Source organism: Cynocephalus volans, chromosome 1, assembly GCF_027409185.1.
Source record: "Cynocephalus volans isolate mCynVol1 chromosome 1, mCynVol1.pri, whole genome shotgun sequence".
Lineage (NCBI taxonomy): Eukaryota > Metazoa > Chordata > Mammalia > Dermoptera > Cynocephalidae > Cynocephalus > Cynocephalus volans.
Window position 1 is genome coordinate 125,846,118 of NC_084460.1, and position 72,089 is coordinate 125,918,206.

Below are 72,089 nucleotides of genomic sequence, written 5' to 3' on the forward strand. Positions count from 1 at the left end.
ACTGGGAAATTCATCAGGACAAATGACCTAGTTTCTTCAATAAAAAATATTGTAAGAAATAAGAAGAGAGAAAGAAATGGAGAAGGAATCTTTGTGTAATAGATCTGACAAACAAGTCAGAATATATAGATCTTATTTTGATCCCAGTTAAAATAACAAAAAAACAGACAATTGGTGAAATATGAATACTGGCTTGTTATTTAATATTAAGTGATCACTTAATATTATTATATAATAATATAATAATTATTATTATAATCTAATATTATTATATTAATATAATAATTATTATAAAATTATTATTATTATAATATTAATAAATATTTCAGGTGAGAATAGTATTGTGGCTAGATTTTTTAAAAAGTACTTATCATTTACAGAGATATAATGAAATATTTACAAATAAAATTATATGATGACTGGGATTTGCTACAAGATAATTTGGAGAGGAGAAAAGTGGGTAATGTATATATGTAATAAAATAGGTTATGGAGTGATAGTTCTTAAATAGGAGTAATGTGTGCATGAGGTTAAACATACTATTCTCCATTTTTGCATATGTTTAAAATGTTCTATAATAAAAAAATTTAAAAACAACAAAATCTCCAGCAAATATTTTGTTTCCTGAAGGAGGGGAGAGAAAAAAGGGACAGAAGCAATATTTGAAAAAATGCTGGCTGAAAATTTTTCAAAATGGGTGAAAAGCATTAATGGAGTTTGGATGTATTGTCCTCCCAGAACTCATGTGGAAATTTGATCTCCAGTGTGTCAGTGTTGGAAACTGATTGAGGTATGGAGTTGGATCCCTAATGAATGGATTAATGCTCTCCCTAGGTGGGGGCATTAATGAGTGAGTTCTCACTCTATTACTTCCCACAAGAGCTGGTTGTTTAAAAGACCCTGGCACCTCCCCTCTCCCTCTCTTGCTTCCTCTTGCCATGTGATCTGTTTGTACCTGCTGGCTGCCTGCCACTTTCCACCATGAGTAGAAGCAGCCTGCGGCCTGCACCAGATTCAGCTGTCTCAGAATCATAAGCCAAATAAACCCCTGCTCTTCATAAATTACCCAGTCTCAGGTATTCTGTTATAGCAACACAAAATGGGCTAATACAAGCATTAAAACACAAAGATGTTGTTTCTATTTCTTCCAATAGTGACCAGATTACTCTCCTGTCTGAAACAACTAAAAAATGGACAACATATATAAAACAACAATTTTCAAGACATTAGATATTAGGCAACAGAGAATAATGCTTTCTAGAGACAGAAAACAGATAAAGTGAACCCCATGATTGCCCGGGCTTACTTTCTTCAGAAAACTTCCTGGCTTTAGTGTAGGGAAGGGAAACCCAAGAGGAACCCTGTGGACCCCTGAGTTGAGGAGATAAAGCTGAGATCCTGGGAAAAACAAGGAAGCTAGAGTTCACAGGGCAAAATGCCAGAGAGAAGAGAATTGTACAGAAAGAACTCTGGAAATCTGCAGAGGGTTCCCTTCAAGTAACCTCCTGTGCATTTATCAGATGTGTGAGAAAACTGTCTGAGGCCAGGGAAAGAACCAGGCCAGACATACTGTTTATTCCCCACAGTCAAACTTGAAAATCTCCTGATTTATGGGTATTTGCATGGAGTGTTTAAAAGGGTCTTGCCTCAGTAGTAGGGGAATAATTATCCCTAGAATGACCACTGCTTCTATTCCACTCTTAAAAAAATCTTAAAAGCAAGACCTGAAAGGTTCAAACTCGCTATGGTCTGAATCTATCCCCTCAAATTTATGTGTTGGAAACTTAATCCCCAATGCAACAGTATTGGGAAGTGGGACCTAATGGGAGGTGTTTAGGTCATGAGGACTTTGCCCTCATGAATAAATTAATACTGCTATAAAAAAGTCTCATGGGAGTGGATTCAGTATTCCACTCTTCTGCCGTGTGAAGAACAGCATTCTTCTCTGGAGGATGCAGCATTCAAGGCACCATCTTGGAAGGAGAAACTGGGCTTTTACCAGACACCAAACTTGCAGGTGCCTTGCTCTTATATTTCCCAGCCTCCAAAATTGTGAGAAATAATTTTCTGTTACTTATAATTTACCCAGTCTGTGGTATTCTGTTATAGCAACAAAAACAGACTGAAACAAAACTGTTTTCAAGTAAATCAAATGGGCAGAATAAAGCCAAAGAATATTTACAAGAATACAAAAAATCCAGCACCCATCATGGTAAAATTTAGAATATCTTACATCTATCAAAAATTACCAGGGAGCCTTTTAGGAGTAACATCAGTAAGATGGTAGAACAGGTGGTCACTCACTCATATCCCACCACAACAACAATTCTGCAGCTATCCACAGACAAAAGTTGCATTGTGGAAACCTTGTAATCAGTTCCAGCCCATCTCAGACACAGACACAGGGGCTGTACGATCAGCCCAGGAACCCATCCAGTTATTCAACAGGAGCCCTCACAAAGACCCAGAGGAAGCCACCTCCATCAGTACACCCAGAACCAGGCCTGCCATCTGTACCCCCAAAGCAGACCCTCATCCCAGTGCCATTCCCATAGACCAAGGTCCTAGAGACAGTCCAGTCTACCTAGGGACCAGATAGCATGCACACCCATTAGAGCCCCTGGTAACAAGCCTGTCAACTTTGATCTCCAACATGGAGCCATAATCAGCCATGAGACCCAAATCTAACCCCACACAACAGCAGACCCAGAGGCAATCCCATCAACCTTTAGATCTTACAGAAGACTTTAACTGGTTGAAACCAGTTTGTAAAAACTGAAAGAGGGGTTTGCTCCTTCAAATGTACAGTTACCAATGCAATGCTACACAGGTAACAAAGAATCAGGCAAACATGACACCACCAAAGGAGACTAATAAAGTGCCAGTAACCAACCCCAAAGAAAAGATGTACAAAATGCCTGAAAAAGAATTCAAAAATGTTAATCGTAAAGAAGCTCAATGGGATGCAAGAAAATACAAATAGACAACTAAATAAAATCAAGGAAAACAATGCATGAACAAAATGAGAAGTATAATAAAGAAAAAAAACCATAAAAAAGAATCAAACACACCACCTGACTCCATCCCCAGCCCGGCTGAGTGTGCGCAGAGCAGGGAGGCATCCAGCCAGAGAAGCGGAAGATCCACAGAGACCATGAACGCTGCAGTGCCGGCATGCGACCCAGCAGGTGGGGCTCACCGCTGCTGTCCGACTCCCTCCTCAGCATGGCCGAGTGCATGCTGACCAGAGAGGCACCTCCCTGGAGCAGTCCAAGACCTAAGGCAACCACGCACCCAAGGCACTAGTGGCCAACCGAGCAGACACTGAGGCAGCCATACCAAATTTGCAGTGCCAGCAGTATCCTAGCCAGACAATAGTGTCAAACCAGTGGGCTGAAGTCCCCTGCCACAACGACTAAACATCAAAGGAAAGATACCAAAAATATGAAAAATCAAGAAAGTACACCACCAAAGGGTAATAATTCTCAAGCTCTATAACCTATAGAACAAGAAGCCCTTGAAATGCCTGAAAAGAATTTCGAGTGATAATTCTAAGGAAACTAAATGAGATACAAGAAAACTCAGCTAGACAACATGATGAAATGAGGAAAAGTATACAGGACCTGAAAGAAGAAATGTACAAGGAAATCAATGCCCTGAAAAAGAATGTAGCAGAGCTTGCTGAGCTGAAGAATTCATTCAATGAAATAAAAAACACAACAGAAAGTTTAAGCAACAAGCTTGCAGAAGCAGAAGAGAGAACTTCTGACCCTGAGGATGGGCTGTTTGAAATAACACAGGCAGACAAAAAAAAAAAAAAAAAAAAAAAAAAAAAGAGAGAAAGAAAGAAAGAAAGAAAAAGAAAAAGAAAAAGAAAAAAGAATTAAAAACATTGAAGAAAATCTAAGAGAGATATCAGACAACCTTAAGAGCTCAAATATCCGAGTCATGGGTATTCCAGAACAGGAGGATAAAGGAGATTGCATTGAAAACATATTAAACAAAATAGTGGCAGAAAACTTCCCCAGGAAGCTCAAAGATCCCCAAACCTATTCAACCCAAAAAGGTCTTCTCCACTACATGTTATAGTGAAATTGGCAAAACTCAAAGACAAAGAGAGAATCTTAAAAGCTGCAAGAGAGAAGCATCAAATCACCTGTAAGGGAGCCCCAATCAGACTAACATCAGACTTTTCATCACAAACCCTAAAAGCCAGAAAGGAATGGGATGATATATTCAAAATAATAAAAGATGGAGATTGCCAGCCAAGAATACTCTACCCCACAAGGCTATCCTTCCAAAATGAAGGGCAAATATTATATTTCTCAGACAAACAAAAATGCAGGAGTTCACTACCACATGACCACACTTACAAGAAATTCTCAAGGGAGTACTGAGTTTCGTACCTGAAAAACAAATACCACTGCCATAAAATCCCAAGAAAAATCAAAATCCACTAGTAAAATAAAAATGGCAACAATGAAAACAACAAAAAAAGTTATCTACAACCCAAGGAACCAACAAATACAGAAGACAAACAGTAAATCAGAAAGAAAGGAACAAAAAACACTTAAGACATGCAAACAAAAATCAATACAATGCTAGGATTAAATCAACACTTTTCAATAACAACTCTTAATGTAAAAGGATTAAATTCCCCAATCAAAAGACACAGACTGGCTGACTGGATTAAAAAGGAGGACCCAACTACATGCTGCCTTCAAGAGACCCACCTCACCCATAAAGACACACATAGACTAAGAGTGAAAGGATGGACAAAGATTTACCATGCAAACAGAAATGAAAAACAAGCTGGAGTAGCTATTCTTATATCTGAAAAAATAGACTTTAAACTAAAAACCATAAAAAGAGATAATGAGGGCCACTGCATAATGATAAAAGGATTGATCCATCAAGAAGACATAACAATCATAAATATATATGCACCCAATGTCAGAGCAGCCATATTTATAAAGCAAATTCCATTAGACCTGAAGAAGGAAATAGACACTAATACCATAATAGCAGGGGACCTGAACACCCCACTGACAATATTGGACAGATCATCTAGGCAAAGAATCAGCAGAGAAACACAAGATCTAAACAACACTCTAGACCAATTGGACTTGGCAGATATCTACAGAACATTCCATCCAACAACCTCAGAATATTCATTCTTCTCATCAGCATGACTCATTCTCCAGGATAGATCACATGTTATAAATCAAGTCTCAACAACTTCAAAAAAATTGGAATTATCCCAATCTATTTTTTTCAGACCACAATGAATTAAAATTAGAAATCAATAACAAATGAAATTCTGGAAACTATACAAACACATGGAAATTAAACAGCATTCTACTTAATGACATATGGGTCAAAGAAGAAATCAAACAGGAAGTCAAAAATTTACTGAAACTAATGAAAATAATGATACATCCTACCAAAACCTGTGGGATGCTGCAAAAGCAGTACTAAGGGGGAAATTTATTGCATTAAATGCTTACTTCAGAAGAATGGAAAATGGCAAGTGAACAACCTAATACATCACCTTAAAGAACTAGAAAAACAAGAACAATCCAAACCCAAAGTTAGCAGATGGAAAGAAATCATTAAGATCAGAGCAGAACTTAATGAAATTGAAACCCAAAAAACAATTCAAAAGATCAATGAATCAAAAAGTTGGTTTTTTGAAAAGATAAATAAAATTGACAAACCATTAGCATGGCTAACTAAAAAAAAGAGAGAGAAGATCCAAATAACACAAATTAGAAATGAAAAAGGTGATATTACAACTGGTACATCTGAAATACAAGGAATCATTCAAGACTACTATAAACAACTATATGCCAACAAATTTGAAAATCTGGAGGAAATGGATAAATTTCTGGACCCACACAAGTTCCCAAAACAGAGCGAAGAAGACAGAAAATCTGAACAGACCAATAACAATAAAGGAGATTGAAGCTGTTATCAGAAAGCTCCCAACAAAGAAAAGGCAAGTACCAGATGGATTCACAGCAGAATTCTACCAAACATTCAAAGAGGAATTGACATCGATTCTTTACAAACTATTCCAAAAGATTGAAACAGACGCAAATCTCCCAAACTCATTCTATGAAGCAAACATCATCTTGATACCAAAACTAGGTAAAGATACAGCTAAAAAAGAAAACCACGGGCTGATATCCTTGATGAATATAGATGCAAAAATCCTCAATAAAATACTAGCAAACAGAATAAAGCAACACATACGTAAAATTATTCACTATGATCAAGTGGGATTCATCCCAGGAATGCAAGGTAGGTTCAACATACACAAATCAATAAGCATGATACACCATATTAATAAAATCAAACACGAGGACCATATGGTCATCTCTATAGATGCTGAAAAAGCATTTGATAAAATTCAACACCCATTCATGGCAAAGACCCTCTATAAGTTAGGTATAGATGGAAAGTATCTCAAAATAATTAAAGCCATATATGATAAACCCACTGCCAATATCATCCTGAATGGGGAAAAGCTGAAAGCTTTTCCTTTAAGAACAGGAACTAGACAAGGATGCCCACTCTCACCACTCCTATTCAACATAGTGTTGGAAGTACTAACCAGAGCAATCAAAGAAGAGAAGGAAATAAAGGGCATCCAGATTGGAAAAGATGAAGTGAAACTGTCCCTGTTTGCAGATGACATGATCCTATATATCGAATAGCCTAAAACCTCTACAAAAAAACTGTTGGAGTTGATAAATGATTTCAGCAAAGTAGTGGGATACAAAATCAACACACAAAAATCAGTAGCCTTTCTATTCTCCAATACTGAACATGCAGAAGAGAAATCAAGAAAGCCTGCCCATTTACAATAGCCACCAAAAAAATAAAATACTTAGGAATTGAGTTAACCAAGGATGTGAAAAATCTCTAATGAGAACTACAAGCCACTGCTGAGAGAAATTAAAGAGGACACAGAAGATGGAAAGATATCCCATGCTCTTGGATTGGAAGAATCAACATAGTGAAAATGTCCATACTACCCAATGCGATGTACAAACTCAATGCAATCCCCGTCAAAATTCCAATGACATTTTTCTCAGAAATGGAAAAAACTATCCAGACATTTATATGGAATAAGAAAAGACCACACATAGCCAAAGCAATTCTGAGCAAAAATAAATAAATAAATAAAGCTGGAAGCATAACACTGACTTTAAACTATACTACAAAGCTATAATAACCAAAACAGCATGGCATAAAAACAGACACACTGGTCAATGGAATAGAATAGAGAATCCAGAAATCAACCCACACACCTACAGCCACCTGATCTTTGACAAAGGCACCAAGCCTATACACAGGGGAAGAGACTGCCTCTTCAGCAAATGGTGCTGGGATAACTAGATATCAATAAGCAGGAGAATGAAACTAGACCCCTACCTCTCACTGTATACTAAAATCAACTCAAAATGGATTAAAGAGTTAAATATAAATCCTGAAACAATAAAACTTCTTAAAGAAAACATAGGAGAAACACTTCAGGAAGTAGGACTGGGCACAGACTTCATGAATACAACCCCAAAAGCACGGGCAACCAAAGGAAAAATAAACAAATGGGATTATATTAAACTAAAATCTTCTGCCCAGCAAATGAAACAATTAACAGAGTTAAAGACAACCAACAGAGTGGGAGAAAATATTTGCAAAATATACATCTGACAAACGATTAATATCCAGAATATATAAGGAACTCAAACAACTTTACAAGAAAAAAACAAGTAACCCAATTAAAAAATGGGCAAAAGAGCTAAATAGGCATTTCTCAAAGGAAGATATATGAATGGCCAACAGACACACGAAAAGTGTTCAACATCACTCAGCTTTTGGGAAATGCAAATCAAAACTGAACTGATATACCATCTCACCGCAGTTAGGATGGCTAATATCCAAAAGACTGAATGATAAATGCTGGCGAGATTGTGAAGAAAAAGGAACTCTTATACATTTTTGATGGGAGTGCAAAATGGTGCATCCTTTATGGAAAATGGTACGGAGGTTCCTCAAACAATTGCAGATAGATCTACCATATGACCCAGCTATCCCACTGCTGGGAATATACCCAGACGAATGGAAATCATCAAGTGAAAGGCATACCTGTTCCCCAATATTCATCACACCACTCTTTACAATTGCTAAGAGTTGGAACTAGCCCAAATGTCCATCATCAGATGAGTGTATACAGAAAATGTGGTATATCTACACAATGGCTATAAAAAAGAATGAAATACTGCCATTTGCAACAACATGGATGGACCTAGAGAGAATTATATTAACTGAAACAAGTCAGGCACAGAAAGAGAATTATCAAATGTTCTCCCTTATTTGTGGGAGCTAAAAATAAATACACAAACAACTGGGGGTAGGGAAGAAGGCACAACAATTACAATTCCTTGAAGTTGATACGACAAGCAAACAGAAAGGACATTGTTAGGAGGGAGGGGGGAGATGGAGGAGGGAGGGAGGTTTCAATGATTGGCCACAATAATGAACCACATTGTATATTGACAAAATAAAATAAAATACAAAAAAATATATTTACTTTGCCTGAAGTACAGTTGGCAAATCATTTATTCTGAAAAAAAAAAAAAGAATCAAACAGAAATCCTTGAGCCAAAGAATACAATGACAGAATTGAAAAGCTCAACAGATTTTCAACAGCAGACTCAATCATGCAGAAGAAGGAATACACAAACCTGAAGACAGGTCATTTATGATTAGCCAATAAGAAGAGCAAGTAGAGAAAAGATTGAAATAGAGTGAAGAACTGGGGCACTATCAAATGTACAAGCATACAAATTATGGGAATACCAGAAGAGAAGATGAAAAGAAAGGACAAAAATCTTCTTTAAAAAAATACTGTCTGAAGACTTCCCAAATCTTGGAAGAAAATCTGAACATACAGATTCAGGAATCTCAGAGGACCCCAAGCAAGATGAATTCAAAAAAGAATACTTTGAGACATATTGAAATCAAATTGTCAAAAGCCAAAGAAAAAGAGAATCTTGAAATCAAGAGAGAAGAAACTCATCACATATTAAGGATATCCCATAAGGCTATCAGTGGTCTTCTGAACAGAAACCTTGCAAACCAAAAGGGAGTGGAATGACATATTTAAAGTGTGAAAAGAAAAAATTGCCAAACGAGAAACCTATACCTGCAAAGATATAGTTTCTGTCCTTCAGAAATAAAAGAGAGGTATAGACATTCCAAAAACAAACATTGGAGTTTGTTACCATGAAACTGGCCTTACAATAAATGCTAAAGGGAGTTTTTTGAGTTGAAATGAAAGGATGATACAAAACAATATGAAAACGTATAAGAGTATAAAACTCACTGATAAATGTAAATATATAGTCAAATTCAGAAAACTTTAATACTGTAAAGATTGTGTGCAAATTATGCTTAACTCTAGTAGAAGTGTTAAAAGATAAATTTATTAAAAATCACTATAGCCATAAACAATTGATTAACAGATACACAATGTAAATAGATATAAAGTATGACATCAATAGCATAAAATGTGCATGGAAGGAGAAGTATAAGTGTAGAATCTCCATATACTATTGAAGTTAAGGTATTATCATCTTGAGTTGGAATATTTTAATTATAAGGTGTTTTAAGTAAGCCTCATGGTAACCATAAAGAAAAAGCATCTAGTAGATACAGAAAACATTTTAAAAAAGAAAAAGAAAAAGAAAACAAAGCATACCACTACAAAAATGCAACAAATTATAAAAAAAGACAGCAATATTGGAGAAACAAAAGAAGTACAAAACAGTCAGAATAAAATTAACAAAATGTCAGTAGTAAATCCTTACCTATTAATACTTACTTTAAATGTAAATGAATTAACCTCTCCAATCAAAAGACACAGAGTAGCTGAATGAATGGAAAAACAAGATCCAACAATCTGCTGCCTACATGAGACTCACTTTAGCCTTAAAGACACATGTATACTGAGAGTGAAAAGATGGAAAAAGATGTTCCAGGCAGATGGTAAGCAAAAGAGAACAGAGGTACTTGTATTTAGATCAGGCAAAATAGACTTTAAGTCAAAAATGATAAAAAGAGACAAAGCAGGTCATTATATAATAATAAAGAGGTCAATTCATCGAGAGGATATAACAGTTTAAAATATATGTACACCCAACATTGCAGCCCCTAAATATGTAAAGCAAACATTAATAGACCTGTGGGGTGAGATAGAATGCAATAAACTAATAGTAAGGGGCTTCAAGACTTCACTTTCAACAATGGCTAGATATTCAGACAGAAATTAATAGGAAAACGGTGGATTTGAACAATACTTTAGACCAAATGGACCTGACAGACATATACATAATATTTTATCGAACAGCAGCAGAATACACATTTTATCAGGTCGGCCCCGTGGCTCACAGGGGAGAGTGCAGTGCTGGGAGTGCAGCAGCGCTCCCGCCGCGGGTTCGGATCCTATATAGGGATGGCCAGTGTGCTCACTGGCTGAGCGCGGTGCGGATGACACCAAGCCAAGGGTTGCGATCCCCTTACCAGTCACAAAAAAAAAAAAAAGAAAAAAGAAAAAAAGAATGCACATTTTAGCCAACAACAGCAGAATGCACATTCTCCTCAGGTGTACACAAAACATTCTCCAGAATAGATCATATGTTAGCTGACAAAAGCCTTAACAAATTTAAGAAGATTAAATCATTTCAAAGATTTTTTCTGACCACAATGGAATGAAATTAGAAATCAATAACAGGAGAAATTTTAGAAAATTCACACTTACTTGGAAATTAGACAACATGCTCTTCAACACCAATGTGTCAAAGAAAAAATTAAAAGGAAAATTGAAAAATATCTTGAGATAAATAAAAATGAGAACATACCAAAACTTACAGGATACAGCAAAAGCTGTTCTAAGAGGGAACTTGATAGCAATAAATGCCTACATCAAAAAAGAAGAAAGATCTCAAACAAACAACATTGTGCCTCAAAGAACTAGAAAAGGAAGAACAAATTAATCCCAAAGTCAGTTGAAGAAAGAAAATAATAAAGGTTAGAGCTGAAATAAATGAAATAGAGACTAGAAAGAAAATAGAAAAGATCAATGAAACTAAGAGTCGGTCCTCTGAAAAGATAAACAAAATCAACAAACCTTTAGCCCGACTAAGAAAAAAATAAATGACTCAAATAAGTAAAATGAGGAACAAAAGAGAAGACATTACTGTTCATAATACAGAAATACAAAGGATAATAAGAGACTTCTATGGCCAATTATAGACCTACAAATTGGATAACCTAAAAGAATTGATTAGATTTCTAGCAACAATCTACCAAGACCAAATCAAGAAGACATAGAAAATGTAAACACATCAATAATGAGTAAGGAGATTGAATCAATAATAAAAAATCTCCCAACAAGAAAAAGCCTAGGACCAGATTGGCTTCACAGTGGAATTTGATCAAACATTTAAAGAAGAATTAATAACAATCCTTCGCAAACTCTTGCAAAAAATTGGAGAAGAGGAAATGTTTCCAAGCTTATCTTATGAGGCCTACATTATCCTGATTCACAAGCCAGACAAGGACACTACAAGAAAACAAAATTACAGGCCAATATCCTGGATGAACATAGATGCAAAAATTCTCAAGGAAATACTAGCAAACCAAATTCAGTAGCACATTAAAAGGATCATTCACCATGATCAAGTGGGATTTATTCCTGGGATGCAAGGATGGTTCAACAAATGCAAATCAGTAAGTGTGATACACCATATTACTAGAATGAAGGACAAAAGCCATATGATCATTTCAATAATGATGAAAAAGCATTTGAAAAATTCAACATCTTTTCATGATAAAGCCTTAAGCAAAGTAGGTGTAAAAGCAATGTACCTCAAAACAATAAAAGCCATGTATGAAAAGCTCACAGCTAACATTATATTCAATGGTGAAAAGTTGAAAGCTTTTTCTCTAGGACAAGGAGCAAGAAAAGGATGTCCACTCTCACTGCATCTATTCAACATAGTACTGGAAGTTTTAGCCAGAGAAATTAGATGAGAAAAATAAATAAAAGGTATCCAAATAGGCAAGAAAGAAGTAAAATGGTCTCTGTTGGATGATGACATAATCTAATACATAGACAACCCTAGAGACTTGACCAAAAATCTGTTAGAACAGATAAACAAATTCAGTAAAGTTGTAGCATACAAAATCCACACACAAAAATCTGTAGCATTTCTTTACACTAAAGATGAACTATCTGAAAAATAAATCAAGAAATCAATCCCATTTACAATAACATCAAAAAAATACTTAAAAGTAAATTTAACAAAGGAGGCAAAAGATCTGTATACTAAAAACTATGAAATGTTGATGAAAGAAATTACAAGTAAACTGAAACTTACCCCATGTTCATGGATTGGAAGAATTAATATTGTCAAAATGTCCATGCTACCCAAAGCAATCTACAGATTCAGTGCAATTTCTATCAAAATTCCAATGTCACTTTTCAGGCAAATAAAAAACAATATCAAAATTCATATGGAACCACAAAAAACCCTGAATAGCCAAAGCAATCTTGAGCAAAAATAAGTAAATGAATAAAACAAAGCTGAAGGTAGCATACTACCTGACTTTAAAATCAAAACATTAATTTAATGTTAGTAATACAGTAATCAAAACAGCATGGTACTGACATTGACCAACAGAATAAGGGACAGAGTCTAAGAAATAATCCACACATTTATGGTCAATTAATTTTTGACAAAGGTGCCAAGAACACATAATGGAGAATGGACAGTCTCTCTAATCAAAGATGACAGGAAAACTGGAAATACACATGCAGAAGAATGAAATAGGACAAAATATTAGTTATATTTCTATATACCAGCAATTAGAAACTGAAATTTTAAAAGTTTCTATTTACAATAACTTTGAAATATAAAATACCTATAAATAATTCTATTGAAAGATATATAAAATCTTTATGCAGATAATAACTGCAGTGAAAGAAATTAAGACCCAAATAAATGGGTCAAAGATTGAAAATACACATTTTAAAACTGTCACTTCTCCCAAACTCATCCACAGATTCAATGCAATCCCAATAAAAATCCCACTAGTGTGTGCTTGTGTTGTATGTGTGTGTATGTTTGTGTAACTTGACAAATAATTCTAAAACTGATACAGAAATGCACAGGCCCCAGAATATCCAAGATATTTTTAAAGAAGAATCAGGTGGGAGGACTTACTGTACTAGATATCAAGACTTACTGTAATGCAGATTCTTGGGGGACAAAATGGCAGACAAGAGGTGCTGGGGCATGTTTCTCCCACAGAAAAGGACCAGAACACCTAACAGACAGCTAAATATTGATGGGAGCATCTGTGGATGAGTGTAAGAGTACAGCAGGACACTGGTGAGATCCCTGTGGAGCACAAAAGCCCAGGATCGTGGCAAATAGAGGAGAGGGGCACATGGCCTCAGCCATCATGTTTTTGCCACTGTGACCAACATAGGAGGAATTTTCCCTTATGGTGAAAAGGTAGGCAGTGGGCCCACACCAACCCCCACCCTTACCACAGAGGTCTGCAGATTCTTTTGCAGGAGGATTCCACAGCCCTTGCAAGCCTGGACCAAGTGTGGGGAGTGGCCTAGAATACATGCACTGCATTGTTCTAGAACAAGAGCACATACTGTCCACTCCCCATCCCCCACCCTCATGATTCAAGCGGTTGCAGTATGGCACCATCTTTAAACCAGAGCCATTATGGGAGCATGCCCTGCTTTGGGGCCAGTAGACGCAGTGCTTCCCTAGCCTTCAGGCTCCACTAAACATGAAAACAAGTGACTACAATGCCCTGATCTCAGTGGATTGAAACCTGGGTCCATAGCAGCTGTGACTCTAGTCCTGCAGTCTGGGAAGCCAACCCCAGGCTTGCTGAACTGACACATCCCCATGTTCCCAGCCAGAGATCACACAGGCAGACCTGCCTCCAGTGGGCCACACCCCTACTCCCCTTATCCTGTCTCCGGCTCCCCCTCAGGCCAGCTGGCTGAGTTCTGTGCACCTGAGCCCATGACCCAGAAAAGCAGCTCATGGCTCACTATCCTAATGAACATACCCTCAGGCCAGTAGAAATAAAGCACATCCTTGCCCGCCAGGAGTTTTGTCCCCAGCAGTCCCACCTAGCCACCCTGCCCACCTCCTGAGAGATGGCTGGCTGGGCCTCCTCTTGGCAGGCCAGCTTCTCAACCTCGCCCACCACCTGAGAAGTGGCTGGACAGCCCACTTTCTGTAGCCCTGCCTCACAGCCTCGCCCACCATCCAAGAAGTGCCTTTCTGGGTCCCCTTACTTCAGGCTTGTCTAGCAACCTCACTCCAAGTAAATAAAATCAGAAATGCAAAAGACATTACAACTGATACCACCAAAATGGAAAGAATCATTACAGACTAGTATGAGCAATTACATGCAAATAAATTTGAAAACCCAAAGGAAATGGAAAAATTCCTGGGCCCATGTGACCTGCCAGACTGAACTAAGAAGAAATAGAAAACCTGAACACACTAATAACAAGTAATGACATCAACTTGGTGATAAAAAGTCTCCCCAGACAAAGAAAAGCATCGGACCAGATGGCTTCACTGCTGAATTCTACCAAACATTTAAAGAACTAATATAAATACTTCTTCAACTTTCTAAAGAAATTGAAGTGGATGGAATTCTTCCAAACTCATAATATGAGACCAGTATTACCCTGATAAAAAACCAGCCAAGGACAGAACAACAACAACAAAAACCCCACCAAAATAAAACTACAGGCCAATATCCCTGATGAATATAAATGCAAAAATTCTCAAAAAAAATTTTGCCAAAAAGAATCCAACAGCACATCAAAAAGATTATACACCATGACCAAGTGGGATTTATCCCGGGGATGCAACAATGTTTGACGTATGCAATTCAATAAACAAGATATATCACAATAGCAGAAGGAAAAACAAACTATGGTCCTCTTGATAAATGCAAAAAAAAGAATTTGATAAAATTCAACATCCCTTCATGATAAAAAATTTCAATGAATTAGTTATAGAAGGAAAATATTTCAACACAATAAAAGTGATATATGACAAACCCACAGCTAACATCATACTGAATGGAGAAAAGCTGAAAGCTTTCCTCCTAAGAACTAGAACAAGACAAGGATGTTCAACCTCACTGCTTTTATTCAACATAGTACTGGAAGTCCTAGCCATTGCAATCAGGCAAGAGAGAAATAAAGGGCATCCACATGGGAAAGGAGGAAGTTAAATTATCCCTGTTTGCAGATGACATGATTTTACATAGAGAGAAATCTAAGGACTCTACCAAAAAACTACCAGACCTGATAAACAAATTCAGTAAAATGGCAGGATATAAAATCAATATATAAAAATTAGTAGCATTTCTATACACCAACAATGATAGCAACAACAACAAAATGAAATACTTAAGAATAAATTTAACCAAGGAGGTGAAAGATCTCTGCAAAGAAAACTATAAAACACTGATTAAAGAAATTGGAGAAGACACACAAAAAATGGAAAGACATCCCATACTCAGGAGTTGGAAAAATCAGTATTGTCAAAATGACCACATTACCCATAGCAGTTTACAGATTCAATTAAATCCCTATCAAACTACCAATGATATACTTCACAGAAATAGAAAAAATGATCCAAAAATTTATATGGAACAATAAAAGACCCCAAATAGCCAAAGCAATCCTGAGCAAAAAGAACAAAGTGGGAGACATCACCCTCACAGACTTCAAATTATGCAACAAAGCTATACTAATCAAAACAGCATGGTACTGGCACAAAAAACATACATGTAGATCAATGGACCAGAATAGAGAACCCAGAAATAAAACCACATATCTACAGCTACCTGATTTTTGACAAAGGTGCCAAGAACACACACTGGTGAAAGGACAGTCTTTTCAATAAATTGTGCTGGGAAAACTGGAGATCCATATGCAGAAGAATGAAGCTAGACCCTTATTTCTCACCATATAAAAAAGTCAACTCAAAGCTACCATCTGTGGGATTCTGACTGAACACCTATTAAGTCAGAATCCCACCCAGGTAGAATGATACAGCCACACTGTGGAGCCTCAGCTGACCTCAGATAGCTTGTCCCCCACCATCCCTGCCAGGCGGGCTGCTGCCCCATGTGATGCACCCAGCTGTGGGTCAGGGAGGGTCTGGTGCACAGCCCCTCCTCCTGGGAAGCAGGGTGTGGCCAGAAAGGTGGCTGCCCTCTCACCTGTCACGCAAGGCACTTGGGGAACCCGGTGCTAAATAATTCTGGAGGACCTACTTCTGGGTTGGGGTTTTGCAGCAGAGCAGCTCCCTCGCTGTGATCTATTGAGAGTTAGCCCTCAACACAAGGGTTTGTTTTTTGTTTGTTTGTTCATTCATTTGTTTTCTTTTTATATTTTTATTAATATTATTATTCTTTTACATTCTATGATGTTGTTGCAGAGCAGTTGGGAGGGAAGGGGAGAGGGGAAATTGTAAAGAAAAAGGATGGAAAAAGGAAGACGGGCGGGATTGAGGCCAGTGGCAATCCCCTCATTCCCACAGGGGTGACCAGGGGGCTTCCATTGGTGGCTTGGTCATTGCCGGGTTGGGTGCAGTTTGTTTGTTCATTTGTTTTCAAAAATTTTTTAACAAACCATAAAATAAAAATCAACTGAAAATGGACCAAAGACTTGAATGTAAGACCTGAAACTATAAAACTTCTAGAAGAAAACATAGGGGAAAACACTTTAGGACATAGGACTGGGCAAAGACTTTATGAATAAGTCCTCAAAAGCACAGGCAACAAAAGTAAAATAAACAAATGGGATTATATCAAACTAATAAGTGCCTGCACAGCAAAGGAAACAACCAACAGATCAAAGTGACACAGAATGGTACAAAATATTTGCAAACTGTACATCCACAAGGAATTAATATCCAAAATAGACAAGGGACTCAAATAACTCAATAGTGAAAAACAAAAACAAAAACAAATAATCTGATTAAAAAATGGGCAAAGGAGCTGAATAAACATTTCTTAAAAGGACATACAAATGGCCAAGAGGTATATAAAAAATACTCAACATCACTAATCATCAGGGAAATACAAATCAAAACCACACTGAGATATCATCTCACCCCAATTAGATTGGCTATTATCAAAAAGACAGAGAATAACAAATACTGGTGAGGATGCAGAGAAGGGGAACATTTATACACTGTTGGCGGGACTGTAAATTGGTGCAGCCATTACGGAAAACAGTATAGAGGTTCCTCAAACAACTACAGATAGATCTACCATATGATCCAGCAATCCCACTACTGGATATATAGCCAAAGGAAAGGAAATCAACATTGAAGGGATACCTGCACTCCCATGTTTATGGCAGCTGTATTCACAATAGACAAGATTTGGAACCAACCTAAATGTCTTTCAATGGATGATTGGATAAAGAAAATAGGATATATATGTGCAATGCAATACTACTAAGCCATAAAAAAGAATGAAATTCTGCCATTTGCAACAACATAAATGAGCTTCAGAAAATTATGTTAAGCAAAATAAGCCAGGCACAGACAGAGAAATACCACATGTTCTCACTCACACGTGGAAGTTAAAAAAGTTGATCTCACAGAAGTAGAGAATAAAATAGTGGTTAATAAAGACTGGTAAGGGGAAGAGGGAGGGAGATGGGGAGAGGGCATTCAATAGATTATAAAATTGTAGAGCGACAGGAAGAATAAGACCTAGTGTTCTATAGCAATAGAGACAGACTACAGTTAACAACAAATTACTGTATAACTTCAAGTAGCTAATTGAAAGGATTTTCAGTGTTTCCAACACAAAGAGGTAACAAATGCTTGAGGTGACGGATGTGCTAACTACCCTGATGTGACCATTGCACACTGTGCAAATGTACCCAAATATCACATTGTGCTTCATAAGTATATACAATTATCATGGGTAGATTAAGAAAAAATTAATTAAAAACAAAGAAATTAGAGTGTAGCACAGTGGTTATCAGAGGCAAGAAAGGGGAGGGGGGAAGGGATGGGGAGGAGTTGGTAAATAGGCACAAAGTTACAAAATTACAGTTAGATAGGAAGAATAAGTTCTTTGCTCTAGGATGACTATAGCTAATAATATTGTACTGTATATTTCCAGATAGTCAGAAAAGAGGATCTTGAATGTTATAACCACAAAAAAAGGATAAAGATTTAGGCAATAGATATGCTAACTATTCTGATTGGATCGTTATACAATATACGCATGTAATGAAACAACAAACTGTATCCCATAAAAATGTACAAGGAAAAAAATTTTTTAAAAAAGACATTGTAATGCACACTAAAACAGTCTTGTTTTGAAGCAAAGATAGGCAAATATATTATGAGTGTATGATTCAAATAAAGAGCAGTATGGAAGGCATGGTTTCTTTTACTAAAAGTTGCTTGGTCAACTGGATATCTGCTTGGGAGAAAATGAAACTTGACCCCACTTCACACACTACACAAAATCAATTTCAGATAGATTGTGGATATAAATGTGAAAGGCAACAAACAGAACCAACCCCCCACCCAAATATTAAAAATTTAATCACAAACTTCTATGAGTTCGCATAGGAAACTGTGATCAGACACTGGGGCTAAAGAGAGACTTCTAAAATAGAACACTAGAAATACTAATCATAAAGAAAAAGATTGTCAAATTTGACTATATTGAAATTAAGAATTTCTGTTCATCAAAAGACATATTTAAGGGATTGAAAGGCAAGACCGAGGATGGAAGGATACCTGCAACAATCAAGAAAGAACTCATAACCAGAATATATAGAAAACTGTTACTAATGAGTAAGAAAAAGACAAAGAATACAATAGAAAAATAAATATTTCCAAGTGGTTAATAAACAAATGGAAAGGTATGCAACTGTCTTAGTAATCAGGAAAAAGCAAAATGAAACTGCAGTAATATATTACTATTCACTACACAAAATGACTAATGCTAAAACACTAATAATAGTAAGCTTTGGTAAGGATATAGAACAACTGGAACTCTTACACACTGCTGGTGGGAATGTAAATTTATACAATTACTTTGGAAAATTGAAATAATCTACTGAAGCTGAAAAAACACATATCCTATGATTCAGCAGTTACTCTTCAAGATATGTACTCAAGAGAAATCTGTCACTGAGAGATATGCATAAGAAGGTTCACAGCAAAATTTTTGTTAACAGCTCCAAGCCGGAAACAACTTGCATGTTCATCAAAAATAGAGTGGATAAATTGTGTTATTTCACACAGTGTCTACTCTACAGCCATGAAAATGAATGAACGACAACCACACAACAGCATGGATTAATTTCACAGACAATTCTGAGTAGAAGAAACCAGATACAGATGAATACATACTATATATTTCCCTTTCTATAGAGTTCAAAACGCTGACAAATCTAAACAAAAGTGTTTCATGATTTATGTTTAGTGGCAAAATTATAAAGAAAAGTGAGGAAGGCATTATCATAAAGGTCAATGCTACCAGTCCCTTTGTGGGGAGTAATAACTGTGAGGAAAAGGAGGGGGGCTTTTGGGATGCCAGTAATGTTTTATTTTTAAAAAACCTGAATAGTAGTTATAGGTGTGTTTATTTCGTGATAATTCAGAGTTGTACATTTTGTTTTTTACATGTCGTATGTGTGCTACATTTTATAATAAGCAGAATAAAAAGGCTGTTCTTTTTCTGCTATTCCATACCTGGCACAGCATAAAATTGAGAGGGTCCTCTGGCTTTTCATAGACTAATTTCTCGGTGATCTGCTGAGAGAGAGCATAAGGTATCACATTATGGTACTGAGTGAAAGTTATGTGGTCAAGTTATATCTGATGCAGTCTTTCCCACTAACCTAACATGCACCATAGCATTTTGAAGAAATTCCTGTATCTCTGCAAAGTAACAACTTACTTTCTCACTACTGGTAAAATTAGGCAAATTAAGGTAAAACGTGGTGAAATAAAAATTAGTAAAAAATTGCATTGGATATTTTTATTAGTTTCCAAAATCAAAGAGGTAGTGAGAAAGTTTTGAAGCAAGTCTTTGTTTTGAAAATTGTAATTTTGCTAGACTAGGAAATTAATAAATTACTTGCTTAGAAGAATAGTCAAGGAAAAGTCTTTTGAATAAAAACTTTAAAACACTGTATGATTTTACACAGAAAATTTCTTCTGAGACACTTGATTCTAAAGGTAAAAATGATGTTCAGTGTTTATAACATTAAATGATAAAGTATATATAAAACTTCAGAGATTCAATTCCATACTTTTTTTGGTCATAGAATAACTCAAAAAGTTATGGGAAAGTAAGCACAATTCTTGTTTGCAAGGAATAACAATCAGGTGAATTTCGGTATAAAATATTTGGGTCATTTTAATGCACTCAATGTCATTCAATTACTATTTCTATTAAACACATATTTGATAACTAATTTTTCTTAAAACAATATTGTATACATAAGCAGTACTTTCTCTTGACAGACGAAGAAAATTTATAGAATGATCAAAACTCTACTTTCTTCAATAGTTTCACACTTCAGTTTAATAATTAGCAGTTCTTTGACTAAAGCCAGAAACCCAGCCAATAGTACTCTCCCAACAAAAGAACATTTTAAGAAGAAAAAGTAATAGAGCAGAGTTAGTGAAGTAGACATCACATATTCCTGTTTTATATGAGGAATCTGAGGTTCACAAAAGTTAGGTAATGTTCTCCAAATCAAAGATACAATGTTACAAAATTAGGATTTGAGCCTTGGGTTAACAAATTGCAAAATTTGTGCTCTTTCCTCTATATCCTATTTCTTTAAGTTTAACCTTTTCCAGCTTATAGTTTTTATTTTGGTGGGCTATTCTTACTTTCCACCTTTCTAACCAGACAGTTACTGCATGTATATATGTTGTTATATATGTATACGTACATTGCTGGGTAAATAATATTAACATAAAAATAAACACGGCAGTCAAACAACCACCACCTACTGAATACTAAAAAGGAAAAAAAAATTATAGATGTGATAATCTCTTTTAAGTCCATATTGGCCAAGGAATGTCATAATTGAAAAAAGGTTCTAGCACCACATCCTGAGGCTCATGAGATTTGTAATTTGAAGAATTAAAAGCAATTTTTAACTATTTCTTTTTTCTCTCTAAAGAATGTGGATTCTTCTATGGTTTCCAGACTAGTCATCTTTTGAAAGTGTTATACTCCTGTCTGGAAAGCCTTCCTCTCTCCTTTTTAATTATTAATATTTTGTCCTTTCTTCCTGGTCTGGTTAAAATGTTAAGTCTCTGGCCAAGATTTTTCCCTACCAAGCAACATAACTGACATCTAATCCCTCTGAAGGGCTTGATATCATGGTATCATTCATTTGGTGTTTATTATTCACTACTTTTGGTAAATACATTTTAATGTACTTACTGACTTAGATTATATCCCCTTTTACAGCATACACCCTTCCTTGTGCCTCTTGAAAAATTCACAGTTAAAGAGAGGGATTGAGAGGTTTACCTGGAATATTTGCAGAATGTGGTGTTTCTCCACGTATTGGAGTGAAACTTGATAAGGATCTTCATATACTATAAGAGGGAACCTCCTCCTATAAGTTTGATTGTATATATGAGAACTCTTTTCTTGCTTGAATTCTGAAAAATCCTGAAATTGAAACATCCCCCCCCACCAAAGAATCTTTAATAAATCTACAAGTCCCCCCAATTTTTTTTGTTGTTGTTGCTGTTGTTAGTGGAATCAGTTTTGATAGGATTTTAACACCAGGAATTGGAGAAAAGGAACATTTTTAGGAGAGACCCACCTGATCCTTCTGGCAATATTCACCTCAAGTCTTGGGAGATACCTTAGGTATCTCCAACCTATTTCAAATACGTTTCCCTTCACAGGGCTCTCCAGTTTACTCCAACTTCCTTTCCCATGGTAGAAGCCCAGATAGGGGAAATGACATAGTGTCACAGAATTAGTAGCAGAACCAGGACTTGAAACCTAGGTTTCCTGTATCCTGATTAATTAATCTTTCCTGAATGGCCTTAGGGTAGTAAAGAAGGTAATACATTATCTTTTATTTCCCACACTTCATTTGCCCTTCCTGAAACTTATGGGTCACATCATAACACATAGGTTTATTGCTCATCCTTGATCCAACATGTGCCCTCCCAGCCCTCACCCCTACCCCCACCCCTATAGGCCCCGTCTTGGCAGCCAACCTCCTAGGTAGGTAGCAAATGCCCTTTTAACTTACAGAATTGGTTTCTATGGCTTGAGTTTTTTCTTGACTGATGAGATCGTCCAATTTGGGTGAGATGGAGGGGAATCTCTGGAAAAAGTCTGGGTCTCTTGCTTGAAAATTACTGGTGAATCTGGAATCAGCAGGGTTGTAGGCTTGGCTAACAGTTGCACTTTCAGTTTCAGTTTCCATTGCAACTAAAAGCTTGGAATTCAGGTCTGTTTGGCTGTCCTCAAATTTGCAGGGCTGTATTCTGTAGTCAGCATCTTTGTGCTCCTTGCTGTAGCCAAACTTGGGAAATGTTTTGTCCTCAGACTGTCCAAGTGTTCCATAGTAAGGCAGGTGGTCTTCTTCATACTCAGCCTGTTTGTCCACTAAGTGGTCAGCCTGGTCAGATTCACTGTAGTCAGCCTTGTCAACTATAAGTTGATCAGCATGGCTGTCAACTTGGTCAACAGCCTGGTGTTCAGGTAATTCAGTGTCTTGGTTATATACTTGGTGGTGAGTCTTTACAGATGTTCTGTGGTCAGCTTGGTCAGGCTGTATCTGGTCAATCCATTGAGAAGTTTTTTGGTCAACCAGGCCAGATGACCTAAGGTCAATCTTTTCAGAACTTCCTTGGCCAGCTGGGCCAGACAATCTGTGGTCAGTCTGCTCAGAAATTCTTCTCTCAGCCTGGCTCGACATTCTGTGGTCAACCCAGACAGAAGTTCCTCTCTCAGCCTGGCTGGACATTCTATGGTCAATCTGATCAGAAATTCTTCGGTCTGTCAGGTCAAACACCTGGTCCTCATCCTCTTCAAACTCCACATTATCAGCTTGGCTAGATGACTCGCCTTTAGTCTGTTCAAACCATCCTTGGTCTACTCTTAGATTAGCTTGACTAGATGTTCTGGCCTCAACGTGTTCAGATACTTTGTGGTCAGGTTGGCCAAATAAGGAGGGTTCAGCCTGGCCAGACAGTCTGTGGTCAGTCTGGCCCGCTATTCTGTGATCGGTTTGGTTATCTGCCTCCTCTTTGGCCTGGTTCTTCTGGTTGTCTTCTTCCTGGACATTACTGTGGCCTGCAGTTGGGGGCGCGGCTGTGCTTTCATGTCCCAAGGATTGGTCTGGGGCCTCTTCTGGAGGCTCTGCCATTTTCTGCAGCGTCCCTGACTGGTTTAGGTTGCTAGGCGCTGTGGGTGGGGCCCGTCTGGGTCGTCGTCTAGGCGACAGATGCCCGCAGGCTTTGTGCGGCGGGCCTCCGAGCTGGAGGGCGAGAGGGTGCCCGGCCGCTGTCAGGGAAAGGGCTGCGGGTCGGCGGTCTGGGCAGCGAACGCGAGCGCGGGGCGACGCCTTCCCCGACAGGAGGCAGTTGCCACGCCCCGGCAGCCCGACTTCTGGACGACTGCCCGCCACCAGGCCTCGGGGCTCCCACAGCCGTGACCTCTTAATCGTCTCATGCAGGTTCTCAGCGGCCTGTATGAAATAGGCCCTCTCAGGTACCGGTCCTCTAAGGAACACCCCCCCCAAACGTTAACAGATGTACGTGCAACCAACCACACTGGAACCACGTACCTGAACAGAGGTTGCCATTGCCATCAACTCAAATTCACGATTCGCCTGGTACTGGCTTTTGTCTCAAATCACAGCCGTGCTGCACAGTAGCATATTATTTGGGGGCCCTGTGCTAGCAAATGGTCCTGCTAAATGTTATTTTTCTTTACATTCTAATCGGTATTATGGTGAGGCGGCCAGATTACATTCTTTCACTTAAAAAAACATTTTTTTTTTCAGTACTGTCTTTACAAACAGTGCCAGCGCTGACTGTTTTCAGTGGTACCGGGAGTTTAGTCTTCCTAACACCCGTGTTGCCAAAGTCATATGGCTCTCTCCTCTCCCCGGCACCCTCACAACCCTTGGCAGTTCATTCCTGCAGGAGCATCCTCTTCCCGGTCTCAAGGGACAGGTGAGCAGTTGCTTTCCATTCCCTCTGGAAAAAGCTGCCCTGACTGTGGAAACTCAAGCCCCAAGGTGTTTTCTTACTAAATTAGTCATAGGATCTATGCCTGCATTGCCAGAGGGAAGAAAGAAGATCCAGTGAGAATGGGTTCTAAAACCACACCTTCTATAGAATAATATTTCCCTACACGTATAGAATGTGTAATGATCAAATCTCAGGATAATGAGCATATTCATCAACACAAACATTTATCATTTCTTTGTGTTGAGAACATGCAAACTCCTCTCTTCTAGCTATTTGAAAATATACAATAAATTATTGTTAATTATGGTCACCTAGCACTACTATAGAAAACTAGAGCTTATTCTTTACCCCACAAATACATACATAATTATTATGTGTGAGTTAAAAAATAAGAAAAAATTTTTTTAAATGTAGAAGAAAAAAATCACACCATCTAGTAGTCCTCTAGAAAAGAGGGGTGAAGAGGAGGAGGCCAAACCAGAGTTCCAGAAAGGAAGGTAATAAGAAAAGTGGGAGAAAGATACCAGAAGGAATATATAGCAAGTGGAGAATTTGCACTTTGTGGTTGTGGCCGGCGAGATTCAGGTTTTGAGATTTGGCCCTCCCTGTTTGAAATAAACCTTAAAATGCACTTTGGAGCAGCAGGCCTGCTACTTTTAGGGGAGGGCAGTACAGAGGTGGTGATAGATGAGACATTTTCCTTTGACTCTTGAAAGCCTAAAATCACCAAAGGAGGCTGAGCATGGGTAGTGTGATTCCAGATATTCTTTTAATAGGGATTTAATTGCACTGAACAGATAGAGATGAGACTGGGCTTCCAAGTGCAAATATTCGTGACCAAATGTGACAGGGAGAATGGGTACCCTTGGTGCCATACTTAGAAGCAAAAGGAGAATCTAGGCACACTGAAGTAAAATCATTTATGTAACTGTGCCTAGAGCATAGTATATGCAAGAAGTGTTTGTTGAATATAAATTTATGAATGATCTGCCTTATTGAAAAATGCATGGAGCAAATGGAAACTGTATGTAGACTAAAATAGGTGACAGGCTATAGATTGCCACTTCAAAGGGGCATTGGTCTTGTGGATTTGTTTTTCCATTTTACAAGTTAAATGTAATCATGGTAGAAAGGTAAGAAAAACAAGCATAAAGAAAAAAATTTTCCAAACACTCAAGAAATAATCTTTATTAACATTTTGATGTATAGCCTTCTGGAATTTCCCTCATGCAAATCTATATATATTTACATATATTTCTGTAATCTATATACATATCTATAGACAGTATAAATTTTACAAATTAATTATTTATTAATTTGAGATTATTTTTCTTCTTTTTAAATGTAGGTGTTTATAGATATAAATTTCCCTCTAAGCATTACTTTTCTGCATCCTATAAGTTTTAGGTATGTTGTGTTTTCATTTGCACTTATCTTAAGGTATTTTCTTATTTCCCTTGTGATTTCTTCTTTGACACATTGGTTGTTTAAAAGTGTGCTGTTTAATTTCCAAATATTTATGAATTTTCCTGTTTTTCTTCTGTTATTGATTTCTAGCTTCATTCTACGGTGTTCAGAGAAGATACTTCACATGATTTCAATCTTTTAAAACATATAAGGGCTTGTTTTGTGGCCTAATGAATGGTCTATCCTGGAGAATGTTCAATGAAAAGAATGTGTATTTGCTATTGTTGGGTGGAATGTTGTTTATATATTCTTTAGGTCTAGTTGATTTGTAGTGTTGTTCAAGTCCTGTTGTTTTCTTACTGATTGTCGGTCTATATGTTCTATCCATTATTGAAAGTGGGGTATTGAAATCTCTAACTATTATTATAGATCTGTTTATTTCTCCTTTTGAATCCATCAGTTTTGCTTCATATATTTTGGAGCTCTGCTTTTAGGTACAAATATGCTTTTAATTACTATATCTTCTTGTTTAATTAGCCTTTTTTTCACTATATAATGCACTGCTTTGTCTCTTGTAACAGTTTTTACTTAAAGTCTATTTTGTCTGATATTATATGGCAACTCCAGCTCTCTTTTTGTTACTGTGTGTGTGGAATATCTTTTTCCATTCTTTTTCTTTCCACCTATTTGTATCTTTGGAATTATGAAGAATCTCTTGTAGACAGCATATAGTTGGATTATATATTTTTTAAATCCATTCTTTCAATATATATCTCTTAATTGGAAAGTTTATCTATATTTAAAGTAATTACTGATAAGGAAGGATTTACTTCTAACATTTTACTATATGTTTTCTCTATGTCATATCTTTTTTGTTCTTCAACTTCTTCATTACTACCTTCTTTTGTGTTTAGTTGATTTTTTGTAGTGTACTATGTTGAATCCTTTCTCATTCCTTTTCTGTATGCATTCTTTAGTTATTTTCTTAGTGGTTACCTGGGGATTATTACAATTAACCTCTTAAACTTATAACAACTTACTTTGGATTAAAACCATCTTATCTTTAAGGGAGGGAGGTTTTGGTGATGGGGAGCAATAATCAGCCACAATATATATCGACAAAATAAAATAAAAAAAAATAAAATTAAAATAAATAAAAAAATAAAAAAACCCCATCTTATCTTCAATAGTATACAAAATTCTGCTTCTACACAGTTCTGTTCTTCCCCTTTTATGTTTTTGTTGTCATGAATCACATCTTAATACATTGTGTGCACATTAATTTAAACTTATTATTTTATGCATCTGTCATTTAACTCACATGGGAAAAGAGTTACAAACCAAAAATACAATAATACTGGGTTTTAAGTTTACCTATATAGGTACCATATGGCTTGAAGTTACTATCTAGTGTCTTTCATTTCTGCTTGAAGGTCTCCTTTTAGAATATCTTTTATGGAAGAACTACTATAGATTAACTCCCTCAGATTTGTTTATTTAACAAAAAGTCTTAAGTTCTTTATTTTTGAAGGATAGTTTTGCTGGGTATAGAATTCTTGGTTGAAAGTATTTTTCTTTTAGCACCTTAAATATCTCATCCTACTTCCTTCTCACTTCTGTGAGTTCTGCTGAGAAATTTTTAGTCTTGAGGATTCTCATATGTGAGAAGTTGCGTCTCTTTTGTTGCTTTCAAGATTCTCTCTTTCAAAAAGTCTTTGTCTTTTGACAGTTTGATTGTAATATATCAATGTAGATCTTTTTGTGTTTGTTATTCTTAGAGTTTGTTTAGCTTCTTAGGTGTGTAGATTCATTTCTTTTATCAAATTTGGGAAGTTTTCAGCCATTTCTTCAAATATTCTTTCTGTCCCTTTCTCTCTCCTCTCTCTTTTCTGGAGCTCCCATTATGTATATGTGGTACATTTGATGGTGTCTCATAGGTTTCTGAGGTTCTGTTAATTTTTCTTTATTATTTTCTCCTTATTGCTTCTCAGGCTGAATAAATTCAATTGGCCTATCTTTAAGTTTGCTGATTCTTTTTTCTGCCTGCTCAAATAAGCTGTTGAAATCCTTTTGTGAATTTTTAATTTCAGTTATTGTTCTTTTCAGCTCTGGAATTTTCATTTGGTTTCTTTTTATAATTTCTATCTCTTTGTTGCCATTCTCTATTTGTTGAAATATCATTCTCCTGCTTTCCTGTAGCTCTTTGTTCATAGTTCTCTTTAGCTCTTTGAACATATTTAAGACAGTTTGTTTAAAGTTTTTGTCTCGTATATTCAGTATTTGTGTTCCTCAGTGACAGTTTCTGTTAATTTTTTCTGGGAATGAACTATACTTTTTTATGTCTTTGCATGCTTCACAATAAAAAACAAAAGTTAAAAACTGGAAATCATATACTATAATGTAGCAACTCTGGAAATCATATTTGTCCTCTCCCTCAGAGTTTGTTTTTGTTGCTTATTCTGCTTTGTAATTGTTTGACTTTTCTAAGCTATTTTTCTAAGGACTATATTCTTTGTCATATGTGGTTTCTGAAGCTTTTGTTCCTTTACTGTGCGGCCAGCTGTTGTTTTGAAAGAGATGTTCTTGGATGTCTGGAGCCAAAAACACAAAACAAAAAAAGCTTTTCTGGTCTTCGTAGATTGGCTCTGTGTTGGGAAAGTCCTCAATACTTACAGCTCTGCCTTATCCTTTATTTCCTGTTTATGTGGAGCTTAACACCAGCCAGAGGTGAATGATTAGGGTTGTCTCAGGTCTTTTAGGAGCATGCATCCTGCCCTGGGCATGCATGTGTCTTTCTAGATATCCAGTACATGGAAAATTTTTGATACCCCAATTATTCAAATAATCTCTCTCCTCAGCTTTTTCTTCCAAGCTTTCAGCATGTCTATTTTTTTAAATTTAATTTTATTTTGTCAATATACAATGTGGTTGATTGTTGTGGCCAATTATCGAAACCTCCCTCTTTCCTTCCTCTCCCCCCTCCCTCCTAACAATGTCCTCTCTGTGTGCTTGCTGTATCAACTTCAAGGAATTGTAATTGTTATGTCTTCTTCCCTCCCCCCACCATGGTTGTTTGTGTATTTATTTCTTTATTTTTAGCTCCCACAAATAAGTGAGAACATGTGATATTTCTCTTTCTGTGCCTGACTTGTTTCACTTAATATAATTCTCTCTAGGTCCATCCATGTTGTTGCAAATGGCAGTATTTCATTCTTTTTTATAGCTGAGTAGTATTCCATTGTATACATATACCACATTTTCTGTATCCACTCATCTGATGATGGACATTTGGGCTGGTTCCAATTCTTAGCTCTTGTAAATAGTGCTGCAATGAACATTGGAGAGCAGGCATACCTTTGACTTGATGATTTCCATTCCTCTGGGTATATTCCCAGCAGTAGGAGAGCTGGGTCATATAGTAGGTCTATCTGCAATTGTTTGAGGAACCTCCATACCATTTTCCAAAAAGGATGCACCATTTTGCAGTCCCACCAACAATGTATGAGAGTTCCTTTTTCTCCACAACCTCGCCAGCGTTTATCATTCACAGTCTTTTGGATATTAGCCATCCTAACTGGGGTTAGATGGTATCTCAGTGTGGTTTTGATTTGCATTTCCCAGATGCTGAGTGATGTTGAGCATTTTTTCATGTGTCTCTTGGCTATTTGCATATCTTCCTTTGAGAAGTGCCTATTTAGCTCTTTTGCCCATTTTTTAATGGGGTTACTTATTTTTCTTTTGTAAAATTGTTTGAGTTCCTTGTATATTCTGGATATTAATCTTTCATCAGATGTATATTTTGCAAATATTTTCTCCCACTCTGTTGGTGGTCTTTTAACTCTGTTAATCATTTCTTTTACTGTGCAGAAGCTTTTTAGTTTGATATAATCCCATTTGTTTATTTTTCCTTTGGTTGCCCGTGCTTTTGGGGTCATATTCATGAAGTCTGTGTCCAGTCCTACTTCCTGAAGTGTTTCTCCTATGTTTTCTTTAAGAAGTTTTATGGTTTCAGGGTGTATATTTAATTCTTTAATCCATTTTGAGTTGATTTTAGTATATGGTGAGAGGTATGGGTCTAGTTTCATTCTTCTGCATATGGATGTCCAGTTATCCCAGCACCATTTGCTGAAGAGGCAGTCTCTTCCCCAGTGTATAGGCTTGGTGCCTTTGTCAAAGATGAGATGGCTGTAGATGTGTGGGTTGATTTCTGGATTCTCTATTCTATTCCTTTGATTAGTGTGTCTGTTTTTATGACAGTACCATGCTGTTTGGGTTATCATAGCTTTGTAGTATAGTTTAAAGTCAGGTAGTGTTATGTCTCCAGCTTTTTTTTGCTCAGAATTGCTTTGGCTATGCATGGTCTTTTTTATTCCATATAAATGTCTGGATAGTTTTTTCTGTTTCTGAGAATAATGTCATTGGAATTTTGATGGGGATTGCATTGAATTTGTACATCGCTTTGGGTAGTATGGACATTTTCACAATGTTGATTCTTCCAGTCCAAGAGCATGGGACATCTTTCCATCTTTTTGTTTCCTTTTTAATTTTTCTCAGCAGTGTTTTGTAGTTCTCAATATAGAGATTTTTCACATCCTTGTTTAACTTTATTCCTTAGTATTTTATTTTTTTGTGGCTATTGTAAATGGGCAAGCTTTCTTGATTTCTCTTTCTGCATGTTCACTATTGGAGAATAGAAAGGCTACTGATTTTTGTGTGCTGATTCTGTATCCTGCTACTGAGCTGAAATCATTTATCAGCTCCTAGAGTTTTTTTGTAGAGGCTTTTGGCTGTTTGATATATAGGATCATGTCATCTGCAAACAGGAAAAGTTTGACTTCATCTTTTCCAATCTGGATGCCCTTTATTTCCTCTCTTCTCTGATTGCTCTGGCTAGTACTTCCAACACTATGTTGAATAGGAGTGGTGAAAGTGGGCATCCTTGTCTAGTTCCTGTTCTTAAAGGAAAAGCTTTCAGCTTTTCCCCATTCAGGATGATATTGGCAGTGGGTTTATCATATATGGCTTTAATTATGTTGAGATCCTTTCCATCTGTACCTATCTTGTAGAGAGTCTTTATTATGAACGAGTGTTGAATTTTATCAAATGCTTTTTCAGCATCTATAGAGATGATCGTATGGTCCTTGTGTTTGATTTTATTGATATGGTGTATCATATTTACTGATTTGCATATGTTGAACCAACCTTGCTTCCCTGGGATGAATCCCACTTGATCATGTTGTATAATTTTGTGTATGTGTTGCTGTATTCTGTTAGCTAGTATTTTGTTGAGGATTTTTGCATCTATATTCATCAATGATATTGGCCTGTAGTTTCTTTTTTAGTTGTATCTTTACCTGGTTTTGGTATCAGGGTGATGTTTGCCTCATAGAATGAGTTTTGGAGAATTGCCTCTGTTTCAATCTTTTGGAATAGTTTGTAGAGAATTGGTGTCAATTCCTCTTTGAATGTTTTGTAGAATTCTGCTGTGAATCCACCTGGTCCTGTGCTTTTCTTTGTTGGGAAACTGCTGATTAGTGCCTCACTCTTGCTGCTTGGTATTGGTCTGTTCAGGTTTTCTATTTATTTTTTGTTCAGTCTTGGTAGTTTGTATGTGTCCAGACATTTATCTGTTTTCTCCAGGTTTTCATATTTCCTGGTGTACAGTTGTGTGTAAGAGTCCTTAATGATTCTTTGTATTTCTGTGGTATTTGTTGTAATGTCTCCTTTTTCATTTCTGATTTTTGTTATTTGGGCCTTCTCTCTTTTTTGTTAACCTAGCTAGTGGTTTGTCTATTTTGTTTATCTTCTCAAAATACCAACTTTTTGTTTTATTGATCTTTTCATCATTTTGGGGGTCACTAATTCATTTATTTCTGGTCTGATCTAAATTATTTCTTTCTGTATGCTACTGTTAGGATTGGATTGTTCTTGTTTTTCTAGTTCTTTGAGGTCACTTATTTGAAATCCTTTTATTCTTTTGATGTAAGCATTTATTGCAATAAACTTCCCTCTTAGTACTGCTTTTTCAGTATCCCACAGGTTTTAGTATGATGTGTTTTTATTTACATTAGTTTCAATAAATTTTTGATTTCCTGTTTAGTTTGTTCTTGGACCCACAGATCACTCAGGAGCCTATTGTTTAATTTCCATGTATTCATATAGCTTCCAGAGGTTTGTTTCCTATTGTTTTCCAGTTTTGATACATTGAGTTCTGAAATGATACTTGAAATTATTTTGATTTTTAAAAATTTGCTGAGACTTGATATCTGACCTAACATGTAGTCTATCCTGGAGAAAGTTCCACATACTGATGAGAAGAATTTATATTCTGTAGTTGTTTGATGAAACACTGTGTATACATCTTCCAGGTTCAATTAGTCTAAAGTGTAGTTTAAATCCCAAATCTTTCTGTTGATTTGTTGCTTATATGATCTGTTCAATGCTGAGAGAGGGGTGTTCAGGTCACTTACTATTATTGTGTTGGGGCCTATCTCTTTTTTTTTTTTTAGGTGTAATTGTGTTTGCTTTATATATCTGGGTGCTCAAGTGTTGAATGCATACATATTCATGATTGTTATGTCTCTTGCTAGATATATTCTTTTATCATTATATAGTGGCCTTCTGTGTTTCTTTTTATAGTTTTTGGTTTAAAGTCTATTTTATCTGATATAAGAATAGCTACTCCTGTTAATTTTCGATTTCCATTTGTAAGGTGTATCTTTTTTCATCCTTTCACTTTTAGTCGATGTATGTCTTTACAGGTGAGTTGAATCTCTTGAAGACAGCATATAGTTGGGTCTAGCTTTTTAATCCAGTAAGTCAGTCTGTGTCTTTTGAGTGGGGAATTTAATCCACTTACATTTAGGGTTATTATTGAGAGGTATTGACTTCCTACTGCCATTTATTCCTTTTTGCTTAGATGTTTAATTATTTTTTATTTCTTTCTTCACATTTTATTATTTGTTTTCAATGTTTGTTGGTTTTTTCAGGTGGTAAGATTTAGTTTCTTTCTCTGGTTTGCATTTTTGTTTTTAAAGTGGGTTGTGTTCTTTCTTGTGTATTTGTGGTAGTGATTATTTTTCAGATTCAAGGTTCAGGACTCCCTTGAGAATTTCTTGCAGAGCTGGTTGTGTGGTGATTAACTCCTGCAGGTTTTGTTTGTCTGGGAAATACACTATTTCTACCTCATTCTGAAGTATAGTCTTGCTGGGTATCCTATACTTGGCTGGCAATTTTTTCTTTTAGTATTTTGAATATACCATCCCATTTTCTTCTGGCCTGTAGAGTTTCAGTTGAGAAGTCTGCTGTTAGTCTAATGGGGGCTACCTTATTGGTGACTAGATGCTGTTCTCTTGCTGTTTTAGAATTCTCTCTGTCTTTCAGCTTTACTGATTTGACTATACCGTGTTCAGAGAGGATCTTTTTGGATTCAATCTTTGAGCTTCCTGGATCTGAAGGCCCATGCCTCTCCGTATACCTGGGAGGTTTTCCATTATTATTTCCTTGAATAGGTTTTCAATGCCTTTTACTTTATTCTCCCCTTGTGGAATACCCATGATTCAGATGTTTGTGTGCTTAAGGTTGTCTACTAGCTCTCTTAGACTTTCTTCATTTTTTAAAATTCTTTTTCCTTTTTTTGTCTGCCTGGGTTATTTCATAAAGATCATCTTTGAGATCAGAGATTCTTCTTCTGTTTGCTCTGATCTTCTGCTTAGATTATGTTTTTTATTTCGTTGTGTTTTTTGTTTCATTGAATGAATCCTTCAGTTCCAACAGTTCTGATACAATCTTTTTTTAAAGCATAATCTCTTGTAAATTTCCTCCTTTACATCTTGGGTATTTTTTCCCATTTCATTGTGTTCTCTAATTGAGTTTTCCCTTATCTCTCTGAGTATTCTTAAGATCACTGCTCAGAATTCCTTCTTGGACTTTTCAAGAGTTTCCTGCTCTCTGGGGTCTGGTACTCGAGAATTACTGTATTCGTTTGGTGGTGTCATGTTTTCTTGTTTATTTGTATTTCTAATATCTCATGTTGATGCCTGATCATCTCATAGAGCAGTTGTTTCTTCTATTACTCTGGAATGGGCTTTGAGGAGAAAGACTTCCTCCTCTATTTTCAGGCTATGCTGGTGATTCTCCTTGTGTCAATGCAGTCAAGTGTATGGCAGGCTGCCCGCAGGGTGGTTCTGGCTACTACTGTGGCAGTGAGCGGTCCTGTGGCTGCAGTAGCTGTAGCAGTGACTGTGGTGGACCCCCTACACAGAAGCTGTGTTTGTGGTGACATCTTGCCTTCTGATTGGGTGGTGGGAGGGCTGCCTGGGTCTTCTGCCTGTGTCCCTGGTCATGGGAGGATCTTTTGCCTTCTGTTCAGGCAGTAGGAGTGCTGCTTAGGTCCCCAGTCACAAGAAGATCTCTTGCATTTTTTTCAGGTGGTGGGGGGGCTGCCTGGGCCTTTGCCTGGGTCCGCGGTCACAGGAGGGCTCTCTTGCCTCCTTGGGTGGTGGGAGGGCTGTCAGAGCTCTAATCACTTCATTTTATAAGTTTATTTAGATTATACATTTAGTAGTTAAGATTTCTCTAATTAAATTTGTATAGATATCCTTCCCTAATATTTCTTTACCTTCGATCATGGCTTGATAAGATGCTGAATAATTTCCTTCTGAGTCCCAGATATTGAGTTCCAGACCAGAGAGAGGAAAGAGAGGATGCAGGGGACTATGGCAGACATACCTCCTAACATATATCCTTAAATGTATGATCTCTTGACTCAATATATGTTTTGTAGCAGATATGTTTATAGTTATAAGCATATCTAATAAATATGAGCCAATTCTTTGCTTCTTTTCTGGTTGTTGTTTGGGGTTCAAGAGAAGCATTAAAGTACTCATATAGTTTAGTATTTTTGGACTAGGGAAGGGCAAAAAGTGACCCTAAGCCAAACCAAGAAAGACTTTAGACTTTTGTGTGTGTATGTGGTAGCAGTCTGATGGAATCCAGGTGGAGAAAGAATTGAATGTGGAGAAGGTTTCTGGTCAAGATGGCAGAATAGATCATCCCCAGCATCACTCTCTCCCATAAATAAACCCATTTACAATGGTTAAAAAGCAATTATAGTCAAGCTGGGGTCACTAGACTCAGGGGAAGAGGAAGAAAGACCTATGGAGTTCATGAAGGCAGGAGAAGCCAAGATGAGAGAAAGAAAGGATCGTTCCCATGATTTTGAACCTTAGCCTCTTCAAGGCTGGAGCTGCTGAACACATGGAGCAAGAGCTGGCAAAAGCCACAGCTGTGCCCTTCGGATGAAGTTGCTTGGAGGCTGCAGGGAAGAAGAGGGCCTTGGTGGCCCCCAGACCAGCAAGACCACTGACAGGGTTCCTGTGGACCCACATAGGAGTGAGGAGCCACAACAACTGAAAAAAGGAGCCTCTACGAGACCAATGAGTTATTGCAATGGACTGGCACATGGCCCACCACATGGCAAGTGTCTGGAGTGTGGGTGGTGGGGGAGATGGGCCCACCAGGGGAACACTGGGGCACAGCAAGGACAGCTGATCTGCCCCCCAGTCAGCACAGGACCACTCAGAGGAGACTGGTCAGGAATATGAAACTGCAGGAGGTGCAGTTTACTGAAAAGACTCAGGCCCAGAGCAGAGTTTCTACACAACCCTGGTGTACCGAACCTCACAAGATCCAGAAGTACACATAAGGTCAACAATTAAAACCTGAGCTGCACAAAAAGCCTTCCACAGGGAATTAGCAGCAAAGTAGCAATTTAGCTCAACCACAGGGCTCAAGTGCTGGTTCACTTAGGAAATTCTCCCATTTTAGAAGTTAGCAAAGGACAACAGATTAGTTCCATACAGAGTTTAAGTGGTGGGGTCAGCTAATAATCCAACACAGAACTGAAAGAAAACAAAAACCCCACAGATCAGAGACAAAGTTCTGATATTAACCAGCAAAGGTCTAACATCACCAAAGAACACCTATAAAACCTAGAAGGACTGGAAGCCCCCTGGGCTCGTCAGCCTGGGATGGAGGAGGACCCTGGGCCTCAGCCGTGCCCCCCCCAATGACCACACCCAGCCCAGCAATGACCACTGAGCTGCTGCAGGAAGTGCCCTGGTCTCCCATGCTGGGTGGTGGGGTCTGAGGGCCTCAGCCACACCCTCCTGATGTCTGCAACCAGCACAGTGACAGCTACCAACCTGCTGCCAGAACCCCCCTAGTCTACCCTGCTGGAATGAGGGGGGTGCCACAGGCCTCTCCCAACCCCCCACCCTTTAACACCTTTTAATCCCTTTTGGCTCTTACCATTTATGGCAGAAGAGCTGCTTAATTTACTATGAATGATTGGATCAGTGTGTTACTGTTCTGATAATTCATTGAAATGGATGCAGAAGACCTACTACAAGGAGTAATACAGAAGAGAAGGAAGGTCAGAGTCCCTGGATGGTGGCAGCCGTGACAGAGAAGTGGTATTCATTCCATTACTGTGATCAATCTTGTGACAACTATAGGTGATCGCATACAGATCTAGATTGTGGTGGCTGTAGTTAATCTAGTCTCATTAAAGTTTCTGTGTGATTAAGTTGTCTAACAAAATGGTTCTTATCCTCATATTTTGTTATAACTCCAAATCATGTACCTGAGGAGGTTTTTCTAAAAGCAACAATTAAAAAATTTTTTAAAATATGATATTTATGTATTATAATTTTATCCAACACTTCTTTCTCCCTTTCCTCACCTTTCTCAGATAAGAAGAGAAGATGTCTCTGGTGGCACTTTTGCCCTGGTGGGACTGCTTTTATAGAACTGGTGAGTGATGAGATTGGTAAGGCTCTGTTACTATGAGCAGTTATTATCTCTGATGGCCTGGCTGAGTGAATGGCTTTTTTCGATACTGATCTTTTCTCACATTCTCCTATTAATAAAAAAACTTACATTTTTTAATCCTGGGAAAAAATTATTTTCCGTTTCAAAAACAATTTTTTTTTATTGAAACATAATTGCTTGTACATATCTGTGGGTTACACATTTCAAAAAATATTTATTGAGCACTTGCTATGTGTCAGGCAATGTGGATACAATAGAAAACTAGATAAACACAATTTTTAACCTCAAGAATCTCATATTCTAGAAGGGGTCTTTGATAAGAAAATAAACTATTATAATATACTGTGTTAAGAGCTATGTTGGGAGAAGTACAAACAGCTATTGGTACAGATAGCAGAGGAACTTAACTCAAAGTTGAAGGGTGATGAAAAGTGACATCAAAGTAGTATAACATATAGTCTGTTCTTTGTTATAGGGCCTTTGTTGTGCTGGAGTCTGGCTGTAGCTCCAGCATCTACTAGCTCTGTTACTTTTGATGAGTTTCTTACCCTTCTCAAGCTTTTTATTCTCATATTTAAAATGGGGACAATAATAGTACCCACCTCACTGGTTTGCTGTGAAAATAAATGAGTTAATACATACAAATCGCTTAATACAGTGCTTTAGTGAGCAATAAAAATGGTCACTTATTATGACTATGCTGAAAGCTGAAGGATCATTAAGAGTTAAGAAGTGAATGAGGTGAGGTGGTCAGTGTTAGGAGGAGAATATTCCAGGAAGACAGAAGCACATATTGAACGCTTGCAGGCAGAACAGCTCAAGGGGAGTTTGAATAACTAAAAGACATTCATTCAATATGCTGTAATATTAATTAGGAAGGGGCTGGGTAATAATGGACGAAGCAGAAGAGGTAAACAGGGGTTATATCATAGAGATACTTGGCCTTGATGTCAAGAGTATGCAGAGTCATCAAAGGATTTCTTGCAGGGTAGTGACATGATCAGACTTGCATTGTAGATTGTTCTGGTTGCAATTTGGAAAATGGATTGAAGGAGGAAAAAACTGGAGGTAAGGTGACTAAGAAGACCTTATAATAGAAACTTTTGTTTTTAAAATGTCCAAGTAAAGATGGTGCTATCCTCCTATTCTCTCAGAAATCAACCCAAGGTAAGAAGAACAAGAAACAGAAATTCAAGCTTCATCTTTGAAAAAAACCAAAAAACAACAAGATGAAATCTATAACCCTGAGCCACTATGTATGAGGAAACATTACCGAGAGCAGTTGTGGTTAAAGAGTATGGGCAGATGCAGAGAGATGCTGCTTATATCTGTATATTTCAGACAAAACTGTCAAAGAAAAGTTTCCCTGAGGGAAAATACCCAATAATTCCTTATTTGGAACAATCGGAATGTGGTAGTGGGAGCATCTCTAGACCTAGTTAGTATCAGCAAGAAGCAGAATCAGAATAAACTAATGGAAGAATCACGCTAATAAAGCATATCTGGTTTATTATTATTTTATATTTTATTTTATTGGTGGGACAGTGTGGAGAAGAGAGATTCTGAATAGGGTGAAGCCCTATATCAACTGATCTTTGTTGACTAGGGAGAAATAAAAGGAAAGAAAACTTATACATATAATCCTGTGCCATAAGAAACATCACTGAACCAAGAATTTCTGCTAATCCAGAATAAGGTCTTGGCTCCTTCCTCTTATAAGCCTCTTACCAATAGCAGTCATTGGGAGAACTCATCATATCCAGATATGAGTAGTAATCATAAAGTAATCAGCACAGGATCTATGTAAATATAACACAAGATGAAAGGAGGAAAGGAATAGTAAACAACAAAACAAACAGAGGAAGAAAAACTCGCAGCAGAAAAAAGTTACTATAGATCACATATAAATTTTGACCAAACACTGTCATAAGCTAAAAGATAAAACAAAACAAAACAAAAAAATATCAATCATGCACTCTGTCTATAAATATGAACTCCAAACAAAGAATTCCAAGGGCTCAGAGAGGACATACTGAGACGACAGAAAGAATTGAAAAATGAGCTCAGGGAAGAAATGGAAGAGAAATAGGAAACTTTTATAGAAATGAAGTTCTCATTAGAAGAAGTTCGAAGGAGACTAGACATAACTGAAAACACACTGGAGACATGGAGGATAGAACAAAGAAAAGCGAGAAAAATGAAAGAGCCCACAAAAAATTAGGAGAATTTGGGACAAACAAAAAAATTGATAGGAAAGATAAAAAGATCTAATATATGCTAATGAGTATAGAGTAAATGGAACGGATGCAATATTTAAATATATAATTGAAGAATTTTTTTTCTAGAAACAACAACAAAAAAATCAACATATAAAAAAGGCAGACAGTACCCTAGGAAAACTTGACATAGAATGGTTAACATTGATATTATATTCTAATAAAATTACAGGACCTCGAAGATTAAAACTCCTTTGTGAAACTAGGTAAAAAGATCAAATTGCACATAAGGAAAAAAGTCAGACTGGCTCAGACTTCTCCACAGCAACAATTAATACTAGAAAACAGTGAAGCAATGCTTAAAATTCCTCAAGTAAAGAAAATATAGACTCAAGAAATATATTCCCAGCCAAGTTATACTTCTGCTTTAAAGACAATAGACATCTTTGAACATGCAAAAACCCAGGTAATATAATTTTCATGAGTCTTTATAGCAGATGGAAAACCTCAACAACCAACAGATAAATGGAGAAACTATGGCAAAAGTAGTGGCAGTGAGATATCAGGATGACTAAACGTGTGATTAAGATGGGAATAAACATGGGGCTTACAGTTAGGATGGAATCTACTTTATAAACTCTGACAGAGTGGAAATAACAGAATAAACAAAAGATGGGAAGGGGAGAAAAAATGGGAGGTAGTGTAAGCACCTTTTATAATTGGAAGGTAAAAGTTATTTAAAGCTGGTAAATTAAGTAATAGAAGATAAATATATTTAAAATTTTAAACATAAGTACTAAGAAAAATCTTTTAATTCACTAAAATTAGGTGTTGGAGTGAGGAAGAAAGTGGAAATGAAGTGGAAATACAGAAATTTATTTAATTGTTGATAGTATGAAGTCATTAGATACTGTCCAATGAAATAGAGAATTAAATATATTATGAACTTACAGTTAGCTCACAGATGTATTTGCAAATGTGAGAAATAAGGTATTTGAAAAGATGTTTATTGCAACATCATTTGTAGAAGCAAAAGACTGGGAGTAATGTAAGTGTCCGTGAATTGGAACTGGTGAAATAAATTACAGTATGTATATCCTTACAGTGCAACTATTGTAACAAACAAGCTCTACATGTACTATATGGAATGATCTCCTAGATGTATTATTAAGTGATATAACAAGGTACAGAACAGTGTGAATAAAATGTAGAAAGAAAACCAACATGTGTACATATATGCTTGTATATGTGTAAAATATCTCTTGAAGGACATGCAAAACTTGAGTTAGCTTGGTTTCCTCTCATGAAGAGAACTGTGTCACTGGGGGTCAGGGGTGGGAGGGAAACGTTTTATTGTATACTTTCTGGTAATTAAAAATTTTTTAACATGTGTATGCTTTACTTTAAAAATAACTTATTTTTCTTAAAAAGAGACTATTTAAATCATTTATGTAAGAAATCATGGTAACCCGTATTAGAGAAATAGCAGTGGGGTGAAGAGAAGCGGATGGATTAGAAGTATTATCAGTTGGATCTGGTGTTACAGTAATGGGTAGTGAGAAAGGAGAAAGAAAAAGGTGTCAAAGATGACAGCTGGCTTTCTTCTGGCTTGGGTAACTGGATGGGCGGCGGTGCCATTCCACAAAATGGGAAACACTGATTCTCTAAGGATCTGTCCTCAGGCTTCCTCCCTCATCTTGCTCTACTTAATTCTGTTACCTCATTCCATTCAGTGACTTCAACTTTCACCTCTTTGTGGACAGTTTTTATATCTTTTAGAAGCTCTAGATTACCAGGTTATCAGTTGCCTCCTGGATGTCAACTCAAGCACATATCCTTAAGTAATTACAAGACCAAAGCATCATAAAATTTAGTTCTAAAATGGACCCTAGAAACTTATCACAGTCCCACCCTTTATTTTACTAACAAAGACCTTAAGACTCACAGGCATTATGTGGCTTTTAGATTTTTATTATAAATTTAACTTGGAGGATGGAGTTACATATTTTTGATCTCCATCCTCTTCATTTAAATGATAATAAACTATAACATTTCTAAACAGTGGATACTAGAACAACTTTGTCCTTTAACCACAGTTGGCAAATAGGAAACATGGGGATTCATGCCAAATTGTCTTTATCTCTGTGATTGCTGCCTCATTGACTTCGACATCTTTCTAGCTGCCTCAACTCAAAACCTGTCTCTTATTATTTTCTCTTAACAAACATCCTGCATCTGTGTCTTTTTCTCTATTGCCATTATTACAGCTGTAGTTCAGAGTCTCATGTCCAGACCATTATCAGTGACCTTCAAACTTATCTGCTTGCTTTTAGGATTTCTCTTTTTCAATTTATCTACTCAATTACTACTGCAAATGTTTCTTTTTTGGTGGCAGAGGGTGGGGGGATCGGCTGGTCAGTACAAGGATCTGAAAAACATGTATCTTATTGTGACTTCTTGTAAAATTTTCAATAACTTCTTAAAGCAGATAGACTACAGTCCAGATTTCTTGATGGCATTTAAGGTCCTCCATGATTTCTAGCTAGCCTTTGTTTCTGATTTCATTTATGAATGTACCTGCCACTGCAGCCAAACGTGACTTTTCCAAAATTCAATCTACTATTTTACTCATGTGTTTTAGTTCATCTTTTCCCATTTACTTGAAGTAACTTTTCTTTTGTTTATTTTTGCTAAAGATTTATCCATCCTTCAAGAGCCCATTCACTTACCACTTACTTTAGGAAGTTTTCCTAGAGCAAACCTTCCCCCTATTCCCATGTCTCTGAATTTATACTACCAATAGTGTAGCATTCTGACAGTTTACTTTCCATTTTACTTTGTGGTATATGTGTCCATGTACCTTCCTTTTTACATGCAGAGATTATGTCTTTTTCATTTTCGTATACTTCACCAACCTTTTCTTTTCCAATTTTTGCACATTCTCAGTGCTCAGAAGAAAATTTTGATTGAATTGAGAATTCTGCGTGACCCTTCTGCAGAATTTCAGTGATCTGAAATTGGATTGAGATCTGAGGTTAGAAACCAGAAGGATTAACCACAAACATTTAAAGTAATAGCAGAATGGAAATACCCTTTAGATTTGTTATACTTCTAAATGGCATGCTCCACCTGTAACTTTTTTTTCAGTTTTCACATGTCATATTTATTTTGCTATTTGTTACAACTGGTGCACATTTTATTTTATTTTATTTATTTATTTATTTTTTGTCTTTTTCATGACCGGCACTCAGCCAGTGAGTGCACGGGCCATTCCTATATAGGATCCGAACCCGCGGCGGGAGCGTCGCTGCGCTCCCAGCGCCACACTCTCCCGAGTGCGCCACGGGCTCGGCCCCACATTTTAAAAGGTGAAAACATTATATTTAATATGACTGCTTTCCCAAAGGGACTAGATTATGAATCCAAAGTTTTGTTACTTGAGATATTAATGCAAATTTTGAAACAATTTTTTGAAAATGCATAAGATGGAGTATTTGGAAAAACATATTTGAGTAGAAAAGTTGTTTTGGTTTTTTGAGAAGATGTCACAGCTGAGGACATCACTTTTGTGTATTTTATGTTTTTTCTTCCACTAGAGAGCAGCAAAGATTCATGATTGAATCAGGCAATAATTAAAAATGCTTTGGGATTATATTTGTAATATAGTTTCCAATGCACAATTGGCAAAATGCATTTGCCATTAAAAAACTTATTTCGTTGACTTTCTGGCCAAGTGGAAATTAAGGTTTAGTAATAGCTTCTAAGTTTAGTAAAGCAAATTGTGTTAAATGGCAGAACAATTTTCTTACCTTACTTTTCGACTTCATTTCTTATTTCACTTATTCACACAGCAAACATGTCTGAAGCTATCTACTGTGCTAGGCACTGTGCTGGTCTTAGGAAGAGAATGCCAATTAAGACAGTCCTTGCTTCAGAGAACCTTGTTTTGTGAAAAAAAAAATTTAAAAGTATTTTTTTACTAAATGCCATAAGGGATATGAATATGTATAAGATGTAATAATATATAACATGTATTGAATGCTTACAGTGTGCTAGGCTCTGTTCTAAGTGCTTTACTTTTATTGTCTCACTACTCTCACAATAACTCTAAGAAGTAGGAATTACTGTTCTCATTTTTCAGGCGGGAACCAGAGGCTCAAAGAGGTTATGTATGTTGCTACTCATCATACAACATATAAGTGATGGAACCAGCATTTGAACTTAGGCATTTATTTTTTGGTTTTGGCGGCTGGTCAGTAGGGGGATCTGAACCCTTGACCTTGGTGTTATTAACACGACTCTCTACGGAAGTAAGCTAAGCAGCTGAGTGATGCTGAGTGATGTTGAACATTTTTTCATGTGTCTGTAGGCCATGTGTGTATCTTCCTTAGAGAAATATCTGTTCAGCTCCTTTGCCCATTTTTTTAATCTGGTTACTTGATTTTTCACTGTTAAGTTGAGTTCCTTGTGTATTCTGGATATTAATCCCTTGTTGGATGTATAGTTTGCAAACATTTTCTCTCATTCTGTAGGTTGACTTTTTGCTCTTTAATTGTTCCTTTTGCTGTGTAGAAGATTTTTAGTTTGACATAATTCCATTTCTTTATTTTTCCTTTTGTTGCATGTGCTTTTGGGGTCATATTCATAAAGTCTTTTCCCAGTCTTACTTCCTGAAGTTTTTCCCCTATGTTTTCTTTTAGGAGTTTTATAGTTTTAGGTCTTATATTTAAGTCTTTAATCCATTTTGAGTTGATTTTGGTATATGGTGAGAGGTACAGGTCTAGATTCATTCTTCTACTTATGGATGTCCAGTTTTCCCAGCATTATTTATTGAAGAAGCAGTCTTTCCCCCAATGTATGTCCTTGGTGCCTTTGTTGAAGATCAGTTGGCTGTAAGCTTGTGGGTTGATTTCTGGGTTTTCCATTCTGTCCCATTGGCCCATCTGTTTTTATGCCAGTACCAGGCTGTTTTGGTTATTATAGCTTTGTAGCATAATTCAAAGTCAGGTAGTGTAATGCCTCTGGCTTTATTTTTTTCACTCAAGATTGCTTTGCCTATTTTGGGTCTTTTGCTGCTCCATATGAATGTTAGGATTGTTTTTTCTATTTCTGTGAAGAATGTCATTGGTATTTTAGTGGGGATTGCATTGAATCTGTAGAATGCTTTGGGTAATATAAACATTTTCTCAATATTAATTCTTCCGATCCAAGAGCATGGAATATCTTTCCATCTTTTTGTGTCTTTGTTAATTTCTTTCAGCAGTGATTTGTAGTTCTCATTGCAGAGAACTTTCACCTCCTTGGTTAAATTGATTCCTAGGTATTTTATTTTTTGATAACTATTGTAAATGGGCTTGCTTTGTTGATTTCTTTTTCTGCTAGTTTGTTGTTGGAGTATAAAAATGCTACTGTTTTTTATATGTTGATTTTGTATCCGACTCCTGGGTATATACTCAAAGGAATGGAAATCATCATGTTGAAGAGATACCTGCAACCCTATGTTTATTGCAGCTCTATTCACAATAGCCAAGAGTTGGGACCAACCAGAATGTCCACAGAGGGACATCTTGATAAGGAAAATGTGGTTTATCTACTCAATGGAATACTACCTTGCCATAAAAAGAATGAAAATAATTTCATTCTACCATTCACAGCAACATGGAATAAGTTTTAAGTGAAATAAGCCAGGCACAGAAAGAGAAATATTACATGTTCTCACTCATAAATGGGATCTAAAAAAAAAAAAAACAAATAAAAAAAGAAAGAAAGATACAATGGTCACAATAATGTGATGAACTTTCAAAAGGAGAGAACAGAACTGCAGTTACCAGAGGTGGGAAAGGGAGAGCAGGAGGGGAAGTTAGTGAGAAATTGGCAAAGGGCCACAAAAAATGATTACATTTTATAATGTTGAGTATACTAACTATCCTGATTTGAGCATCACATATTGCACACAGGTTTTGATATTCAACATGGTACCCCACAGATATGTACGATCAATCTGTCAATTATGTTTCAATAAGAAGAAAGCTCGATGTATATTGCCTCCTACGATAGCTTTCTAGCACTATTAAACAATGAGCCACATGGAGAAAGAATTAGATTGGTTTCACATGGCTCTATAGGGTAAAACCTGAACTAATGAGTTGATGCTTTCAAGCTAGGCTTTCCAGCAATGTAGCTATGGGCCATATGTGGCTATTAAGCATGAAATGTAGAGTCTGAATTGATGTGCACTGTAAGTGTAAAACACACACTGGATTTCAAAGACTTAGCACAAAGAATGCAAGCTATCTAATTAATAATTTTTATACTGATTGCATGTTGAAATAAGACAATTTTGAATATATTGGACCAGGTAAAACATATTAAAATTTTAAAAAATGAGACTTGAAGAATGAGCATGGATTTTCTAGGCTGACAAGGTCACCCATAGCACGTAAAATAACAAGGAGTCCAGCAAGGCTACCCTATGAATGTTTGAGCTCTCTTGTTCAGACCCTTGTAGATCTACTTGGATCATGGGTTTGATTCTTGGAAAAATCAAACATGTATATTCTCTTTGCACTAGATCTTTCATAATCCACAGTTCTTAGACTCTTAGTGTACAGGAGAGGGTACCAGCAAATAGAAAGATTACACATTCTCAGATCTGTTCAGATCAGAAGTGTGTGTTGTGTGCATGTGTGTGTGCGTATGTGTATGAGAGAGAGAGAGAGAGAGAAAGAGAGATTCAGCTTCTTACAGTCATTATAAAATAATAGCTTTCCTTGGATTTTTACTTGGATAACTTTCAATGGGTCATTTTTATGTGAAATTAGTTTTCCTAAACTTTTAAAGTGAGGTTGGTTTCAAGAAAGTTGTTTGCATTTTTACAGAACCCTTCTTTTATGCGGTGTTAAGAATACAGTGACTAGACTTCTGGGATTCTCTGGCTTTGCTCACCTGCCCTACTGTTGTCTAGACATTCTTGTTCCTTTTTCCCTATTCTGCTCAATTTCGATTGCACTTACAGCAGTTTGTCCTCAGTGTTCTACCCTTTCCCAGCACTCCTTATTCTACATCAGCATCTCCTTGCTGGAAGAAGGAACTGATGAAAAGGTTCTGTTGTCAAATCTGTCAGAAGGTGCTAATTTTTTTTGTTTGTTTTTCCTATCGAACAGATTCCAATACCATACAAGTTTTGTGGCTGTTAGAGGTTCGCCTCTACCCATTGCAGCAGAGAACCCTGAACATTACCAACGCCATCTTAGGTAGACACTCCATTCTCATTGTCAGACTACCCACCCTCTGCGTGAGAAACCATTGACCTTCTTGTAGAAACAGAAACCATTGCATAGAAACAGGAGCCATACACAGTGAACTGTTACATAGAAACAAGAACCATACACAACGAAAAATTTTATGCTTAATTGCATTAACTGCTCACTTTGGCTTCTGTAACCTAACTACCTAGCTTTCTTTGTGCATCTGGACAAACCCGTGTGCCAACGGGATGTAGTTTTGCCTTTATAAACTCCATCAGACCAAGGCTAGCTGCTGCTCTCCCACCAAAATACCTGGGGAGGCAGTCACTGGCTGGCTAATAAGGACTGTTAAAATTCTTAATTAAGTGTTTGGTTCCTTTCCTGGGTGACAACATCACAACACCATTTGTATTTTGTGTGTTTTTTAAAAAAAATCTTGTTATCCAGTTTTCTAATAAATGTTGTTCTTGGGTTTTTACTTTGCTATGTAGTTGCTCTTCCTGTTTTATGTGGGGATTTGAAAGAATAAAAAAACTATGCTTTCACTGCTGCATATTCTTGGGATCCATATTAAATTCTTTTATCAACTATAACTATTAATATCATTAGGCTGGCCAGTATATTGCTGCCACATAGTATGCCTGATGAGGGGATTTAACAGGATACTCCAGCTTTATGAAAATATTCCTTAAAATAGCTTTAGCCCATTTTTCCTCGCTATATTTAGCTATGTTCTGATCTTAATTTGATTTCTCTCTTAGAAGTTAGCATGTTGATTAGCTGAGATGATTAGATACCCATAGACGTTCTATCTCTCATAATAAATTATTCGTATATTCAATTCAAGTTAACCCTTCTTTTGAGCCTACTATTTGGCCAGACACAAGAGACACAGAGTTGAATAAGCCATAGACCCTACACTAAAAGAGCTCACAGTCAGATACATTTGTGTGCTGGTATTAGGGATCTGTCCTTACCTCAGATGATGTCAGACCCCTGAATGCAACTTCTTATGAAAAGAAGGAATTTTCACTCTCTATCAAAGCCTTATGACAATATCTAGTAAACTTTTTGGGAGGGAAAGGGAAATAAACTTTCTGAGTTCAAAATTAATGTGGAGGACAAGACTCTGCTCTGAGTGTTTATATTGAAGGTTCCTGGTGGTTGTTAATGATTTGTCATCTTAAAATGTAGTCAGGTAAAGTCATTTAATTACCCAAGTTGTTCCTAAGGGGTATCATCAACCGCAGTTTAACACTCTGGTGAAAAAAAAAAAAAACTCAGAAACCCACATATCAGTACTTTGAAAGTCGTGGAAAAATAGAATTGAAAGATAATACAAACCATTCCTGAACTTCTTGAAGATGCCTTGTGTATGAATGACCAACACCTTCTGCAGGGAGCTATCATCAGTACAGTGTTTGGGTCGGTTTGAGCTCACACCACTGACATGGAGCTGGTACAGTGGAAACCCTATCTCCAAAACATACAGTGCTCATGTTTGAAGGTGAAATAGACAAGTTTTGCAGGCCGAGGTAGCACAACAAATCTTTAGTGTTTCATGTGATGTCAACATATTTAGTGTGTGCATTGAATGGTAGAGCATTTTCTGTTATTTACATTTTAAATATACCTTTGTGGTAATATTTATATGTGTGTGTGTATAATATGTATAATCTTTGTGGTAAGAGTGCTTGTCCTACAGATCAGCTAGATCAGTGATTCCCGAGAGGGCTAGGAAAGGAGTTGGGAATAAGTTACATAGGAATAGTCCATGAAGCTAATTGTCTGGGGGTAATCATTAAAAAATTCACAGCTTATAGTGCTATACTTGGATTCAAATGGTCAATTTAGGTTGTTTGGTTATAGCTTTGCCCTAAAACATAATCCTAACAATTGAATTTAAAGGCATATAATCCTTACTGGTACTATTCTTTTTACATCCCCTTGAGACAAGAGAATGTTTTTTGCTTATTTATTTTATATCTGAAAACTCATCTTTTCTGTGAAGTTTTTGTCAGAGAATCATGCTAAGCTGATGGTTTCAGAGAAGTTTATTATGCCTCTCAGATCCTTCTCTTGAGATTTCACTAAAATTTAAATTATTTTATTGTCCTAAATATTTGAACACACAAACACTGAAGACTGAACATAGATGAATAGAATTTCATGATGTAGTCAATAAAACTTGCAGTGACATTTCTTAAATCAAACTAAAAAGTATTGGTCTGAGAAAGCCTCTGTACTCTTATTCTTGAGCTTTTATATATGACCCTCAACCTAACTTAGTATGTAAGTGCATGGGAAAGCTGAAAACCTAACTTAGAAGTTTGCCTCTGTCAGAAGGATAAATACTGCATGTGCTCACTCATACGTGGGAGCTAAGAGAGAAAGAAGGAAGGAAAGAAAGACCACAGTAGTGTGTTGGACTTGCAGAGGGAGAGAACATTCCTTGGGTTACAAAGTGGAGTGGGGGGGAAAGGGGAGGGAGAGGGAGGTTCGGGATAATTGGGTGGGGGACAGGGGGCACAAATGCAATTTATGGTAATAGGTATACAGCCAGTATGAATCTGGCCCTCACATCATGGGCACGAGGGTTGGCAATCAGCTTTGTATCTCATAAATATTCTTAACCAATTAAAAAAATGCCTTTTCATCTTAAAAAATACATAAAATAAATAAAAGAAGCCTATGTGAAAAAAAAAGTGTGCTTCTGTGAGGTTAGCTGAATCTCAGCCAATTGCAGTCAGTTACCTGTCCTGTACCTCACTTCCTTTTCTAACCGACCATGTGTTTTCTGCTGTAGTCCCTCTGAATCTGTTCTGGCTCTAGGGGCTACCTGAATTGTTTTTTGTTGTTGTTGTTCTTGTTGTTGTTTTTCTTTTCTTGCTCAAATTTAATAAATTTAAATTTATTCTTTTAAAAAATTAATCTGAAATATTTAGTGATGAGCATGGTTACTCTAATACTTCATGAAATTTAAGGATAAATGGTTAAGCATTGAACTTTGGCATTAAAGTATTTATCTGTGGGAGGTTAGTATAGACATAACCACATACAACATTTTTTTGTATTGACTGTAAGGACACTGTTGAGGATATTATTTAATACACTACATATTATTTTCTGTATGAGTACTCAAGATTTCTCTGTTCTTGGTACCTGGAATAGTCATTCTGCTCCTGAACTATTGTTTTGATTACCTTTCAAAGACCCTACCTTTCAAAGATCTTATAACTGATCATGTTCCCCTTTGTTATTTTGTTTTGTTTTGTTTTTCCTTTTTTAAAACTGAAATATTATTGATTATATGTATTTGTGTGGTACAGAGTTGACATCAGTTGTTGTGTACAATATGTAACAATCAAATCAGGATTACTAACATATTCATCATTACAAAACATAATTATTCTTTGTGTCCATTGCTCAATTTCTCCCTAGCCCCCAACCTACCCACCTCTGTTAACCATAGTACTGTTCTTTCCTTCTGAAAGTTCAACGTATGTTTTCTCTCTCTCTCTCTCTCTTTTCTCCTTTATGATTGAGGACATGCAGTATTTCTCTTTCTGTTCCTGGCTTGTTTCACTTAACATAATCTTCTCCAAGCTCATCCATGTTGCTGCAAATGGCAAAATTTCATTCTTTTCTATGGCTTAGTAGTATTCTATTGCATATATACCACATTTTCCTTTTCCAGTCATCCATTGATGGACACTTAGGTTGGCTCTATTTCTTGGATCTTGTAAATAGAGCTGTGATAAACATGGGAGTGCTGGTATCCTTTGGACATGATGATTTCCAATCCTTTGGGTATATACCCAGCAGTGGAATTGCTAGATCAACTGGCAGTTTTATCTGTAGTTGTTTATATACTGTTTAAATATACTAATTTATAGTCCCACCAACGGTATGGAAGAATTCCCCTTTCTCCACATCCTCAGCAGCATTTGTTATTCTCTGCCTTTTTAGTAATAACCCATCTAACGTGTGAGATGATATCTCAATGTGGTTGTGATTTGCATTTTCCTGATGATCAGTGATGTTGAGTGTTCTTTCCAGCAAAAGAAAAAATAAACAAATGGGATTATACCAAACTAAAATGCTTCTGCACAGCAAAGGAAACAAGCAGCACAGTGAAAAGACAACCTGAAAAAAAGGAGAAAATATTGCAAGCTATACATCCAACAAGGGATTAATATCCAAAATATACAAGGAACTCAAACAACATAACAGAAAAAAAAAAAAACCAATTAAAAAAGGGGCAAAGGAACCGAATAGACATTTTTCAAAGAAACACATACAAATGGCCAACAGGTACATGATCATGTTCTTCTTTGCGTTTCAGAAAGCTTGGATTCAATATGTGGCCAACCCATAGTAAGTGTTGAGGACTCTATGATATACGTTATATGAAAATACTTTGAAAAGTTCATGGAAACATTTATGTTACCTTTTAATTCTATTTTTCCACTAACTTTTTGAAATAGACTTGTATGTCCTAACCTCACACTTCATCTTTCTTTTACATTGCTATTATTTCTTACCTATACTTATTATATTTTTGGTAAGCCATTAAATTATAATTAACAATAGGTTTGAATAAAGTGAATAATTTGTATAAATAATTACGAGTGGGAGGTGTTTACATAGTTAAACTCAGCTGTTCCAGTATTTGTGCTGAATATGGGCAAACTGGATGAAATAGGAAGTTGCTCTGAACTCTGTCTGAGGATCTCAGGAACCCTAATGTAGGAGGAATCAGAAGGTAAGGCTTTACAATTTCTCTCATTAAAGTACCCCATATCTCAGGTCTTCTGGGGACTGTGACCTCAAACTCTCTCCTTTATCTTCCTTGTCCTTCATTCTTAGTGCTTGCTTTGGCAGCACACGTCAAGATGTGCATTATAAGGGGAGGCTCCTGTCCCAAGAGGTGTTTCCTTGCTGCTAAAATTCCACCAGACACAGATTTATTTGGACCAATGAGCAAATACCTATGGAAGGACTAAGAATAGGATCTTCCTACCTATCATTCACAGTCAGTGTATAACTGAAAGGGTATTAGAGGGCCCAGACAACTATCCTAACTTAGTGAGGAAATTGAGGCTCCCTGTGGTAAAGTGGTTTGCCTAAGGGCATAAAGTTTGTAAGTGTTGAAAACCAGGACTAGAATTCCTGACTTCAAATTCAGTGTATGTTAGAAAATGGATTTTTAAAAGAACTATATGACATGGGATAGTTCATAGTATATATAAAACACTGTACCCATGGAGTGTCACCTTTGGAGCTGGAAGGGAACCACTCCGTTCATGTGGATTCAGTATTCTTCTAGGTATTATGGACACGATAATGAGACTAGAGAGCGAGTAGAGCACGAAGAGATAGAATGGGAAAAAAAGAGTATATGAGAACGAGTAGCAATAAAAAATAGAAGGAAAAGAAGTAAAGGACGAGATTATGAGGAGGGGCAGAGCAGATGGGAAAGACAGAGGCAAAAATAGAAGTGAAAGAGACAGAAAAAGGAGAACAGAAACGAACAAAAGAGAAACAGATAAAACGGATCTGTGAGGATGGAAAGTGAGTAAGAAAGAGGTAAGAATAAGACACGAAGGAGATGAAGAATGCTCCATGGGCAGTCAAATGCTCAATCAGATGTTGTAAATAGCAGGAGGAACAGCACATTAAATTATTAGTGTTAAAAATATTGAGTATTCATTTTAATTTCTAGGTGGTTGAGAAGCACCAACATATTACCCCCAAATAAAAAGTAATACATTAAAAAATAAAACCAATAAATAAACTCCAATACTTCCTGGGTAAAATTTCAGTAGGAGAAAATCCATTAGTACATTAATAAATTTTAAGTCTGAAGAGAAGTAGTTAAACTGGGATAAAAAGCAACTGTTACCCTGGGTATGGTAGGTCTTCCTTTAAAGATGCAAATTAAGCATGGACTCTCAAATGTTACTTAGGATAGGAAAGTTACAATTAGCTGCTATAATAATTATGTTCTTTGGTTCTTGCTTTGTTTCACAGTGGCTTTAATTAAAGGCCTAGTGATGTCGGAGAGTCACATTAATTATTCATCTGCAAACATTTACATAGACTTCCCTGTTCCCCTTCAATAAATTATCAACTTCACATCTCCATAATTTAATCAAAATTACTAAAAATATACCATCTCAGGCTTCTGCCTCTCTTCTCTGGGCTTTGTCTCTTCAGTGTTATTTATTACTGGGGAAGATTCCCCACTGTTAGAAAGAAAGAAGAAAAGAAAATCTGTCTGCTGAAATTGTGTAGATAGTGTTTACTTTTTCCACATGTCATATGGACTGGTATAAAGCTGCAGTTTGCAAATGTCCATAATTTCTTTGGAGCAAGATGAGAGGTACCACAGAATTGTGCTATTATTAAAAGCCAACATGATACTGGGTTATATTAATAGAAGCATAATATTCAAGAATAAAGCAGCAATTTCTCCCATAATCCTCAGAGCGTGAAGAATCAAAGCTTCAACCACTAAGCACAGTAAAATCATAAAAAGGGAAACTTCTAGGGGTTACAGCTATGAGAAAAGAATACCAGGGTTAGAGAGCCATATGTAAAATTAGAAATGTGATTTAAGAAAAATTGCACAAGGAGGCAGATGTGCAATTTGATAGATAAGTAGTTACTTAGTAGGTCTGCAATTTGTCCTAACTCTTAAAGGTACATTGGCAATCAGTTAAATCCAAGGACTGGTGAAGGATGGTAATAGGAAAAACATGGAATTTGGAGTTAGCTGGACCTAAGTTCACTTCTCAACTCTGCCATTTCCTACAGTTGACCCCTGAACAACACGAGTTTGAACTGCACAGGTCCATTTTCACGTGAATTTTTTTCAATCAACTGCAGATTGAAAATACAGTATTGGCGGGATGCAGGTTCTGCCTATATATATGGAGGGCTGGCTTTTCATATATTGGGTTCTGCAAGGCTGACTTGAGTATTCTTGCATTTTAGTATACACAGGGGGTCCTGGAACCGATCCACTGTGTATACTGAGGGATAACTGTAGTGCTCTGAACTTTTTACAGTTTCTGAACTTTTTAAAGTCTTATTAATCTTGATAAATAATGTAAATAAATTAGCCAAGCATCATTTGAATGTAAGGAGCAGAAACCCACCCAGATTAAGTATATTGTATTTACTGTAAGGAAACCGAGGAATCTCATGGAACACACGTACCTTAAAAATAGCCAGGCTTTATAGAAATTGGAAAGTTTTCGGGTAGCTTTTCCTTTTTCTTAGTGATCTAGTTATTTCTGATTCCTGTGCAATATTTGTAATTCCTGAAGAAATGAAAGAAGCCCTAAATAAGTGGAAAGACAACTTACATTTGTGGGTCAAAAGATTTAATATCACTAAGATGGCAATACTCCCCAAATTGATCAAGAGATTCAGCATGATCTCTATCAAAAGTCCAGCTGTTTAGATTTTCTGGTACAGAAATTTACAAGCTGATTCTAAAATTCATATTGATATCTCAGAGACCCAGAATAGCCAAATCAATCTTGGAAAAAAAAAGTTGTAAGACTCACACTTCCTGATTTCAAAACTTACTACAAACCTTCAGGAATCAAGACTGTGTGGTTCTGGCATAAAGATAGAAATATAGATCAATGGAATATAATCAAGCCCAGTAATTATAGATATGCCTGTATATATGGTCATTTTATTTTTGACAAGGATGCCTAACCATTCAATTGCAAAAGAATAGTCTCGTCAACAAATGGTGCTGGGATAACTGGCTATCCTCATGCAAAATAATGAAGTTGGATCCCTACCTCACATCACATACAAAAATTAACTCAAAATAGCTCAAAAACAAATATAAAAGCTAAAACTATCAAACTCTTACAAGAAAAATAGGTCTAAATCTTTATGACCTTGCATTAGGGAATGGTTTCTTAAATATGACACCAAAAGCACAGACAACAAAAGAAATAATAGATAAATTGAATTCCATCCAATTTATAAATAGGATGCATAAAAATATTTGTACATCAAAGGACAGTATCAAAAGAGTGAAAAGACAACCCATAGAATGGGAGAAAATATTTACAAATCATTGTCTGATTAATGGTCTTATATCCAGAATATATTAAGAACTTCTACAACTCAACAAGACAAAAACTCTCAAAAAGACAAACAACCCAATTAAAAAATGGGCAAAAGACTCGAATAGACACTTCTCCAAAGAAGATATATAAGTAGGCAAAAGATGCCCAACATCATTAGGAATCAGGGAAATGCAAGTCAAAACCACCAAGAAGTACTACTTCACACCTGCTAGGATAGCTATAATCAAAGAGAGAAAATAAGTGTTGGCTGGGATATAGAGAAATTGGGACCATCATACACTGCTAGTGGGAATGTAAATGGTATAGCTACTTTAGATACAATCTGGCAGTTCCTCCAAAGGTTAAACATAGAGTCAATATATGATCAGCAATTCTACTCCTAAGTATATACCAAAAAGAAATGATAATATATGTCCACGCAAGAACTTGTACATGAATGTTCATAGCAACATTATTTACAATAGCCCAAAGTGAAAACAACCACACGTGCATCAACTGACGAATGAGTAAGAAGAATGTGGTATGTCCATACAATAGAATATTATTCAGTCCTAAAAAAATGAAGTTCTGATATATGTTACAACATGGATGGACCTTGAAAACATCACATTAAATAAAAGAAAAGAGTCACAAAAGACCAAAGATTGTATGTTTTCACATATATGAAATGTCCAAAATAGAAAAATCTGTAAATAAAGAAAGATTAGTGGTTGCCTAGGGATGGGAAAGGATTGAGTGAAATATGGGGAGTGACTGCTAATGAGTATGAGTGTTTTGGGGAGTGAGAAAAATGTTCTAATTTATTGTGATGATGGCGGTAGAGCTTTGTGAATATATCAGAAACCACTGAATTGTACACTGTAAGTGGGTGGATTATATGGTAGGTGAATTATATCTCAATAAAGCTGTTTTGGTTTTTTTAAACTCATATTTGCTGAGTAGTCCTGACTTTGGCTTTCTCATTCACAAAATCTGCCAGTCTGGGACAAAGCTTCTCAAAAAAAGGACAGTGAAAAGACAGGAATTGATGGTTATCACTAATTCAAAAATATTATATATACTTCAAAATTGGAAGAATTCAATGAGATAACATATAAAGTACCAGGTAAATTGTCTAACTAGGTTCCTGTTTACCATTTCGATTTAGTTTTACTTCTTGTCAGACTGAAACAACCATTATTAGACATATAAACTGTTGCAAGTCTTTGTGACACAATCTCCTAGAAAGGCCAGGGAAAAGGGGTATTTTGTGCAACTTGGCAATAGTCTGTGTTACTGAGGTTTAAGATCAATCCTGATAAGTCTGTGTTCTGGGCTCTTAAAAATACTTTAGAATTTTGGGGCTTGACAGTGCATTAGGTTTATCCTTTCCATTATCTTCTAAGCCTGGTATAGCTTCCTACCCAGAGGACTACCCACCAACTGACTCTCAGTGATTGTGAGCCTTTTGAGTGTCCCCAGAATCCTGGGGCAGCTGAAGCCTACAGTGTGGGGTTTCTTCACATTACAGTCACCTCATTGGGGGACAACAAATACCTCTCTAAAACTGGGAAATGTCCACAGCTGTCTATAATCTTGAATACAGGCAAGTCAAGACTATGGCAAAAGACAAGTTAGCCTATGATAAATGGTGTATAAATTCTGTATTCTTAGCTTTGGACTATTGATAGGGGGTGAACTATGTAGTTAATGTAGTTTGATTTGATTTTCTGGACTTCTACTAAAGCTTTTTCCATTTGAGTGTGATTTTTCAGACAAGGGTTTGTCCATGGCCTCAGTTTTAGCTATATTTCTCAGACTGTGGCATTGTGCTGACCATGACCATCAGGCAGTGTTCCTATCCATGTTGTATGTTTCCTTTAAGAGAGTAGCTATCAGCAGATACGAGTTCCTGCATGAGTACCTCAAGGACTTCTGATTATGTAAACTAAGCCTTTCTCAGAAGTATGAAAATCTGTTTTGATATGTTTTCCTTATATTCCTGGATAGTGTAAACTAGATTGAAGTAGATCATATCTTATTATAGTTATTCAGTGTTTCTTAGCTCCATTGGTGATAGAGAACAGAACAAATGGGCACCATTTTCTCTGATGGGGTCAGATATGGAGGTATGTCTGAACCCTGAATAATTTCTCAGAGTATAAAAAGTCACTTAGTAGCTTTGAGAGTCAGGCTCAGATGTTATTAAGCGCTGGTGCATCAGGTAAATATAGGGTAGTACTTCTGAAGCTTCTGTGTCTGTTGTATACATGATTTATTTTTAATAGGCTGCTTTAAGATCTAAAAGCACTTCACGTTATAACAGGTAGTATAGGAAAGCAGAGAGAGGACTGAGTTTGGAGTTAGGTAGACTTGTGTTAATTTCCTATTATTACTGCAAATATTAATTGTGTTCTTTGGATATATCAGTTAACCTTTGTACAGTGAACATAATAATTCCTCTTACTGAGGTGTTGTGAGGAGTAAATTGTGTGTATAAAACCATACAGCACAGAGCCTAGGACAAAGAAGGAAGACTCTCCCTGAATAATGATTTGAATCTGAATTCACCTTCTGAGGACCTTTATTTACTGCTTAAGGCCCAGCTCATATTGTTATCTCCTCTCTGTAACTTCCCTGACTCTCTCCATGTTCTTGACAATGTAATTGCAATTGGTGCCCTGTGTTTCCTTAGTCTTTTTAGACCTCTTTGGTAGCAGTTTCCTCATGGTTCAAATGCATTATCAGAAGACTATGAGTATTCGTCATTTTCATTGTGACTTGGGCTTAGCCTTCTTCATACAGTGCTATAATTTGCAGAGGTCAGAAGCTGAAAGGAGTATCATTTTCACCCATGGGGACTGTGAACTGTTGGCATATCTCACTACTGAGAGCTGAGCTTTACTGTGATCAAAGCACTGAGAGAAAACCAAGCATTTTTATCTTGATTTGGGTCGTCATATTGCTAGTTGGCTCTAGTTTTATCACTTCCTCAGTAGCTTCTGCAAATTTTCATTTCTCTTCTCAAACCACACCTAGTGTCTCATCTCTCATTCCAAGAATTTGACACCATCTCTTTTTCTAACTGAGAAAATCAAGATTGGGTTAGAATTTCCTCAGCTTCCTCATCAATTTCATTCTCTGAACTTACAAATTATACCCTTCTTTTACTTCTTGCCTCTTGTTTCCATAGGAAACATATGTCTCTTTTGCTTTCCTTCACAATCAAAAATGTGAAAGAATCACAGAAAATGTGAAGGGTATGTTTCTTTACTTCCTCACTTCCCATTTACTCCATAGCCCACTGCAATCTGGCTTGTCTCTATTGGAATTTCATGCTAAAGTGGCTAATATTCAATGGGATATTTTTACCTCCTGCCTTTAACCTTTTTTACATTTAATCTTTTGACAAGTCACTCCTTATCCAACTGTGGCTTCTGTGATATTACTCTCTCTTGGTTTTCTCTCTACTTCTCTCATCTTTGTATCATAGCCCTCTTTAAGGGCTCTTCTTTCTCACAATTTTTCATTCTTTCTTTTATTGATTGATTCCTTCTACACATTTTTTTGAGCACCTACTATACACCTGGCACTGTGATGGGTACTCAGGGAAGTACAATGAAATGTAACATTGGCAAGGCCAATTAGAATTAAGGTTCTGTCTTCCTGAACCTTAATTCTAGTTGGGGAAATCTTCAGTAAACAGATAAAGAAACCAACGAAAAGAGTTACAAATTATGATTAGTGCCATAAAGAAATGTAAATAAACAGAGTGAAGAGATAATGAATGATGTGGGGGATCTACTATGATATAGTGAGTAGGGAAGGAAGGCTTCTCAAAGGAGAAACCAACAGTGTGAAGAGTGTAACAACATTCTAGCAGAAGAAATGATGTTTAAGTGGTGTGTAAAGCTATGGGAATGGACAAGATCACTTGAAGACAGAAAAGAGAGGACATCTTAACATTTAGGGTTGAGTGGAGGACAATGGGCCAGCAAAGAAAAGATAAATAGCTAAGGACAAAGGAGAAACATGAGGTGAGTGAGCTAGAAAGTTGTGTTAGACCCCCCAAAGATATCTGCATATAACATACCTTCTCAGTCAAATGAATATCCTCGTTTATGAATCCTCCTCCTGCGTCTCTTGGTCTGAACACTTTTAACCATTTCAGGATCAAATATTATCAAAAGCAGTGATCACAAATAATGTGAAGATTACAAATGCTACCCTAACTCAAAAAAGATATATCACTATTTTCCTCAGAGTTTCTTACTTAGTGTGAGTTTTTTGTAGCTGGTAAACGTGTAGCCTGGACAGGCAAGTCTTCCCCAAACTGTGAGTATGACTATGACCACGTAACATTTATGCCCACCTGCCTCTTAGCCCTCCCTGTTCTGGTAGGACTTCACCTTCCTCTCAAAAATTTCTACGAATTGTTGCAAGGAATACCAGTCCCCATGATTCTGATGTTTCATGTGTGCACATGAATTAGTCTGTCTGTAGTTTTCCCCTCTTGTATAAGCCTGCTGACTGCAAGCCACCAGGGAAACCTACTTCTCCTGCCAAAGAGCTTTTTTTTGAGTATGCTGCTCTGGTGAGCATTTCTGTTCTCTACCTCCTGTATGCAAAAGCTGTGTCCACGGTGGAGTTGGGAGAAAAGGAGAATAATCTTTCTGATTTTGTATTGCATATGATCACCTGAACAAAAAGTAGCTCTGTTGTGTTCAGAGCCTTCTCTCATGAATATACTTCCTTTGGCTTTTTACCCTAATATTACTCTCAGAGGAACTTAGACCCACCCACCAATATAGACATGGAGAGAAATGGCATAGCATTCCGATGATTGTACACAATTTTCTCTTGTCTTTATTCCACAGGTGTTTCTGAACCACTCTATCTTCCCTTAGGTGAAAAAAATCTCAAACCCAAAACCACACCAAACCAACCAAACAAAATCAAATAAAAAAGGAACAAACAAAAACCAGAAATGTGCATAAACTCCAGAAACAGTTACTTGAATGCTATTCACACACCAGAAGATCTGATTCTTAGCTGTCTAGGTAGGACACCCTGGTACAATTTTTAAAAAATTCTTAAAGTAGTTAAATTTTGAGTCTGCAAAAAATATCAACCATCAGTTGTTATTTGGGAATGCTTGCTTAATCAGTTCAATTCCCATTACTTCATATTTTTCTCTCCCTTAAGTATTCCAAATACACATTCATTTTATAACTAGAACAATATTGTAATACATTGTTTGAGGCACAGGTACACATACCAGCAATTCTCATATGCAAACTCCAAGGAAAACAGGTAAGCCGTTTCTGTTGGAGATCAGTTTGTTTTGTTTTCAGTTTTGTCTAAATTTCTTGCTGAGGGCCTACTGTTAAAAGTTATGCTATCTACTTTCTTGGTCTGGAAGAGCTGTGATAAAGGTATATTGCATGATCTCTAAGGTCAGGAACATCTGAATTCCAACTTCAATACTTATGTATTCTTGGTCAAGGTGCTTTGTGAGCCTCAGTTTCCTTTTTTGTAAATTGAATATACTTCCCAGTGTTCATGTTAGGGTTAATGAGATGATGTGAGGTGCCTAGCACCTAGCAGGGGCTCAACAGATGTTACTTCCTCCTACCCATTGCTTTTTCTTCCATAATTGTCTCATACTTCAGTGAGTCATTGCTATATGGAATTTCAGAGCTGGGAAGAAATAGGTCTCAGTTTTCATTGCCATGGCGACAGAATCAGAGAAGTGAAAATTTTCCTCCTGAAAAGGTGAGCAACTGTTAACAAAGTAACACCTTTTTAATTGATGGCAAGTATGTGATATTTTTTTCCCCTCTTTTCCCCCTTTGCTTCTACTAGTTTCCTAATCCAACTGTTTATTCTGAAAGTACCAAAAGAAGAAGTCTGTATTGATTTTCTACTAACTGTAAAAATGTTAACAATGATAGCAGCACTTTTATATCAACTACACTGCTCCCTGCAGAATATTGTAAAAGGTACCTGGAGTTTTATTATTATCTGAAATTAGGCCTTTTCATGATCAATGGCTATATTTTTCAGAAATCTTTAAGCCATAATTATATTTAATTCATAAAATCTCAGAGTTATAATGGTCATCTGGTCTTTCTTTCACCCTCTGAATAGGATCATTTCCAAAAGGAATTTTTCTACTTTTTGTTTTGAAATGCTTAAACTTGATTTAATTAATTTCCATGGTAATTTATTTCACTCCCTTATAGTTTTTGTGATCTTAATTACCAACCCCAACCTACTAAAACTTAAGCCTCTCTCATCTCTCACCAAAGATGTAGAAAATAGTCAGCCACTGTCACTAACAAATCATATCTTTATATGCTGTAACACATGCTTTACTTAAGATCACTTCTTTAAGATGAGTAAACCATCGTCCTTTCATTATGTGACTCGGTACGAAGCTATTTTAAAACAATATGTTCTACTTAAACTTATTTTAAAAAAGTTTCCCTGAAAGCCTGAATCCTCAATAGCAGTTTGGCAGAGATTTGTAAAGAAATTATTTACTGAAAATTTCTTTTTAGAACCGAGTGACGTAGAAACATGATGCCAGTAAAATTATTTTCTTCTCATTGATTAAGGACCACTACAGATAGGGAAGTTGTGCTGCTTGCATGCAAATATATGAAATGGCAGGATGGTTTTTCAGCTTTTGATAATATACTTAAGGCAGAAAATAATTTTTCTTTTGTGCAATTATAGAGAGGAATTTATGAATTAGATAAGAAAGAAGCTTAAAAAAGTGCTAAGAAGGAACTGTAGCAGATACTGCTAGCTGTCCTTTTTCTCCTTTTCCTTACTATGACAAGCCTAATTTTCATGGGGGTAACAATGTACTAATGTTAAAAATATTACGTTTCCTAGACTCCCTTTCAGATAGAAATGGACTAGTGATGCAATTTGGGTCAATAATAAACAAATGGAAGATTAAGGTTAAAACTTCTGAGAATACTTCTGAAAATTTGGTGATCTATTGCTGGTATGTCTTTTCTACTCTATGGACTTTCTCCTTTTTCCTTTATGAAAGATGATAGTCATGACAGATGGGGGTTCATTTATCTTGCAGTGTAGAGGGATAGCCAAGAGAATCACTGCTTCTTCAGCTGAGACCTCAACCCTGTAATAGTTTCTTTGATGAGGTCAGTATTGCTTAAGATGGCTGCTCATTAGACTCTACTGGGAATATTTTAAAAATCTGAATGTTAGGGCTTCTACTAATAGGTTGGATGTATAGATTGTGGCAGGCCAGTGTTCCTGTCGCAAAAGACAAATTGCAAATACATTTGTAAAAGTATCAGAGATCTGTAAAAGCAAGTTTATAATACTAAAATTTCAGAGAGAGGGAAGAACTATTCTAAGGTAGGTGGAGGAAAACATCACTTTTTCTACCTGAGGGCATTTGCCAGTTCTGGGCATAGATTGAGAATCTGGCATAGCACAGGCAGATGGATTCCACTGAATGAAAGAGACATGAATGAAGTTTTTGGTTGTCATGCAGGGCTAGAGCAAAAAAAGGAAACTTGAAGCACTTTAAATGCATGTCTGGTTTTCCCTACAGGACATTAGACAAATTTTGGTGCTGGACAGGTGGCTGAGTAGCTAAGCTGAAAGTTTCTAAGAGGTAGAATGAAATTCCCTGCAGTCTTATGATATTTAGGAAACAAAGACTCACCAATGGAGAGGACCTTCCTTATACATACAGCTGGTCTTCCCTCGAAGACATTTGCTAAATTTTAAAATGTGGGGCATGATGCTCAAGAACTGGGCTGAGAACCTTAGAAGGGGCGAATTGGGTCGTTTCTAGCTGTCAGAGCTGAAGAGATGGAAATTCACCAAGCTATCAATGAAAAGTTCAGAAGAGCCTGAGGAAAAGAGGTGAACCAGTGATAGACTTGAGTATTATTAAAACTGAAACAGGACCAACCCAGGTCAGTACCTAATTGGACTGAGGTAATCAGGCTCTCATCCTATATGCTAGTAGAGGACAGGAGAAACTCTCTTTGGTGAAAGATTATATTATCTAGAGCTTTTGTATTAGAGAAAAAGCAAAGAATTGAAAAAGGGCCACACATGGTCCAGATATTGGAATTTTCAGGCAAGGAATCTAAAATAACTGTTACTGATATGTTTAAGAAAATAAAGAAAAATATGGACAAATAGATGAAATGATGGAAAATTTCACCAGAGGATTGAAATCTATAAAAAAGTGAAGTGGACATATATAATTAAAAAATATAATATCTGAAACCAAGAACTCAGTAGGTTGGTTGTATATGATTGGACATAGCAGAATAGATTTTGTGAACTAGAAGACAGTTCAAGAGAAAATATTCGAGTTGAAGCAAAACAAGACAAAAACATTGAAATGACAAAACACAGTATAACTAATGTGTATAGCTGTGTGCTGATAATCCAGCTCTCTGGGGAAAAAGTATTAATTGTTAGTGTTTGCTGATTGCTAGGATGTAAATACTCTCCATGGATGATTCCAAGCTACCAATGATTTAACAACCATCTCACAAAATTCCTAAATATTTACCAATCAACTCTGGCAAGCTAGTATGAGATGTTCCAGCATACCACTGGATGTGAATCATACTCAGAAAGTCTAAAATATGTTTAATTAGAGACCCACCCAGAAAGAGTGAAGACAAAAAATAGTGCAAAGCAACATTTGAAGAGACTATAGGTGACAATATTCTAAAACTTTTGAGATAAATCAAGCCATAGATTAAGGTCTGCAGCAAACCACAGCATGATAAATGCAAAGGAGACTACATCAAGGCCTATCATTGTAAAACTGTTTTTTTTTTTTTCTTTTTGTGACTGGCCGTACCGCGCTCAGCCAGTGAGCACACCGGCCATCCCTATATAGGATCCGAAACCGCGGCGGGAGCACTGCTGTGCTCCCAGCGCCGCACTCTCCCGAGTGCGCCACAGGGTCAGCCCTAAAACTGTTGTAAGCCAAGGTGTAAAGGGCTGGATGGTGACACCCAAAAAGATATGTCCATGTCCTAACTCCTGGAAACTGTGAAGGTCACAGTGTTTGGAAAAAGGATCTTTCAGATGTAATTAAATTAAGGGTTTTGAGATGAGGATATTGTCCTAGATTATTTAATCTAGGTGGGCCCTAACTATTATGCTATGCCTGTTTCACCACTGCAAAAAAAGAAAAATACAAATTACCTGCATTAGTTAAGAAAAAGGGGACATTACTACAGATCTTACAGATATAAAAATATGAGACTATTATGAATAATTTCCCACTAAATTTGGATTAATTTGGATGAAATGGACACATTTTTGAAAATACAACTAACCAAAGATGGCAGAAGCATTAAAAAACCTGAATAGTGTTATTTTTATTTAAAAGTTTGCTCATTAAAAAGCAGATTTTTCATAATACAATTCCCACATTTGATGGATACACAAGTGAATTCTTACAAACACTTATGGAAGAAATAAAAGAAATATTTCACAAATTCTTTTATAAAATAGAAAACAAGAAACAATTCTTTACTTTTCAGGAGGCCAGTATAACGTTGATTCTAAAACCTGGCCAAAAAAGTACCAGAAAAGAAAATTACAAAATGCTGTCTCAAGAAAGTACATGCATTTTAAAAATAAAATCCAATTACATGTAAAAAGTATAATACATCATGACCAATGAGATGTATTTCACAGACACAATGGTAGGCTAATATTCAAAAATCAGATAAGGTCATTTACACATTATCAGGGAAAAGAGAGAAAAAACACGATCATTGCAACAAATAAAGAGAAAATGATTTGCAAATTTTAGGACACATTAATAATTTTAAAAAATCTTAGAAAATTTGAAAGGCCCTGGAAGGAAGTGCCCACAGGCCCCTCAGGTGCTGAGGTGAGCCAAGACCCATGCAGCACCAGGAGCTCAAGCTAAAGCCCCAGAGGGAAATGCCCACAAGCCCCAGCAAGTGCTGAGGTGAGCTGAGACCTGTGCAGCACTGGGGGCTCAAGCTAACGCCCCAGAGGGAAGCACCCATGAGACACAGCAGGTGCTAAGGTGAACCATACCCGGCATGGTACTGGGGGCTCAGTCTGTGACCATGAAAAGCTGGAACAAGAGCCAAGGTGGTATAATATAGCCACTGCTGCACCTACTGTCACCACAAGGACAGTTCACCACCACAGTAGAGCAGCAGCCAGGGCCACCCTACATGCAATGTGCAGCTCACTTAACTATGTTGATATAAGGAGAGTCATCAGTAAAGCCTGCAAATAGAGGAGGAAATCTTTATCCTCATAGCCAACCCCAGAGTAATAGAAGAAGCAAGTCCTCTACCAGATGATCAAACATCAATGAAAAAATACTAGAACTACAAACAAACAAGAAGATATGACATCACTGAAGGAATACAGTAATGCTCAAATACCATACCCCATAGAACAGGGTATCCTTGAAATGTCTGAAAAGGAATTTGAAGCAATGATCTTAAGAAAACTCGAAGAGATAAGAGAAAACTCAATCAGAAAACACAATGAAACAAGAAAAAATATCCAGAATACGAAGGAGGAAATTTACAAAGAGATTAATACCTTAAAGAAGAGTGTAGCAGAACTCTTAGAAATGAAAGAGTCACTCAATGAAATAAAAAACACAACAGAGAGCTTAAGCATCAGGCTAGAGCAAGCAGAAGAAAGAATTTCAGATCTCAAGGATAGTCTTTTTGAAATAACCCAGGCAGACAGAAAAAAGGAAAAAGGACTAAATATAATAAAGAAAATTTAAGAGAGATAGCAGAAAACCTCAAGCAGTCTAACATCCAAATGGTGGGTTTTCCAGAAGGGGAGGAGAAGGGAAAAGGCATTGAAAACCTATTCGAGGAAATAGTAACAGAAAACAACCCAGGTGTAGGGAGAGATGCAGACCTTCAGATCCAGGAAGCTCAAAGATCCCCAAACAGATTCAATCCAAAAAGATCCTCTCCAAGACACATTATAGTCAAATTTGCAAAGTTCAAAGACAAAGAGAGAATTCTAAAAACAGCAAGAGAAAAATGTTAAGTCACCTATAAAGGAACCCCATCAGAGACTAACAGCAGACTTCTCAACTGAAACCTTACAGGCCAGAAGAAAGTGGAATGATATATTCAAAATACTAAAAGAAAAAGTTGCCAGCCAAGAATCCTTTACCCAACAAGGCTCTCCTTCAGAAAAGCCCAGGTCTGGATGGCTTTACAGCTTAATTCTATCAAACCTTTAAAGAGGAATTAATACCAATTCTCCTCAAACTATTCCAAAAAGTTGAAATGGAAGCCATTCTTCCAAACTCACTTTATGAGGCCAACATAACTCTGATACCAAAACCAGATGAAGACACAACAAAAAAAGAAAATTACCGGCCAATATCCGTAATGAACATAGATGCAAAAATCTTCAACAAAATATTAGCAATCAAAATACAGCAACACATCCAAAACATTATACACCATGATCAAGTGGGATTCATTCCAGGGATGCAAGTGTGGTTCAACATATGAAAGTCAATAAATGTGATACATTACATCAACAAAATCAAGGACAAAGACTGTATGATTACCTCAGTAGAAGCTGAAAAAGCATTTGACAAAATTCAACAACATCCCTTCATGATAAAGACTCTCAGTAAGTTAGGTATAGAAGAAAAGTATCTCAATACAATAAAAGCCATCTATGAGAAGCCCACCACCAGTATTATTCTGAATGGGGAAAAACTAAAAGCTTTTCTATTAAGCAGGAACAAGACAAGAATGCCTGCTCTTACCACTTCTATTTAACATAATACTGGAGGTACTAGCCAGAGCAATCAGGCAAGAGAAAGAAAGAAAGAACATCCAGATTGGAAAAGATTAAGCCAAACTGTCCCTATTTGCAGATGACATGATACTATATACAGAAAATCCTAACGGCTCTATCAAAAAACTCCTAGAGCTGGTTAATAATTTCAATAACATTGCAGGATGCAAAATAAGTGTCCCCAAATCAGTTGCATTTATATTCTCCAATAATGAGCTAACAGAAAGAGAAATCAAGAGAGTAAGCCCATTTACAACAGTCCCTAAAAAAATGAAATACCCTAGGAATCAATTTAACCAACAAGATGAAAGATCTCTATAATGAGAACTACAAACCACTACTGAAAGAAATTAAAGGAGATGCAAAAAGATGGAAAGACATTCCATGCTCTTGGATTGGAAGAATTAATATTGTGAAAATGTCTATACTACTTATAGACATCTACAGATTCAATGCAATCTCCATCAAAACACCAATTACATTCTTCACAGAAATGGAAAAAAACAATCTTAACATTCATATAGAACAACAAAAGACCCTGAATAGCCAAAGCAATCCTGAGAAAAAATAAATAAATAAATAAATAAATAAATAAAAATAAAGCCAGAGGCATAACACTACCTGACTTCAAATTATACTACAAAGCTATAGTAACCCAAACAGCATGGCACTGGCATAAATATACACATCCAGACAAGTGGAGCAGAATAGAGAACCCAGAGATCACCCCTTAGGCTTACACCCATCTGATATTTGACAAAGTCAACAAAAACATACATTGGGGAAAAGACTGCCTCTTCAATAAGTGGTGCTGGTAAAATTGGATATCCACATGCAGAAGAATGAAACTAGACATACACCTGTCACCATATACTAAAATGAACTCAAAATGGATTAAATACCTAAGCATAAGACCTAAAACTGTAAAGGTACTAAGAAAAACATAGGCAAAACACATCAGGAACTAGGTCTGGGTACAGACTTTATGAACAAGAACCCAAAAGCACAAGCAACAAAAGAAGAAATAAACAAATGGGAATATATCACCCTATAAAGCTTTGCACAGCAGAGGAAGCAATCAACAGAGTGAAATGACAACCTACAGAGTGCGAGAAAATTTTTGCTAACTATGCATCTGACAAGGGATTAATACCCAGAATATATAAGGAATTAAGCACTTATACAGTAAAAAAACAACTAACCCAATTAAAAAATGGGCAAAGGAGCTGAAAAGACATTTTTCAAGGAAGACATACAAATGGCCAACAGGTACATGAAAAAATGCTCAGTATCACTAGTCATCACGGAAATGCAAATTAAAACCACATTGAAATATAATCTCACCCCAGTTAGACTGGCTATAATCCAAAAGACAGAATAACAAATGCTGACGAGGATATGGTGAGAAGGGAATGTTCCTCTACTGTTGGTGGGACTGTAAATTAGTATAACTGCTATGGAAAACAGTATGGAGGTTTCTCAAACAACTACAGATCTTCCATATGATCTAGGAATCCCACTTCTGGGTATACACCCAAAGGAATGGAAATCATCATGTCAAAGGGATTACTACACTCCCATGTTCATTGCAGCTCTGTTTACAATCGCCATGATATGGAACCTACCTAAATGTTCATCAATTATACACCATAGAATACTACTCTGCCATAAAAAAGAATGAAATTCTCCCATTTGCAACAACGTGGATGAGCTTGGAGAAACTTACGTTGAGTGAAATAAGCAAAACACAGAGGGATAAATACCACATGTACTCACCCATAAGTGGGAGTTAAGAGAGAAAGAAGGAAGGAAAGAAAGACCACAGTGGCGCATTGGACTTGCAGAGGGAGAGAGCACACCTAGGGGATGGGGTGGGAGGTTGGGGATACTTGGGTGTGGGACATAGGGTATAATCGCAATTTGTGGTAATGGGTATGTAACCAGTATGGATCTGGCCATCACATCTTGGGTATGAGTGGAGACAATCAGCTTTGCACCTCATGAATATTCATAACCAATAAAAAAATCTTAGCAAATTTGTAATCAAATTGAATTTTCTTAATTTGATAAAGACATATGTTTTTAAAAACCTATAGGAGATATCATACTAAATCACGAAATATTCAAAACTTTCCCTCTGAGATTAGGTACAAGTCAAAGAAGTCAACTACCCATACTTTCATTCAATATTTTCTGTAGTCTTAGGAAGTGCAATTAAGCAAGGAAAAACACAAAGATTGAAAGGAAGAGAATAAAATTATTTTCAGATTAAATGACTGTGTACCATTTAAGAGAATTTATAGACAAACTTTTAGAATCAGCAAGTGAATTTAGTAAGATTGTTGGAAACAAGTTAGATGTATAAGAGTTAACTTCTTTGTATGCCAACAATAACCAAATAGAAAATGAAATTTGAAAATGATACTATTTACGACTGCATCAAATAATGTCACATATATAGGAATAAATTTAACTAAAAATGAACAAGAAACTACAAAATATTATTGTGAGAAATGAAAGAAGCCTAAATACATTGATTGATATGCCACGTTCTTAAATTGGGAGGCCTAATATTATAAAGATATTTCTTGCCAAATCAACCTATAGTTTCAGTACAATCCCAGTCAAAATCCCAGGAGGTGTTATTATGGAAGTTGTGATGCTGATTCTAAAGTTCGTATGGAAATGCAAAAACCATGAGTAGCCAAGGCAGTCTTAAGGAGAATGAATCTGGAGGACTTACACTACAAAATATCAAGACTATTGTAAACCTATAGTAGTTAGGATAGTATAGTATTGGGACTAGGACAGAGAAATTGATCATTGACAACAGAATAGAATTGAAAATCCCTGCACATATTTGATCATCTCGCTTATGACAAAGGCTACAGTGCAGTTCAGTAAGAACAAGACTTTAATAAATGGTGCTGGGTTAATTATCTATCCCTACCTCACATCATTTACAAAAGTTAAATCCATATGGACTACAAAATGTGAAAAGTAAAACAAAAAAGCCTTTAGAAGAAAATGTAGAGCATCTTTTTTACCATATGTAAGTGAATTCTTACAAACATTTGTGGAAGAAATGTTTCACAAATTCTTTTATAAAATAGAAAACAAGGAATAATTCCTTACTTTTAATGAGGCTGGTATAATCTTGATTCTAAAACCTGGCCAAAAAAGTGCAAGAAGATAAAATTACAGAACATTGTGTCAAGAAAGTACATGCATTTAAAAAATAATGTAGTCCTGAAAAAATGCTCAACATCACTAGTTATCAGATAAATGCAAACCAGAACTATATTGAGATATCGTCTCACCCCAGTTAGACTGGCCATTATTAAAATGAACAAGAACAACAAATGCTGGCAAGGATGCGGGGAAAGGGGAACCCTTCTGCACTGTTGGGACTGTAAGTTAGCACAGCCATTATGGAAAACAGTATGGAGATTCCTTAAACAATTACAGATAGAACTGCCATATGATCCAGCAATCCCACTACCGGACGTATATCCAAAGGAATGGAAATCATCATGTTGAAGGGATACCTGCACTCCCATGTTCATTGCAGCGCTATTTATAATAATCAAAATATGGAACGAACTAACCTAAATGTCCATGGACGGATGACTGGATAAGGAAAATGTGGTATATTTACACAATGGAATCCTACTCAGCCATAAAAAAGAATGAAATTCTGCCATTTGCAGTAACATGGATGAGTCTAGAGAAAATTATGTTAAGTGAAATAAGCCAGATAAGAAAGAGAAATACCACGTGTTCTCACTTATAACTGGGTGCTAAGAAAGAAAGAAGGAAAGAAAAAGACAGACAGACAGAAAGAAAAGACCTAAATAATTCCTTGAACTTTCATATGGAGGTGAGGCGGGGGGGTGGTGGTGCAGGTAGAGTTTGAGGAGGGATACGTTGGGTAAAGGGCATAAAAAAAATCATGGTTTGTAATAATAATTTGACTATAATAAATAATATTAAAAAATAAAATTTAATAGGTTTTTAAAAAATAATATAGTCCTTCATCTGTGGTCATTTCATTCCAATTTCATGGTTCCTCTGGCATACCAGTTTTATTGGCATCTCTGAGTCCCCTCCCTTCCCTCAACCAAGGACCTGATAACTCTAATCTGTACCTTCTATACCACCATAATGGAGTAACGTGCAGCTCTGTGAGACTGTATTTTGGCCTACCCATCAAGACTTTTTCCCAGCCATCACTCATCCACCTCTCATTTGCTAAAATGCAGCAGTGCCTACTTGAACTACTACATACTACAGAGAAAGTACAGATACTCAGATTTGACCTCTTTTTCTCTACCTTGGTTTGCTAGAAGTGAGAAGTTTATATAATATCTTCTGACTTGCCTTCAGGAAGACTTACAATTATAATACTTTTGTGTAAATCCATCTTACTTGTCTCATCATATTTACAAAGGAACTATTGGAATTAAAAACAAACAAATGATAATAATAATAACAACAACAACAACCAAACAAGGAGTTTACTGTCTCTTGAAGCATGGCTAGAATAGTCTTGCATGGGCTCAAAAAAGTAACCATTGTTCTCAAAGGAGAAGAATGACTTTTTGTTCTAGGTACTTGTTGAGTTTATGTCTGTGCATAACAGAACTCGTAGCTTGACTTCAATAGGGAAAAATTACAGAAAACATGACTTACAAAAGAAAATAAAATGCTTAGTTTTGTTTCAAAATATCTCCATTCTATTTCCTGTGTCAGAAATTATCCATGACCCTTTTCCTGAACAATCTCCAGTCTTTGTAGAGGAATCATGTCTTCAGGGAATTCTTTCCATATCTCTTTGATTGTGTCAAATTATTCCATTCCAGGCCCACTTAGAACCCACCCTTCCTCCTTTATGCCACTTGTCACATTTGTTTGTAGGATTATGTGATAAACTTCTGCCTTTTTAGTAGACTAAAAGTTTTGTAAGAGCAAAGACCTATCTATTTTTGCTACTGACTGTGTCATCAGTACCTTGGACAGAGCCTGGGAGATGGTAACTTCTCAACATATACTGTAAAATTCTGTTATAGAGTACTCACCAGTAAAAAGAATTAATATATAATTCTGTTGACAATTAATTACTATCCTGTGTTCAGCCCCTTTATCATGGGAGGGGGTGTCAAAGGGGTGGAGGCTAAAGTGCTTGTTTTCTAAGGGAGGGTGTGGTGGCATGAGTGAAGGTAGAAGGTTAAATGGCAGGCAGTCCTGCCTTGGGAAGCAGAGAGTGGATCCTTGTATATCATGACCTAGTATTCTTGCATTAAACTGATGAAACAAGTGCCAACTTAGTATTCCTGGCATCACTGATGCTGCCCTAGAAGTACCAATTACCCTAGAAGTACGGGACCCAGATACATTCCATCAATAGCTAAGCTTTTGTTTGAAGTGCCACCAGGTGGTGCTAAACTGCAGCTAGGACGGGAATAGATATGGATCCAGCAACAAGACCTGTGGAATTCCTGGCAATCTCGCTAGTCAGTTTATTAACCAGTCATTTTATAACCTCAAAATAATGTGACTGTGGATTTTACATGATCTAGTTTAGTTTCCACACCATTGCGTGATTTTTTTATACCTGTTTAGTTGATGAAGAATTGCATGAGACCTGGGCAAATTCAGTGATGGTGGAAGGACAGGGTAGAGTTGATTGTGAGCAAAGGTATTTGCTAAAGCAATAATGCCTTGAAGTCTCTCAAAGATTTATACAGAGTTATTGTCTGTTTATTCTGTGGAGGTGTCTTGATTCCAAGCATTAGATGAATTCAGATATTTTCTTATGGCTGCAAAACACAATGAAGTGAAAAGTTTTGGGTGGAAATACAAAGTCCACAAAAATGGATCTTTTATCTTCATGATGGGAGGCTTTCAAATAAAACCAATTGTTCTAAAAATGGTAATAATAACAGAAGTTAACATTACCCGCTAGGCTAATTATCTGCCAGGCACTATAATGAGCATTTTTACACATACTACCCTACTGAATCCTAATAACAACCTGTGAAATAGAAATTATAGACCATTTTTATAAAG

General features: G+C 36.6%; 1 protein-coding gene across 1 annotated transcript; it reads right to left on the reverse strand.

The window, feature by feature from the left end:
• Window positions 1-19,224: 19,224 nt before the first annotated feature.
• Window positions 19,225-23,533, reverse strand: TEX55 (testis expressed 55). The gene is made up of 4 exons (XM_063110612.1): window positions 22,412-23,533; window positions 21,670-21,813; window positions 19,866-19,928; window positions 19,225-19,233 (listed from the first exon to the last, which is right to left on the reverse strand). Exons 1-4 carry the CDS (start codon window positions 23,531-23,533, stop codon window positions 19,225-19,227), a joined length of 1,338 nt encoding a protein of 445 aa, XP_062966682.1.
• Between the last annotated feature and the right edge of the window lie 48,556 nt (window positions 23,534-72,089).

What these genes read in the sequence shown, in the direction of transcription:
- TEX55 (XM_063110612.1), bottom strand. Translation starts at nt 23,533, where the DNA reads ATGGCAGAGCCTCCAGAAGAGGCCCCAGACCAATCCTTGGGACATGAA. An exon ending in AAGCCATAGAAACCAATTCT is followed by an intron (nt 21,814 to 22,411) that starts GTAAGTTAAAAG and finishes TTTCAATTTCAG; the next exon opens with GATTTTTCAGAATTCAAGCA. An exon ending in ACATTCTGCAAATATTCCAG is followed by an intron (nt 19,929 to 21,669) that starts GTAAACCTCTCA and finishes GCTCTCTCTCAG; the next exon opens with CAGATCACCGAGAAATTAGT.